At 32.6% G+C, this 58,498-nt stretch overlaps 2 protein-coding genes across 4 annotated transcripts in view; both read left to right on the top strand.

Moving 5' to 3' along the window:
- Positions 1 to 252: 252 nt before the first annotated feature.
- On the top strand, positions 253 to 35,564 carry LOC124537471 (phospholipid phosphatase 2-like). Of its 3 annotated transcripts, none has more exons than XM_047114329.1 (7): positions 253 to 509; positions 23,828 to 23,927; positions 32,031 to 32,185; positions 32,682 to 32,896; positions 33,478 to 33,604; positions 34,061 to 34,243; positions 35,330 to 35,564. In XM_047114329.1, the coding sequence occupies exons 1-7, from the start codon at positions 414 to 416 to the stop codon at positions 35,453 to 35,455; spliced, it is 1,002 nt and encodes a 333-aa protein (XP_046970285.1). In that variant the 5' UTR covers positions 253 to 413; the 3' UTR covers positions 35,456 to 35,564. The 3 variants fall into 3 exon arrangements, with proteins under 3 accessions (XP_046970285.1, XP_046970286.1, XP_046970287.1); XM_047114330.1 differs by lacking the exon at positions 253 to 509 and adding an exon at positions 19,165 to 19,200; XM_047114331.1 differs by lacking the exon at positions 253 to 509 and adding an exon at positions 21,398 to 21,545.
- A 21,563-nt stretch (positions 35,565 to 57,127) lies between these two features.
- The window catches only part of LOC124537538, a 6,294-nt gene continuing 4,923 nt past the window's right edge, over positions 57,128 to 58,498 (top strand). Inside the window, exons 1-2 of the mRNA XM_047114413.1 lie at positions 57,128 to 57,410; positions 57,914 to 58,126. Of these exons, the coding sequence (XP_046970369.1) occupies positions 57,229 to 57,410; positions 57,914 to 58,126 (395 nt within the window). The 5' untranslated portion in view covers positions 57,128 to 57,228. The remainder of the gene's footprint in view (positions 57,411 to 57,913; positions 58,127 to 58,498) is intronic.

Here is a 58,498-nt window from a genome sequence, read left to right as displayed (position 1 = left end):
AAAATATTGTTTTATTCTTGTACTAAAAATTCATTACAATTAACTAATATTTGTAAACAAATACAATATATAATTTTTTTTTTTTTAATGTCGTAGGTGGCCAACGAGAATGACGCTCAACTGATGACAACCTGCCACGGAACCGGCCATATTAATATTAACGACTAAACGATTAAATCGTTATTAAAACACCGTTGTCACTTCCAGCGATTTATATCCGTTCCACGGCGAGCTGCGCACACGCAACATACTGTCATGTCAGTCTTACAACAATATCACAAGTAGACACACAATGACGAACCGAATTATACGTTTTTAATTTAATTTAATTAATAAAAATTTTACATGTGTGAGTGAATTGTGAGTGTGTGTGTGAGTGATTTTTATCTAATTATTTGCATGTGTGAAGTGAAATGGGTGCGTTGGGTTGTGTGAGTGTGAAAATGACACCGACTGATAGTAGTGAAGTGTTTACTGTAGCGAGTTCGGAGCTCTCTTTACACGAAACGGTATGTTTGATGATAATTATTTATATAAATGTGCTTAATAGAGTCGAGATGGCCCAGTGGTTAGAACGCGTGCATCTTTACCGATGATTGCGGGTTCAAACCCAGGTAAGCACCGCTGATTCATGTGCTTAATTTGTCTTTATAATTCATCTCGTGCTCAGCGGTGAAGGAAAACATCGTGAGGAAACCTGCATGTGACAAATTTCATAGAAATTCTGCCACATGTGTATTCCACCAACCCGCATTAGAACAGCGTGGTGGAATATGTTCCAAACCTTTCCCCAAAGGGGAGAGGAGGCCTTTAGCCCAGCAGTGGGAATTTACAGGCTGTTGTTGTTGTTGTAATGTCCTTGAGTGATTGTGTACGATACAGATGGAAATCCTTGTTTTCGAGAGTTTTGTTTAGATTTTGTATAATTTATCAGATATTTTAGTTTCTTTTTCTTTCATTTCAGAGTAGTTCTCTTATCATTACATAGTATACAACAAAGTCGCTTACCGCTGTCTGTCCCTATGTATGCTTAGATCTTTCAAATTACACAACGGATTTTGAGGCGGTTTTTTTAATAGATAGAGTGATTCGAGAGGAAGGTTTTTGCACAGAATTGCACCCTTGCGAAGTCGGTACGGGTCGCTAGTTAGATATATATCCAAGCATAGTACTAAATGATATATTGATGATGTTTTATCGTTATAAAATGCCGCTTACTTTTAAGATAAAATGTAAATAGATAAAATAACACTAGCATATTGCGATAAGAATATATTTAACACGTCGTGTTATTGTCTGTTTTGGCGAAAAGGAAGCTGTGTCATTTGTTAGGAAAATATGGAAATACATACCTTCGGTTATTCAGCGGCTAAGTATAGTACAGTAGAAACTTTTGGGTAAATATATCTACATCATATGGATTATCGAAGATAACACATCAATGTGAATACTGTTACTTTCCAAATCTTCGGAATGCTACTGAGATTCTTTGGTATATCTTTATTGGTGCGAACATTGACTTACACCTGTAAGTCACCTGAAGACTGTAATGGACATCTTGGCACTCATTACGGATCGGAGAGAGTGCTGAATCGGCCCGTTCCTGTTCCCACAAGGTCATGTACTTTGGGTCCTTTTAGAAGGTCTCTCAAAGGTCGCTAAGGTGTTCCATATCGATTCCAAGCTGTGCATAACTGACACGATTGCTCGCAGGAACGGCCTTTTTATGTGATAGGTGGCAAACGAGCAGGAGGCTCACCTGATGAAAAGTGACTACCACCGGCCATGGACATTTCCAGCACCAGGGGGCTTGCAGGTGCGTTGCCGGCATTTAAGGAAGGAGTAAACTCTTTTCTTGAAGGATGTCGTATCGATTCGGAAAAACCGCCGGCGAAAGCTGGTTCCGCAAAGTGGTTGTGCGAGGCAGAAAATGTCTTAGAAGTCATTTGTGGATTTTCGGACATCAAGGTGGTGCGGGTGAAACTTTGAAGTCCCATACCCATAAATCCACGTAGAACAAATCTCTCCCCGTTCTATGAAGGGCACGCCTTCAGCGACAAGCTTCTGGAAGGTATCAGAAACCCCTTGCAGTATCAACGTATTATATAAAGGTAGATATGTATAATAGAGCTCTCGGTGTCCCCAATGATTAGCTATCGGTATACAGAATATTTTATTGGAGAATAGACGTGCGAATGACATAATGACTTTGACTTTGAATCGTTATTACCTCATTGCGGTTTATTTATACTAATTAATGACGAAAGTCAACTTAGTTATATCCGCGTGGGATGTTGGGGCGGTTTACTATAAGCCAACACATCCTGCCACGCTTTGCTGTGGCAACGTTATACGCTTGCTTGTAACCTTCTGTGTAACGTGTTGAATATAATGGTAAAGAGTTTATATAAAATTATGACCTATTTCAGAGCGTTTCGTTCCAAATACCGGCGTTTTTTTGTAGATAGAAATTTAAATTTCGGCAAACGATGTCCTTTTTGATTGATTGATTTGTCTGTGCTTTCAACTGGTCTGCTTATGATCACGGATTTGAAAATAAAAACAGAAATAATTAGTGTTAAATTTAATTTACATTTCAATCAATAAGCTGCATTCGCTAGACTAACATTAAAACAAAATATTCCAAGTTAAAAATTTGCATAAATATATAAATATTAATTATAATATACGTGTATTACATATAGGTAAAGTTATAGACCTAATTTTGATACCCTTATAGCTTGTCCAAAAGACAAACTTTCATACAATTATAGATGCGTCATGGAGTGTTACATGACCACTGAGAATGAAAGCATCTGATTGAATATTGATTGTATAAGCCGCTTATGCAAAATTTCTTAAACTTATTCAAATCGATGAATACATATTGAAACCGTACGGCCTTCCTAAACTTTCTCTCCTAGTTAAGGAGACAGTTATATAAATTGTTTAAGTAATTCCCTATTTAATAATAATTCTGACCCGTGCTCGCTTTAAATTAAATTCTATATAACGCCCCTGTTTTGCCACATTGGTTGTCATTTATGGCTACTACCTTCTTTTATAACGGGAGTATTTAACACTGTATCATTTTTATCACACTATTTGTTTTTATGATAAGCTTCTAGACATAAGAATTAAATTACGCATTTCACATTGGTATTTAAAATATTTTCTTCTTGGGGGATTTCCCCGCGGATATATGAAAATGCGGTCGAAACAACCAATTCTAAAATAACAATATTCATTTTTCCGTTTACGTAATAGCTTTTTGGTTGGATTGGGTGAATGTAAACTGTTTTGTGTTTATAATTTAATTCTTGCACAGCAGCTAGGTAGAGAAATCATAAGTCAATAGTTCCCTTGAAAAAGTTTGAAGTTCGAATGAACTAGACCAGTTGTGGGATAATTGGGAAACGGTCAAAAATTAAAATATTCTTAGATAGACTCACAAAAGCACCCTTCAATCATCATGGTACAGTGTAGGAATAAATTAAAAGTTTACACCGGTTCTGGAAGATTTTACTGAGAAGAAACAGCAGTTATTCTTTAGACTATTTTAATAACAGAGTATGTCAATAAATTACAATTAAAATTTTATATATCCGAGAAATCAACAAATAGGTACAATGCTTACTTGACATTGATATAATCTCGCATGGAGTATTTGATAAATATGACTTATTTCAAAGTGTGTTTTGATATGATCTTTAATTTTTTTAGTAGGTCAAGTTATATATATGTGCCCCAAAAAACTTAAAACTTATTGATTTAATTTAGTATTACTCGAATAAATAAATTATAATTCTATTTGTAGGTATCTTTAAACACGGAGATGTTGATAGTATTTTTATCTGTAGTGCCGTTTCTCAAGAAAATCATCATCATCATTACACAACGCAATGGAAATAGATTGTTTAGTCATCATAATCACGTCTTCAAGTCACGTTCCTTGTTATCAGAATATTTTTCCAATAAAAAAGAATTTACTTCATAGTATATAAATTTATAAGGCGAGATTGCCCAGTAGTTAGAACGCGTGCATCTTAACCGATGATTGCGGGTTCAAACCCAGGCAAGTACCGCTGTTTCATGTGCTTAATTTATCCTTATAATTCATCTCGTGCTCAGCGGTGAAGGAAAACATCGTGAGGAAACCTGCATGTGACAAATTTCATCGAAATTCTGCCACATGTACTTTCCACCAACCCGCATTGGAACAGCGTGGTGAATAATGTTCCAAACCCTCTCCTTAATGGAAGAGGAGGCCTTATCCCAGCAGTGGGAAATTTACAGGCTGTTACTTTACTTTAAAATTTATTGTAAAGTAAAGTAAAGATAAGGTTGTTGGACTTAACATATCCATCTGCGATGCCCCGCACACAGCCAAGACCATTACCCGATTGCTCTCCATCGTCAGGGACTTCATGACATGAGAAAACCAGTGAAATATTGTCTTACTCGAGTGATAAATAATAAATTAAACAAATAAAACGTTAACGGGACAATCCCTACGGGTTTTATTGTTTGTAACGCAAACATCTACAAAGTGGTTACTGCAATTATACTGCAATTCAACGCTACATAATAATAATAACAAGTTGTTTTTCAGAATGATTGATTCAAGAAAATATTTGTTGATACAATACTTCGAATCTTCAGAATAACGAGACACTAAAGGCTTAGCCATATTTAGCTTAGCCATTGTATGACCAAAAAATAAGCATGTAGTAATAACCATTTAAAAATGGCCAATCAAAAAACAACAAAATATCGTATGCTCGCAACGGCGCAAGTCAACTGTTTCTTTGCTACTATACGTAAAAGATGTGCCTCTTTAGTACAAAGACTACGGGGTAGCACCTACAGCATCTTAGGTATGATCTCTAATAGACTGGATTGTGTATATGTCAACCAATGCTTTGCCATTTCAAGTGGCATAGAGAAATAATTAAAATACTCACCTAAGAAATAAGTTTTTATTGTTACTAACAAAATGAGTCGTTGTTATTTGATAAAATATAAATGAATAAAATAAAAATAAAATAACAGTAAGTTGATGTGATATCATTGACCGAGAGCTCCAGATAAAATGGCGTTTTCAACGTCGACAAAATCGATAAATTATAGTACATAAGATTATAATAAAGATATACAATCATTTATTACTACTTACTGTGTAAATCTTGACCGTGAATTAATATATAATATATAATTAATTAATCATAAATTCTTGCGAGAGCATAATATAGCTCAGTTATTATCAAATCGCACGTTATATCTAAAACTAAGTTTTGTTTATCATTTTCCTACTTCCATTAGCATATAATAAAAGGACATTACCAAATTTTACAAACATCCAACTCACACATAGAATATATCCATATAGATTGAATATGTCAAAATGTTCGCACGTAAAACTCGGTACTATACCAATAAGCGAACCATGAACCAATTATAAATTCATAAAAACATGCTGTCCTTGTCTTTTGTATTATAAACCAATTACTGGACTAAGGCAGTGCATAGCAGTGTTTAATGATGATGGCCTGCTGACGGATTTCACCTGTAATTTTCACGCGAGTATATGCATATATGCAGTACATATTACAGTGCATAGAATATTATTACAGAAAGACCAAATCTGCTATTGATGTTTGAAAACTACTACATAGTATAAAACAAAGTCGCTTTCTCTGTCCCTATGTCCCTCTGTATGCTTAAATCTTTAAAACTACGCAACGGATTATGATGCGGTTTTTTTAATGGTAGTAATTCGAGAGGAAGGTTTTTGTATATAACACATGGACAATATAGTAAAGAAATATTGATCACTTTAATAGTTTGTAATGTTATGTCGTAAATAAACAAATTTTGTAGTATATTTAGTATCAGTATTGTTCCCGTGCGCAACCGGGCAGATCGCTAGTTTTATTATAACTGCGAAAGAATATCTGTCTGTTTGTCTATCAACGAATTTGATTAATTTTAGAACGAAGTAAGATTGAATTCCTAGCGAGCATCAACCTTTAAAACGCGAGCCGTAGTTACTGACTAGAGTTATTGTTTATGTAATTCATAACAGGTCTAAACACAGAATAGAAGGTTTATATGGAGGCGGGTTCCACAACTAGATGTGACGCACTGGTTGAGAATCCAACCGGGAGTAATTTTACTTATTTATAAAATATATGAAAAATTCTCGATACAATTTAAATTTCTACGGAACCTCAATTGGTTCATTCTTTCAGGTGATAATTCATCAATAATGACTATGTTCGATCAGATTGCGCGTTATTTTAAAGTTAGTGGAATTAGCTCCCTGTACAGTAGTACGACACAACTTAGACGTAGCATCGGCAAATTCAATAAAACCGATTACTGCTGATTTATTCAACCAATAGAAATAGCACCCTGTCGCGCATTTCAATGCTATTTGTCGGTATAGATTTTCTCGTCAGAGCAAGCAAGTGCATATTAATCGATCTGTTAAATTGACGAATATATTAGGTCATATGATATTACAAGTTATTACGTTTGTGTAAAGATCTTAATTCGGATGTGATCGGTTTTACGAATTTTGCCGATGCTACATCCAAGTTGTGTCGTATATATATGCTATACTTTTATCAAGGAATAATATTTACCCATTTCATTCATTGTGAGGAAACATAACGTTTTGTTATCGGAGCTTGTGGCAGTTTTATTATATTAAGTGAAGTTATTAATAACTCGATTATACATGTTACATGGGTTGCGGTTGACGAATCAAGGTTGATTAAACCAGGGTTGACAGGCTTGGTTTAGTTAGCCATTCAATTAATAGCCTAGCCTATTTTACAAAGAGGTTCAGTTACTATGTCCTCTATTTATTGGAAACCAATTTTTTGAATGAATTTCTTTTACGCTTAACGCCCCATTTCTGTCTCTTTTCCACCTCGCTGTCTCTTTCTATTTTATAATTTTCGATATTGTTTTAATTCAAACATGATCTTAATAACAATTTTGTTATTGTCTCTGACTGATGAGTATCTACACGTAACGATCTGAGATTTTTGATCTAATGCTCCTGCAGTCGAGTCCGTTTTTACATTGTTGGACAAATTGTCTAATTATAGGTTGCCCAGTGCTCTCATTTCTTCACGCTCAGTAGTGTATGATACACAGCTGATTTCTCTCTGTGAGATAGATATTCTTCGGTTCTCCTCGGTATAATATTTTGAACCGGTGATACCTTCACTCAATATAATTTGTTAAATGACGATTTAAAAGTGCTTGTAAAAGGCTACTTGAATAGAGTATTTTTGATCAATGAATTTCCCTCCACCGCCGAGTTTGAGAATTATTAACACTAAACACGTGAACACTCGTGGGTATTTACCCGGATGTGAAGCTGCTTTCTGCTTAATATCAATTTTCCTTTAACATTTAAACATATTTATAAACACCTAATACAACAGTGAATCACATTTGCATCTACCCTGTGATTTTTTAATGATATCGTAGAGCATTTGAGCCACCTGTTGGTAAGTGGTTATCATTGGCGTTATTAGGGCGGTGCCACCGGTGCGAAGACTCTCGGGGGCGCAAGAATAGACAGACTGGGCAGGATTATTATTTCTTTGTTTTGCTCTTGTTAAGATTTGGCTGAGCCCCTAGTACTCGATTCCGTTAGTACTTACATATAATATCATTAAAAACATCGCGCAATTTTTATTGGCAGCGTACGAGCGTATTTGTATTTAGTGTTTATCGTTAATGAGCAAAGCATTTGCAGTAGTGAACCTGCGTTTAAGTTTCATTAAGTGAGACAGTAAAACAGGCAAAGGGTCTGCTTAAATAAGGCGCAGTTATAGAAGCTCGCACAGGACACAGAAAAGGCTAGTTACGGCACTGGTGGTTTCGACCACTTATAGACAATATACGTAGGTAAACTCCCTACAAGCTGGTCCGACGATCTGGTGATGGTCGAAGATAAGCAGCTGGTTGTGGGCTGCACCAGACGGGTCGTTGTGGCAATCTCTGGGGACTATGTCCAGTAGTGGACGAATATTGCTGCGAGAAATATTAACAATTCCTTACATCGACGATGGACCAATCTTGGGAACTAAGATCTTATGTCCCTTGTAGTTATACCGGCACCCCCCTCCACTCTTTAAGACGGAACACAATAATACTGAGTACTTATGATTAACATTATTATGAATAAATTTTCCTTGTCGACAATCTTTAAATGTATAAAGTGGCGCCAAGAATGGCATTAAATGTCTATTTACGTCAAGGAATTAATCTAATATAAACCACATATAAAATTATAACGAAAATTGTTATTTTTAACATCACTTAATGTTAATATCACGAGGAAAACCGAATAAACAGTGAAATCCAAGCTGAATAATTTAATTTCAAAGCAGCGTCATTGTATAGAAAATCAAAATTATTATTATGATTATTGTAAACCGCTTTTTAAGGGTTCTGTCTTGCTTGCTTTTCGGTGTAATAGTTTGGCCGAGACATACCAATAGACAGACATATTTACTTTCATGCTTTTATATATTTTATTCAACAAAATTCTACAAATATTTCAGTCGTAAGGTGCGGAGTCTACTAATGAGTGTACACTAAATAGTGCCTGCAAACTCCCTTGGTATTGCATCTACAACATCTGGATGTCTGTCCAAGACGTGATGTGATATTGCTGCTATTTATGCTATGTAGAGATTATAGTTAGTATATATACAAAATGAGTTGATGTAAGCTGTCTTCTAACTTGCACCTGCGATATTTTTTTTATATTCACAATACTCGGCAGCAATCTTCAATTTCTTATTGCATCCTTGAATTTGAAAAGGTTAACGACCCCTGTTTTCAAGCTAACAATGTATAAAGTCTTTTCAAGTATTGAGAATCAATGTATTACGAATTCCAATTTCAAATTCGATTCGGTAGCGGTAATTTATTCATTACCCACTTTTCTTCGGTCGGTTTATCTTCGTTGCGTCATTATGATTCACGCATACGCAATCACCCGGCGCTACCTATATCGTACATCGTCTAGAGTACACTGTGAGTACGTTAAGTGCGTACATAATCGAGGAGCCGATCCAATGATTCACTTAACAATTATGCGTCACTTCGGTTTGTATTCGTCTGTAGTATAAACTATTGAGTTGTATTGAAGTAGTTCACGGCCATAACGTACTATATTTTAAACATTTTAAGATGCACTTAGAACTAGCGCGCACTGGTAACTTTTGTCACGGTGACTGTTTCGTCGCTCTTGTGAAATCCGTGAATATGTACGGATGCAGACACAAATGTCACATCGTAAAGTGCGCGCACCTCCATACATATTCATGGACTCGACAAGAGTGCCGAAACAATCACCGTGACAAAAGTTACCAGTGCGCGCTCATTCTTACCTGGCCTTTTATAATATGACTAGTTATGACTAGTTGTCGGTCGCGGCTTCGCTTGCGTTTTGAAATGTTGGTTGTCATGTTTCAGCCAAAAAGTAGCGTATGTTCTTTCTTGGAGTTCAAGTTTGCCTCATACCAAATTTCATAAAATGCGGTTCAGCGGTTTGTTCGTGAAAGAGGGAAAGACGGACAGAGTTACTTTCACATTTATAAAATTAATAAAGATCTGTGGGGTTCCAAGACTAGTGTATACTGAGACTCTTCATAAAAATCAGCCATTACACAGTTCTGTCTAAGCTGGTCTCAAGACATTTTGGCAGAGACACCAGGGACTCTTTTTACCAACCGCCTTTCACAGAAAGCAAGATTTACTCAACTTACAATGTTATATGATAATTATGGTACATGAGCAACCTAAATATAAACTACGAAAAAGTTCATGGTGCAACTCACATATTGCACCAGAACTGGCTGAAACCAGTTTTAAGTGAAGTTAAAAATACTTCAAAAGACTTATACACAATCAAATGGGGTTATTTAACCCCACAAGCTAAAGCTAACACTTATTTCGTTTTAACAATGAATGCTTTTCGTTGTTCACTTAAAGATGAACTTCATTAATAAACACCATAAATATTTACTTACAAGTTCAAACTAATTAAAGTTACTGTAATGTTCACATATAAGGTCGATTTACTGCCAGTGTTGCAGATGTCCACTGGCGGGGGTGGTGATCACTTTTCATCGTTCGTTCGTTTGCCCTCTATAAAATAAAAAAATAGGTATTATATTTAAATATCAGCTCGCTGTGCACACCGCTAGTGGATACGGCGTACCACACCCTCTACGAGTGTGCTGCGTGGGGGCCCCAGAGGCACACCCTTGCAGCTACTATGGGCGGAGACCTTTCGCTGCTGAGCATCATCAACGCCATGCTCTGCGCTCCTTTTGCGAAAGTGTCATGTCGCAGAAGGAAGCCGCGGAGCGGGAGCGGGAAGAGATTGCCGCCGCTGACTCGCTCCGCAGAAGACGACTGGGGAGGAGGAAAAGGCGCTACGCGCACCTTCTCCCACCGCCGCCAGGCGCCGAAGGGACTAGGGGGGTCCCAGTACCCCGGGATCCCTAGGTGTTAGAGGCCCGCATAGGTGGGCCGACCGTCAGGGCGTCACGGTAGCATGCGTAAACGATCCCGTCCATCGAAAGACGCAGAGGGTACCGCTGGTTTTTTAGTGGGTAAACCCGGCGTACTTGAGCGCACTCGGCGTCCAGGGCTCCGGAGAGCCCCTCATCCCCCCACTTTCCATCACGTGGGGGAAGCGCGTAATGCGTTTTTCCAGCGAGAAAAAAAAAAGCTCGCTGTGCACACACCGTCTTCACCGCGCGATCATATTTATTCATTTCCCGCGCTTTTACGATGTTTGCCAGTCGAGATTACAGATGCATAATTACACAGATAATATATATATTCAGCATACAGAAGTGAAATAGAATAAAGAAAAGACGAGAATATAAATTACTTAATACAATTTACTCACAAACAGAAATGGTTTCCTTCTAATTCATCTTAATATAAATAAAGCACCAATTCATACATATTTTATTAAATTACTAACTCAGTTGAGCTTACAATCCAAAAATATTCACAAATAACACTTTTAACAAATTACAAGTTGCGCCAATATTGACCTTACTGTTCGCCCAAAAAGAAAAAGAATTTTGACGGCTTTATACGGTTTCGCGCACTTTGGTATTTTTTTTTAATTTTTTTCTATCCTGCCAGTTGTAATATATATATTTATACATAATATTCATTAATATGTTATAAAGATATGTGTACTCTACAATTATACTTTACAAAAACTATCATTTTTTTTAAATTCATTATGCATCTAAGTGAGTTGCACTATAAATGGTCTAGAACAAACAAGCTAATATTATTATCTAAGTGTGCGTAACAGCTACGCTTGACACACGCCAGACGTCATACTGCTTTACTAGTGTGTGTATACCTATGGACCTAGGGAACACATTTTTTTTTCGATGCGTTCTTAGCATTGCAAGTCTATCTAGACTTATAAATAATTAAAAAAATATTTAAAAAGTAATAATATCATCATCACTACATAGTATAAAACAAAGTCGCTTTCGCTGTCCCTATGTCCCTTCGTATGCTTAAATCTTTAAAACTACGCAACGGATTTTGATGCGTTTTTTTTTAATAGAGTGATTCGAGAGGAAGGTTTTTTTTGTATATAATACATGGACAATATAGTAATGAAACACTGATAATTTTAGAAGTTTCTAATGTGATGTCGTAAATAAACAAATTCTGTGGTACATTTAGTATCAATTTATATATCAATTAATAGCAACCGAGCGAAACCAGGGCGGATCACTAGAATACTTTGTAAATTAGTTTTAAAAAAAAATTACGAGACAAAGGTAGCATATTATTATGCCACGAAAAAAGTATAGGTGAATAAATTAAAAAAAAAATTACGTCACGTCAAAGACGTATTAATGACGTTTTAACACCGCAAAGTTAGCAATAACGTAACGGATGTGACATACTGGCCCAGTTCAAAGGGTTTACGGTTTTACAAATTACCGCGAAAATAAACGTGTAATGTTTTTAACGAATTATTTACCACAGGTGTATTGAAAATATGGGAAATTTGAAAATAATAGTCATGATTATGACTAGTCAAATGACATATTTAATTGAACTGTATTACTGTATTGTAATATGGACAAAACAATTGTTTATTTTCTTGATATTATTTACTAAATTTCTCAATGAATTTTATAGTCTACTTAATGAACTCATGGAAAGTAGTCACTATCGTGATGTTAAATTAACACTGTAGAAGGTCTTCGTGTCATCTTATTTCGCCAATTAGACATTTTAACTTTGCCGTTTTATAAATTCAAAACATTTGAAAAAAAAAACTTTGGTAAAGAAGGCATATTATTCAATACAAGATTATACAGACGATAAAAAAGCGTGGATAATACTTGTTAACTTCCAGACAGGATTTATACATAGATATTTATATATAATTGTAAGTAATTAACATGACTGTATTCTTAAATGTTGAAAAAGAGTAACTGAGTATCTCGCCGGTTCTTTTCGATAGAACTCTACTTTCAGAACCGGTGGTCGCTTCACTTAATATAGATGTTAAATGATTCAAAAGTGTTTGCCTACTCGAATAAAGTATATTTCGATTTTAATGCCACCATTCTTGGAAACAAAGATGTAACGTCTGTTGTACATGTAGTGATGCTAGCACGGTTTCCATTTCAACCGGAACACAATTATACTACGTATTACTAATTGGTGGCGCATACTCTCAGTCAATGCATACTCTCTTTCTAATCGGGTAAGCGATGCACTTGTGTTTTCGCACATATGAGTGTCATATGGGTATCCATTAAGAATTGTTTTCATTACCAAAATCTTGTAGACAGTTTTGGTAACTTGTAAAATGTTGATCCAAAAGTGCTGTGCGAACCTGTTTTGATAAGTTGTACGTTGTTAATAATGATGGAAATATTTATTATAATTTTTCCAAAGCAAAAAACTAAAAAGAAATCAACTTTAAATATTAATAATATCAATATACACAAACCATACTTTTACATATTCTGTGCGATTTGCGTGGATTTTCTAGTATTGATGACACAGAAAACATGTTCAGTGCATTACACACCATTCTTGAATATCATTTTTGCAAATCAAATCAAATAAATTATATTCAAGTAAACTTCACAATGAAGCGTTTTTGAATCGTCAATAATTAAATACTACCACCGTCTCGGAAAGCAGCTTCTAGCGAGAAGAAATGGCAAGAAACTCTCTTCTTCTTGTTAAACAACAATAAACAGATTTACAATGCTTATTTATAGTAATCCTAATTAGTGTCCTATGATGGAACCAGAGCCTAACTTCAGGCGTTTCTTTCTTAAAATACCATTTTAATGAATAATATGATTTATTTATTAATTTATTCCTAATAATGTTTTTAAATTTTGAAAATGGTAAATTGATTTGCATTTATAATTGTACAATAATTTTCCCAAATCCATAATGAATGTCATCAATTATTCCAAATGTCAAACAATGATATTGCTTCAATTTATTTATTTGATTGTATACGTTGCAATATCCTTATCAGTATTAGTACATTAGGTAATTACTATAAATCTATGCTATTATTATAAATGTGAAAGTAACTGTCTGTCTGTAGCTTTTTCACGACTAAACCGCCGAACCGAATTTGATTTTGGTATGAAGCAAACTTGAACTCCATAGAAAGACATTGACTAATTTTTTGCCTAACACATGAGAAACAAATCTTTAAAACGCAAGCGAAGCCGCGGGCGATATGTAGTCTTGTATAAAATTCAATAATTGACAGATATCGAAATCAATTATAATGTATTGTTTACGAATACCAGACCATATAAGTAGTTTGTTTGTCTATTTCTAATTAATTAGAGATACGGACAGACGGACGGAATGATTTATAGTTTTATAATGAAATGATTTAAACTCGATAATAGTGTTGTACTAACACTTGGGTCACTGTTTTCGCTACTCGTTGATAGGTGGCTCTGTTTAATATTAAATTTGCATTCATCAGGATTAATGTATAATGCGCAGATAATATACCTATTTATCGTTTTATTATTGCCTATTTGCATATTATGAGGCTAATTAAATATGTCAACGATTATATTAGGTATGTGAGAGGAATATTAATTAGTTATGCGATTGTAATATCGTTGTATCTTTGATGCATCTGTACTTACGAGTACATCACTAGCTTTGCCTTTATTATGTTAGAAATACTTCTTGGTATAGTTACATTAATATTATAATTATACATTTAATAAACTCATATTATTTTTGGTAGTGTATTCGATTTCATAAAACTATAATGGATTTTAAAACGTCATTCATATGGCTTTAAAAAATGATGCAAGATGATTTCCCGCGCAAAAAATAAAAAAAAAAACAAAATAGAGTCGCGCATGGAATAACAATAGATTATTAATTGGATTTTTAACTTCAGAACTAAAATATTTTATAAAAAATAAAACAAATAATAAATAAATATTTTCTACTGGAGGATTCATTATATAGAAGATGCAAATAGTGAAGAACATTATGGAAGTTTAAAAAAAGAACTAGTCGTATATATGTGGATCAATTTCGGTCTCGCCTTCCATACTTATTTAGGTTAGGATCGTCAATAGCCCGCAGGTTCAACCTTAAGGCCTTGGGCTTCTTTCGTCCCCAGAAAAGGCTTTTGTCTGCCCCAGGTTGATTTCCGAAGGAATATTTATTGTTGAAATTTTTTCGATTTTGCAAATATAAATAAATTTATATCTAAAACTCATCTTAGGTAGACAACTAATAAATATACTTCCAAAATGTGTGGTACCCGCACTAGACTAGCGTGGTGTACTCTTTACTCGGTGATACTTTTTACTTGATGCTTTTTGCTAGCCCGTCTGGGTAGGTACCACCCACTCATCAGATATTCTTCCGCCAAACCATAGTAACTGGTATTGTTGTCTTGCGGCTAAAAGGGTGAGTGAGCCAATGTAACTAGAGGAACAATGGACATAACATCTTAGTTCCCAAGGTTGGTGGCGCATTGGCGATGAAAGGTATGATTAATGTTTCTTACAGCGTCATTGTCTATGAGCGGTGATGACCACTTACCATCAGTCAGGCCAATATGCTCGTCCGCCAACCAATGGCATAAAAAAGCTGATCCAAAACTTCTTCTCCAATTGATAAGTCCTAAGTGGTATATTACCGTTACTTTGTAATATAATATAATGAACACACTCTTCACCATGTAATAGTGCTGTATTGTATTTCCGAAAGTATTTTTATCAATTTAATTAAATGCTCTCACTTTGTTTATAAAATAAAACCTTTTGTTTCTGTACGAAGAATTCGAGATATGCTCTTCTGAATAATTTGAAAGATAAAATAAATTAAATATAAACTAGTGTTGAACATTGTTTCGTTGATAAAAGTAAAATTCAATTTAAGTATTTTAAAACAATATTAATATTTAATTTTATTGGGTATAATTTTTTGAATAAAGAATTATATTTTTTTTACTTTTATTTGTTCCCGTAGATGCACAGATTATTCGCCAGTATCAAGTGCGTTAAATTAAAAGTTCGATTTGACGTTAGCTTAGATTTAGCGTTTTTTTAGCTGTCATTAAACAGCTAAAAAAAAAACAAAGTGGCGTTTATATTGACATTTGAAAATCGTAGAACTATCGATAAATTCGAAAGTCAGAAAATAATTGGTTATTGTATAATTTATAGGAACAAAGATATAACATCAATTGTACGTGTCCGATCGGTAATATTTTAAACTGATGGCACGATAAACTGGTACGGGCGCCGATTATCCAATACATCTTAAATTATGTTCTAGTTGAGGAATACTATGCACGCGGGCAGTGTTATGCAGTTGATTGACAAGAATCTATTTTTTTTTATTTTCCTTTTGTTGACAAAGATTTGATCATACGGTCAAATTATATTATAAAATAAAAATGACAATATTCGGGATAATCTTTGGAAGTGTTTACAGCAGAAATAAATAAAGGAATTAAATATACATAGGTATTGGGAAATAATAAATGTAATAATTAGTTAAATTATGGTTTATATTATTTATTTTTTGTACAAAATACAGAGTACATACACCAAAAATCTTATTATTTTAATTATACGTGAAATAGCTAGACAGTTTGGAATCATATCTTTCACGAGTCTCGTGAACAAGACATTCGTAGACAATGTCGAAATATCGAGCTCCACCGAACAAAAAAAAAATGGTAAATATCCCGTAATTAATAACTTTAATAATAAAAATATTAGTCATATCTTTGCATTTTAACAACTATGAACTAAATAAAATATGGTAAACTTGTAAACTAATTACAACACATAGTAACAAGGATCTTTATATATTCAATACAAGTTCGCGCCTTTTGTGGTAATACATGTATCCCGTGACTCAAACCTATAAGTATCATAAAACCTACCTCGATTGAAATAATATAGGAAAATTGTGGTGTTTCGCTATGAGCTATTGAAGTACATATCGTTAAACAATTCCACACTGTTGAAGTAATGACAGTCCGCTGGGAATGACTATTATTGTAGGTATTTCATAGGTTACTACCTAATATGTTGATAGATTATGATTCACATAATTATAACAGTAGAGGTCAAGGTTGGTTTCGTAACACACAAATCGCAAGTTCAATTGTTCTAGTTTAGTTCAAAAGTCAATAAATTGTATTGCGCCTCTTTTAGATAACATTATAGTTTTATCAAACTAAGTCATCATTTAAAATAAGTATCTTTTTATCACAGAAATTGGGATTGTTTATGTAATAATCGTTAATAATCGTTAAAAGTGATTTTTCTTTTCTGTTTGTGCCAAAAATGCACAGATTATTTTGCCAATGTCTCGTGCGATGGAAAAAATACTATAGATTGATTGGTACGATTGAGATTACACGCTCAATTTATTTTGAAGACATTATAATATAAACGTCGTATATGGGAGCGTCGCAGTTCGGGGCAGGAGTACACTATTATAAAATACTGTAAAATAAAGGAAAAAGAGAAACGTAAAATGTCAGAAACTTACATGCGACATTGACTATTATAGTCGTAACATTTAAAGGGCATACGTATTAAAATAGCGTATCAATGTAAATTCACATTTCACGAATGAGGTACGAAGTTAGTTCTTACAAAAAAGCACTACTAACTACAAAGTTTTCGTATTGCGGTACTGTGATGTTTATTTACATTTTTTTATATTACCGAATGTCAAATATCTTATTTAGAAAAAAATGTTTATTGTCTATGTATATATATGAATGTTATTTCCATTCCCGAATGAAACTATTCTTTTGTAGATCACTGATAACCTTTCGGCTTTGCTGGCGACCGGCGTACTATTTATGACTATCCATTCATTTTAAATTTATCTTCTACAATGGCTGAATGAGTAATGCTTCTAGCAGATCCATGTGCAAGTAATGTCAGGATTTATAATTGTCAGTCTCATAAAGTGGTATTAATATCAACTTAATATTTTTACATAAATTAGGATCATAAGTTGAACATTTTAAAGGTTCGCTTATATCAAACACTTTTGGGCATTATTCGCCTGGCAACACTGACCAGAGGTTTATCCAACTCGCATATAATTGGAACATCTGAATCTGGAATATTGCTCAATTGTTTAATCTTAAGTATTGTTTTTTGTAAAACGTGAGATAGCTGTAAATAATTGTATTCATCTTCGAAATTCGAAATCAGCATAGAACATACTATTTTCTATTTTAATTTTAAATTCTACTGAACTTAAATTAACAAAAAACCTTCAAGTACGAAGTCACACCTACAAGAACAATCTTGTCCATCAAGACACATTTCTTGGTATTGTCGTGAACATAACTGACAAGTACAGTCCACAATTAAGTTACATAAATTTTACTTTAATCATAGGAAAATGAGAAGAGACAAAATATTGATACGATTATAATTATGTCCTCCTGACCGATTTCTGTCATACCTACATTCTCAATTTCTCTCTTCATTGCCCTGCTCTTTTACCAAACTATTTGGGATCGTTGCTGTATATCCATTCCCGAAGGAGGCTTGGTGCTTCTGTTAGCGTTGCTTGTGTGATACATTCGAGCCCTATCGCGCATTCTATTCTTACTGCTGTTCTTGCGGCAAATGAATGGAGGCACAATGTTTTCTAACTGACAAGGATGAGTGAGGTAAGGTTAACGCAGTGATGAAATATTATGTTAAATGATAAAAACTCCATATGAGTACCCAAACACAGGTTAGGTTAGGTTTGGAAAAAACTCCATATGAGTACCCAAACAGGTAAAATCTCATTCAAAATTCTCGTAATCCATTTAAGGATACACCAACACAAAGATGCAGTTATAGCACCAACTATGAGCAATAAGTAACCTTACCTATTCAGCTTTGCATTATTGAATTGTAAATCCCTAATTTTTTTTCTAAAAATGTTTTGGACTTCTCGATATGAAGTCCGAAAATTCTTGATAAGATGATATCAAAGAGCATAACATTATTTAGTGATTAATATAACTTTTATCGCTGGGTATATAAAAAGGTCCTTATAATCGATTTCGGCAGCCATTCTTCAAAGACAATTAGACATTTGCACAGGACTTATTATTAAGCACAAGTGTGTGAATACAAATGAATTTCATATTCCAATGAAACAAAAAATCTGAAAGAAGCACATAGAGTTCAAGTATAGCACCAACTGCCCTTTTTCCCTTACAATTTGCAGAACCAAAACCCAGAAAATTCCAACCAAATCTATTTTAATGGTTTGGTCCCATATACTCAAGATCTATAGCTTCATTATCCAACCACTAAACAAATGAAGCACATAAACAATTAGGTACTAAATGCTCACGTATTACTTGAATATTAATATATTTTCCCTTAATTAGTCACCAGTATAAATCCCATTTAAATGTTACATTTTATACCAGTTATTTGATTACTAGTCAAATGTTGCGTTGTGTTCATGACGATTAATGAATTAATTATAAATTTATGAAACTGTGAATATAAGTTGTTTTATATAATGGTACATGAAAATACGTTGTTTCGTGCAAGTGTTGAAGGTTTTAAAAGGATCACAATGCCTCGTTCAAGTGTGCAGGTAACGTTTAATATTTTAAAGCGAGTTTTATTAACTCCATAAGAAATCATGTTAGGTTGGCTTTTGGGCAATGACCTTAATCCCTTCTTGAAGGTTTTTAGTTTAAAACAGGCTACTTCAAGGCGAATTGTATAAATAAGTGGCAGATTTTCATACAACCTATTTTCGACTATCTAGATATATTCGCAAATTATACTATAACTGTTGCACATCATGCAACTTTTATATAACAAAAATGTTATTTTTTAGTTTTAAGATTGGGTGCAATAAAGAATATATAAATAAATAAATAAATAATATAACTTATTAATTCTCTATTAGGTAACATGCGATATTAAGACCATCAAATATATTCTAAAACAAAAGCCAATATTACTCCTTCTTACATCATCTATCTACCATCGAAAGTCCTGTCAAAATTGATCTAGTCGTTCTCGTGATTAGCTGGAACAAACAGATAGATAAACAAATATTGTAAAAAATGTTGTTTGGTAGTGTACCGTGTATATATTTAGTTAAAAGAGGTTCTACTAATATTATTAATCGACACTCGAATTTTATTATATGTATAGAATATGTTTTCCTTGTCCTTTGAAAACAATATAAATGATGAACAAAATAAAGCATTAAAACTTTACAAAACGAGTATATAATACTTATATGACATATGTATAGTTCATGAGATAATACGTACTACTTATTATTTAGTTGCGTTTTGTTGTTGTTTTTTTTTATTATTTTTTCTTCTATCAAACACTGTAGAATTGCTAACATTTATACGTATCACGGTCAAATAGAGATGATATGAGTACATGATTATATACTCCGGTTCAGAATGTAGATACTACCAAGAACAACTGACAACGAAATCTTTTTCCATATGAAATACATAATATACAATCAGCTTTATACCAAACATATATTCGGATAAAAAACTAAAATTTATGATGATAAACAGAATATTTTATCGCCTTCAATTTTTTATTGATTTGTATATTCCACTAACATTTACAAATATACCAAGAATTCGTAGACGTATCTTTGAGTCATTGTTAATACATTTCTGTCACGTTTGACTGATAACGCGCAAAAACATATACAAATACGTTTCATTAAATAAAATATTATATTAAATCTCATAGCAAATCACTAGACGTTGTGTGATGATAACAGGAGAACATATAGATTACTTGTGCAAAAACATATTGTGTTTACGTATAAATGGCGAGAGGTCTTCTTGGGAAATAAGGATTTTCCTTGTAGGCAATACTCCAGGATTATTGTTATTTTTTAATGTAAACTCTAACGTTCGAAGATTACGATTTCCTTTATTTCTGACGTAACAATAACAAAATTGTCTACGATTTGTTTAAATAAATAATCTTTTATTAATAGATTTAGATAGCATCGCACAGAACTAAAACAAACGAACCAACTTTATTATCTTGGTGTGCGTGACAACTACGCTTGACACGAGTCTAACGTCATATTTTATTAGTGTGCGTAACACACACTAACAAACGTATTTGGGCAATTGTTGGCCAATATTTTTATCGAATCCTTCTCTGTTTCGACCAGCATATAAATATTCAAAGTACAACAACAACAAACATCAACAACTGTAAATATCCCACTGCTGGGCTAAGGCATCTTTTTCCTTTGAGGAGAAAGTTTGGAAGATATTCCATCACGCTGTTCCAATACGCGTTCGTGGAAAACACATGTGGCAGATTTTTTATGAAATTAGACACTGGTTTCCTTACGATGTTTTCGTTTACCGTCTAGCACGGGATGAATTATAAACACAAATTAAGCACATGAATATTCAGTGGTGCTCGCGTTCTAACCACTGGCCATCTCGGCTTAATTAGTAAAGCATCAAAATTAATAAATACATTACAAATCTGTTTTCAATACTTATACGAATACTTTTTACTAATCTTTGCAAATTTCCAATATGGCCGCGCATGGCTGTCGTGATTTTAGGCTGACATATACCTTTTGACAAACAATTTATTTTTTTATGAATTAGAAAGGAATTAAACATTCTAAATATTTATTTATTGATTCGAAATCTTGACATAAACAACTTACGCTTTTTTATTTTTTTCGAAATTCCAACTAAATCCTGGCGCTACACTACACTGATATCTCAAGATAAGATACGAATAATTACATTAATATTATATTAGTCACAATTGATTCAGTCTGTTGCAATCGATTCTAAATATATGACATATGTCATTGAATTATTACAAAGAAATATTTCGTCGCGTTATTTTTTTTTTCATTTGTGTGTGTCTTCAAGATTATAAGTGAATATGCAATCATACGGATCAATGCAGGTAATGTACTTATGTTTTGAATGACATGACTTCTATAGCAATGTTATTGACCTTAAAATTTTTGCTAAATCACTACATATTATAAACAAAGTAGCTTTCTCTGTCCCTATATCCCTATGTATGCTTAAATCTTTAAAATTACGCAATGGATTTTGATTTATATTTTTTAATGGATAAAGTGATTCGAGAGAAAGGTTTTTGCGTAAGACACGGACAATATAGTAAAGAAACACTGATAATTTCAGAAATTTGTAATGTAATTTCGAAAATAAACAAATTCTGTAGTATATTTAGTATTAGTATTGCACCCGCGCGAAGCCGGGTCGGGTCGCTAGTAGGGGAATAACTTATTTCGATTCATATAATGGCGGTACTTCACTTGGTACAGTTTCGTCATTACATCTCGTTTTTGCCAAATTTACGCGAATACGACACGAATTTGTAGAAAAACATTTAAATACACACTTGTTAAATAACGCTAATAATATTTCTACACTTACGTCTTTTTAGTTGCACGACGAATATATTTCAATTATGGAATCATAAAAAGTAAAAAAATCAATTAAATTGAACGCGAGTCTTGGTCCGTTTCGCTTTTGAATCCGAAATTAATAGAATAAAACAAAATGAACACTTCAATAATAATACATACAGTTCTACTTCTACTTTCAATACTTTAACACAAATAATATACTGCCGTGAGCCAATGTCTACTATCTTCAGGGGTTCTAGGGATAATTCCACCCTCGCTAAATGGTATGCATTAAATTGCAAATCCTAAAAATATAGAACTACAGAAACCTTATAATTTAATAAGCAATGTATGTATATTGCGTAGCCAATTATATAATTATATTATATACTAAAAAATATCATCAACATCACATACATTACTCTGATCCTAATGTATGTAGCTAAAGCTCTTCTGTTACGAAAAATCAGAAGACACGACAGTACCGCAGACACCCCGACCCAAGACAACATAGAAAACTAATTAACTTTTTCTACATCGACTCAGCCGGGAATAGAACCCGGGACTTGGGAGTGACGTACCCATGAAAACCAGCGTTCACGCTACTCGACCACAGAGGTGGTTCAGTAGTTTTTTCAGCTAGGAGTTATTAAAAGATTGTTTCTTAAAAAAATTTTACGTATCTCTAAATTTCAATTAAAACTAAGTATATACAAGTTATAAATCTATCTGGTTGTTTAATTGAGTGAATCTTGAAGATTTCGATCCCCTGTTACGATCTTTAATATAAAATACAACAAAATGTCTGCCATTAGACGTTAAGTGCTTTAAGGTCAATGGTCCTTTAAGGGCGCGTAGGACATTCAGCCAAGGTCAGCCTAACCTTGCGACCTTAGCGATCGATGTCAGGAGTTAGATAATATCTTTGAATTGAATTGGATAACCTTGTTGGGTAATAGTTTTAAATAGAAATTAGATTTTTAGTATATTCGTTATGTTAACAAGATTACTATTTTAATTGAACATAATATACTAATCGATCATGTGGCTTTACCCGTCCGTAATTAAAAAAAAACCATTTTACCCCCTTAGGGGTAAAGTTAAGTAAAATCGGTTCATAATGGCATTTTCAAGTTTGTTGGTGTTATAGTTTCTGAGAGATTTCGTGAATAACAAATAGATTCTACTCGTTTTTATATATGTAGATTACATTTAAGCAATACATGGTAATGGTATGGTATGGTAAATATTATTTGACTAAGCATTCACAATTAACATATTAACTTCGTATGGTTCAAATAGAGTTGAGTTGAGTGAGTTACTCTATAAACCGGTGAATCAGTGTTGATTAAATTAAAGTAGTAAACAAGTTTAAGCACTATGGACGGACATAAGTTACTTTTACCCTTCAAGGGGGTAAAATTGTAGATGAAAGGTTGTATGCAACTTATAAAATGATTTCTAATAATTTAATTCAACGAATAAAATAAATATACATAATCTATTTGTATATTTACAACTAGCTTCAAATGTTTCGACAAAATAATTTAATACCTACATACTTCCAACTTATTTGTGAGAAAGACGATATTGCTTTCTCTTTCTTTCTTACTAAACGTTTAAGTCGTTTAGTGTTGTGAAATTGGATATAGTTTAGAAATTGTAAAAAATGTGGAAATGGGAAACAGTATTGCACTATTATTTGCTATCTGATAATAATTTTTATATTAAAATGATTGTTTATTTATATTATTTATTAGACTTTACTAATCTGATACTGATGTTTACTAATAATATGTTTTCTTCACAGCGAAGAGATCACGAGTCGCAGATTCTGAAACAGAAAAACTGTAGCAATTTACACTGGCTGTGGTGGACGTTTGGTGTGGATGTGCCTTTATTTCTATTAGGTGAGTCTGTTTAAACTTTAGTATCTCAGAACATAATTTTAAAAAATAAAAATATACAGCCGTATTAAAACTTTTTATAAATAAAATAATCTATATTAATATTATAAATGTGAATGTAATTCAAGTAAGGACATAGGCTACGTCTTTTGTCTAACACATGACAACCATCCCCCTAAAACGCGAGCTAAGCAGTCGACAACTAGTGCAAAATAAATATACAAATGCAATTTTATGCGACTAAGTTATCTTTTCAATCGTAAATGTCTTAGTAAGTCTGTGTGTTTGATCTCTATGCGTTTTTTAATCACTCACCCGATTGTGATGAAACTTTGTTGATGTTACTGCGTATATCCGCAAACCTGGCCCGTTTAATGTATAAATATAAAATATTAATCTTTTATGTAATACCGTGCGAAGCCGGGACTGGTAGGTAGGTGAAAATAAATATTACTTAGATTTTTTTTCTTATGTTTTTGAGTCATAGGTAAACCTTTTAATATGTTAATATTTAAGATGAGTTAATAGATTGAGTTCTCAAGCAAGCCATTAACATCTAGTTCGAAATAAAAAACGATAACGGTTTTATTACCATAAAGGTTCTAGCTGTGTCGAAAAAAGATTTAAGTTGTACCGGTTATAATAAAACGGTGTTATGATACAGATAAAAAATACTGTTTTAAATATTACACTTCTATATGTAGGTTTTATATTTAATCATAATTATATCTGATAATTTAAGGCGGGAAATAAGTTTTGAAATTAAGTCGAATGGATACTTTAAATTAAGTTATTAACTTAAAGTAAATAAGTGCAATGAATCTACGTTGTTTTTATTGATGAAGCATTTTTTAATATACTCTATTTTTTATTATATTTTAGTATTACTCTTAAATATAGACCAGACATTTTAGCCCGTTTTTTTATAAAATGATTTTGAATTACACGGTACTAAAATATTTTTATATTGTTTGTCATGAAAAATAAAACAGACTATTCTCATTTTGTCATGTAATTCGTAACATAAACGATCCAAAACGTATTATAGATCATTAAAGTATAGCTGCATAATTTTTAAAGATAAAAAACGTTATGGTACACATGTGTGGACCCCACCGTGACGCATGTGGCACAATGCACGCAATCGCAGTCATTATAAAAAAAAAGTTTAATAAAAAAATGCAGTGTGAACGAACTCATGCAATATGACAATTATTTAAAATTTAGAATACATTTTTTTTTAAATCAATGTTAATCGAACGCTTATACAAAACCAGTACTACTTTTCAACCGACTTCAAAAAGGAGGGGGTTATCAATTCGTCTGTATTTTTTAATTGTCAATTTGTTCATTTTAAGTATTAATCTGTATTATTATATACGAAATAAATGTATTTCAATTTTTTATCTGAATTAAAGGGAAAACTATAGACACAGTGAAATTAGTACTACATTATTGTAATGTAAATTAGCCATTACTTAGTATACTATCTCATACTTTTACAGACAACTCTTCAATAATCTACAAATAGCAAAACAGGTAGATAGCTATCGAGATATGACATTTCATACGTTTTTTTTTTGAAGAATTATAAAATGTTATTGATACGAATTTTTAAGATCTACACTGTTTTCCATATAATCTGTTAGTACATTAAAAAAATGTCGTCTAATTTCAATGACATTCTGTTATGTGAGTATCTAATTACCCGCTTTGGGAGAAGAGGCCTAAGGTCCAGTAGGGGGAAATTGATTGGCTGTTTTTCCTAAAAAAAAACATACAGATTCGAAGTTACTTATGTTTAGGATTCAAATATCGAAGCTTCTTTATGACTTTATATTTCATTCCCGCCTTGTAATTATGACTCGGAATAATAAATCGATTAAGATAACCTATTTATAAATATCGATTAGCCTCAATGTTTTCGGTGCCTACTCCGACGGATTTTAATTATAACATGCGTCTATGAATATAAATAAAAGAAAAAAAAACAAGATACCTTAAGTTTTGTCTATGGTATTTCAAAATAATTCACTTTTGTTATTTATTATTAAAAACTAAACGTTTATTTTGATAAACTGCTAATTGAAAATTAGTCTTGGTATAAAACTACAAAACAGTCGACATTGATATGCCTCGTGTTGAGTAGCGCCATCTATCGTCGAGTAGCAGACACTGTTAAAACAATTATACTGTAATGAATGAAATTTGTAAATATTGCTTATTAAAAATGGCAAAACGAATACAATAGTAAAATTTGTAATTAAAGTAAAAGCCAGTAAATTATATTAATTTTAATCATGATGTTGGTATTAAGTGTGGTAAAGGCGAACATACACAAAAGCGTCCCCCTTCCACCTTTTCAATGATAATGCTTTTAAATACCAATTCCATTCCATTCCAATCAATTGTGTATTAAATGAGACTGATCAATATTAGCTTTAAAACCCAGATCGGCAACCCTACTTGCTTGGTTAAAATAAATAATTAAAAAAAAAAACAAATCATTATTTGTTACATGACTTTTATAATTTATATACGAAGTTCATAATTGCCTAATTGTTGTTGTTGATTATTTTTTAGTATGTCGAACAAATTTGAAATTCAATGCCTAATCGACCTGATTATATTATAAGGGGATACGGTATTTGTCTCACTAGTATAGCAGAGTTAGGTTATGAGGATCAAGGTCATATATATAATTTCTATTTTCGTTAGTAAGCCTATCATTATTTGTACATTTTCGATCCTCTACTATTTCTTACGGTACTTTACACACAAGTATACTTTAATGCTTTCATTTGAAATCAGAATGATAAGCAGCCTTTACCTTTTAAAAAGTTATGTAATGTCAAATTTTGACATTTCAAAAACGTCAAAAGAGTTTGAAGTCGTTCTTAGCGAATATCTCGTCAATTTATGCAAGATTTTTTTGTTTTTTATTACAAATAAAATAAATACATAAGCGTTTGCTTCCACATAACATTGTATGATACAATAACAAACAAACGCATCCTATGACATGACGCAATACTTAACAGAAAATTGTCTTATCCGCCACGTTGAAATCCACGTGTATACGGAAGGCGACATTACTGGCTTTTATAGCATTGTAACACTTATATCCTTTATACTAAGATCCACATGTTCCAGAAGGGTCCAGTGTACGTCGCATTGCTCAATTCTATCCTCTTGCAATCAGCTATTCTATTTGTTGTTGAAACTTTGAACCTAAGAGCGATACAGTTCCAGGCCAATTGACTTCCATTTTCAAGTGTCGTTTAAAAAAAGCAACTGTATACTGTTATTATTATGTTAACGTATGATATGTTACGTTATAATTCTATTTTTTTATCGGTAGACTGGTTTGCCAAAATTACCACTAATCTTGATTAATATTTATCACTGGCAACACTTTGCGACGCCATTTTGATAAATATTTATTTAAGTTGGCGCAGAAATTATGTTACAGTATTGAAATAAATGTAAACTTCCGGTTCCGGAAAGTAAATAGAACCAATAAGAAAAGTAGTATTACTTCATTAGTTACTGTTTAATTCCACAACTCTAAAACCTACGAATACTGGATACAAAATGGATTTTGCAGTAGATACATCCTTTCCTCCAAGGTGATCCTATAATTCACTTTAGACGTTAGAACTATAAACTCACAAATAAAAAGCTAATAAGTATATCGCATATTTTAATTCACGTTCGAATACAGCAAAAAAATTATCCAAACCATTCTAAAAACTATCTTACATTAAATTATAATCGAATTGGATAGTTCCAATTTTTTAAGGTGATTCAAAAGAGATTACTTTACCGACCATTGCGAGCGTAAACCCATCCAACCACTGAATTTTTTTGTTTATAATTTGTGTTTGCAATTCATTTCATAGTCTGCATGTGTCTAATTTTAATGAAATTGTGTGTCAAGTGTTTCATAATATTAAATACACCAGTAGAAAGTATAGTATTTATTTATTGTTAGTTTTACTTTTATATTATTGCCCTGAAATTTACAAATCGAATTTTTTACAATGATTTTTAAATGTCGTTCCATGCGCGACTCTCTCTTGTTTTTTAAATAATCCGTTTGCGCGGGAAAACATCTTGTATTATTTTATACAGCCATATAGCATAAATAAATATTTCTAACAATAAGTTCATTAAAATTTTCTCAAAAAGACAGAGGAACCCTTAGCTCTACGTAGGCCATTTACTTTATTTGTTGAATTTCATATAATTTTTGATTATATAAAGAGCAACATCAGTTATCATAGACAAGACAAGATACTATAATGATAAATTCATTACCTACGCTCTTAGGACATCTAGTTCTATAATTTGCAATAACATCTACAAATTACTCATTGCGAATAACTTTAATAAGTATTAACCTATTTGCTCATAAACCGCTGTGGCGCCATCTTTAATTAAATCTACAGAATTTGAATACCTTTAACAGAGATAACTTTACTAGTCCATTGATATTTATAGAATGATATGAAAGATCTTCCTATGCCGCCCAGCTTATTATGGTTACAATAATTATTTTATATAATCGTTTCAATTTAGATTAAATTGTGAGCCATTTTAATCCAAATTGTGTGTGTCTTAAAGAAGATCTACGAAATGGTTTCCTAATGTTGAATCTTATTTAATGTAACTCATATTAAAATTACTAAATAATTTGAGAATAAGCAGCGTTCTAGTTAAAAATGATCTAATATTAAAAAACAATAACGATTTTTACGAAACTAGATTGTGTTGCCACACTCAATAAATGGATGAGCAAAATAAAGAAAAGCTATTTATATAAAATAATTGTATACCGTTATTATATTGTCTTACCTTAATTGCCCCCTACATGTCCGGGGCATTAATAAACTGACTGCAACGAGCATTCAGTTAGATTATTATGCAACATCCTCATTCCTCATCCGTTCACGAACATCTTAGCTACCCAAGTTATGCTTACGTTAAGATCTACTACAAATGTTTCACGTCTAGAAGATAATTTTATCAGGGCGAGTTTCGTAGAACTTAAAAAACTCTTTCTTAAAGAGTAAAAAACCTATTCAAATCTTCGATGAGCGGGATATTACTCAAAAAATAAACACGCATCCAATATGTTATATTCCTTTTTTATTTCGATGCGTTTAAAATCTATATTAATGTCGTTGATGCAAAGTAACTCCTGAACCGATTTTGTTGAAAATTGATGTGAAGACAGCTAGAGCCTACTTTTTAAAATTAATGAGATGTTATATCCCTTGTGTCTGTAGTTTTACTCTTGTAACCCTGATCAGCTGGTGATACCTACCCGGACGAACTCACACCAACAACCAACCAAGTCCTAGCACCAAGTTGGTAATAATATAACTTAATTTTTAATACATTTAAAAAAATAAGTATTTATTTCTTGCAAAAATTATTACGTCGTAAATTTCGATCTCGAAGCCATTACGCAATTGTACCATCCTGTCACTTCGACATTGACTTTGAACTGAAAATGGCGGAAGCGAGGGTTTGGGCTAATAAATTGGCTAACGATGGCAATGGCCACGCCAATGTCACGCCACGTTGGATGGTCCAAGTGACTTTGGAAAAATCTCCAATTAAATTGGACTTGGTCAGAATAAAGATGTCAATTATTTACGTCACTACAAATTTGTTCTATAAAACAAATTCTTAAGAAGTATTTCTAGAAATTGTTACAAACATTGGCCTAACGATATACCAACGCCAGAATTACCAACTCACCGAGTTGAATTGTCCAATTTAGATAAGAAAGATCTAGAATTAGAATACATCTTTCGCGTTGACAATCACGGATTAAGGATGTTATGCGTGAGTAAACTACAGTTACGTTTGTACGAGCGTACAATTCGTTTCATAATAAATATACAAATGATAGTAGCTCTTTTTTCCAATTATACAATTATGTATAATTAAATCTTTTCCAAACTAATTTTGAGAGAATATTTTAAACAATAAATTGACTTGACGAATGATAATGTCATCAAATAAATCTTTTTGGAACTTATTTCTAATCTCAGTATTTGGCCAGTGAGGGCAAAATATTTTATAAGCATAGATTTTTACTAATAGTAATATAATTTGGAATACCACTTTGATTTAGGTACAGTTTAAACTATGGTTTGGAACGCGTTTAATGCAGGATTTTATCTACATACACAAAGGTAATAAAGATCTATAAACATAAGTAAACAATTAAAAGTAAGGCAAAAAATATCCCAATGTTTTCACAGATGAAATTTAAACAACAATAACTTTAAGAAATTAATATGCATTAAATTTATAAAAAAGAGTAAAAATACCAACTTTATTAATTATTAAAATAAAGTTATCTTTAGAAACCAAAGAAAAGAAAAATATGTTATCTTTGAAATAAATTCAGGAGAACTCACGCATGGAGGTTTAATTGCGCGGCAAAGATTTCTGAATAACATTGTGTGTATTTTTATTCTGTGACCATACGTTATGGGAATAAAACAAAGCAAAGATCATATCTTCGTAAATGCTGCGAAAGATTCGTGAAAGTTTATTTAAAACTAGCTGTGCCCGCAACCCTGTACACGTTTGAATATAACAAAAAAAAAAATTGTTGTAGCCTAAGTTACTCCTTATTATATCAGTTATCTGCCAGTGAAAGTCCCGTCAAAATCGGTTCCAGAGATTAGCCGGAACAAAGAGACTGACAGACAGACAAAAATTGTAAAAAATGTTATTTGAACTATGTATGTACCGTGTATACATACATATGCATTGAGTAAAAAAGGACTATTTTAATATTACAAACAGACATTCCAATTTGGTTGTATGTATAGATGAGATTATTAGCGTTTAAGAAAGTTTAAAACATAGAGAACATTATATACATACATACAGCATATAATAAAGGCACTAAATTTAATGAAAATATTTTTTCAATCAGAAAGCCTCTTTTATACTTATGGTATGTCTAAGTTTAGTTTAAGGAGGTTTTTCTCTAACTTATTGGCGCGTTATAAAAAATATATAAGAGCTCGAGATTCGAGATTCCTTGAGATGTGTATAAGTGCTATGAAAACTACTTAATTAAGTTGTTCGTATAACCGTGAAACCTGGCGCATGTAATAAGTGGTTGTCGACCACGTCATCGCTCGCATTTTAAGGGTTGACTGTTAGGTATTAGGTATAAAAAGAAATGTATGTCTTATTAGCGTTCAAGCTAGTTCTACACCAAATTTTATAGTCGTAGTTTGCCGTGAAAACGTAACAGAAAGTCTGACAGATAGATAGACAATTCCTTTCACATTCATAATATTCTTATAGCTTCGCTGATGATGCGTCCATTCTCAGATACGGCAAAATAATAGGCATATTGTTGTAGCAAACAAATACGCAAAAATGAGTACTTATTCTAAGTTCCCACTATCATAATTCCATGGGCCATCCGACACAGCCATAAATACATCAGGTGCAGAACTAAAATGACTTACGTGCCTTCCAAACGAGTATCTAAAAACCACCAAATACGGCTGCTACTAATAGCTTCTAATTATTAAAAAGATGAATGACTTTTCTTATCCGAGATTTCAATTTCAAACATCATACATAGAATTATTTAAATAAGGTTGGCTTATATTCTGTACAAATATTCTATAAGAAGAAACTCGAAACTCACTGTAGAATTCGAGCGTGAAATGTCAGAATACAACATTGAACATAATAGCTAATTATAAGATAACTAATTTTAATAACCTCACTAATAAATACAAATAAAATAATGACAATATATAGTCGTCATATACAAATTTAAAATAGTTATACAAATTTAAAATAGTCTCTCCTGGTTCGTACCCGACGCAAAGCCCTCGCCCATAATGCAGGCTGCATTTCTACGCTGTACGGCAATGGAGAACCTCTGCGCCAGGTAGGACCCGGAGTGACTGTCGACTGTCTGTAATTATAAGATTGGTAGGTTTTGTAGCAAGTCGTTCGTCAATATTTCACAAGTAAGATACGGAAAATATTATGGTGATCGTCTCTTAAATTAATAAGATGTTTGATAATAATTGACGTTTTTGTTGACAGTCGTAATTTTGGTGGGTCTCTTCGAGTTTGGAGTGATCCCTCACTACAAGAGCGGCTTCTACTGCAATGATCCAGCACTCTCATTTCCATTCAAAGGCGACACGGTTAAAATGGAAGTCATTATGTCTACGGTTATTCTACTGCCGTTTGTACTGGTAAGTTTCAATTCAAAATCAAAATATTCTTTATTTAAATAGGCTCAAAAAGTACTTTTAAATCGTCAAGTTACAGTATTGAACTATATGGAAAGCTACCATTGGCTCCGATATATATTCTAACAATCTTGATTGGTTAAACACTTTTAAAGTATATTACTCTAAAAGAGATAATCATGTCAACATTTCTATAAATAAGATTAACGCTAAAGAAACAGTAACAAAAATGAAAGAAAAAATTCAAAAGAGAACCTCTAAGTTCTGCTTAAGAAGACAGAAGATCTTTGGCCACAGCTGTTCTATTTTCAAATTTTATCATATGGTTATCCAAACCTACTGCTCAAGGAGAGACAAGATCTTTGCCCACAGGCTGTTCTATTTTCAAATTTTATCATGTGGTTATCCAAACTCACTGCTCAAGGAGAGACAAAATCTTTGCCAACAGGCTGTTCTATTTTCCTTACCGCCATATATAACATCAATATTTTCTTTCCAGGTATTCATCACAGAGCTAGTACTTTTCGATGCAACATATTCATTCCGTGCCAAATTAGATTTCACTTCCAAGATAACATTCAAATTATATCGAAACTACATCTGCGGTATGTTCTTCAATCTTGGAATTGTGGAGGTTATGAAGGGTATCACGGGAAATCCTAGACCTACGTTCTTTGCCATCTGCGAACCAGACACGGCGAAGACTTGCAATGGGTAATTGTATTTCAAACTACTAATATTATGACTCAGTACTAATAGATACTTAATTAATCTAAAGCCACTTTTCTTTCCCATACTTTAACTTTATCGTTGTACAGAGGTAGTCAGAGTTAGATTAGTTTTCGTTTTCCTACCCTCCAATATTTTTTTTGTATGGCTTTTATTAGTGCCGAAAAGGCACAGATTATTTCGCCAATGTCACGTGCGATACCCTCCAAAGTAAATCATGGATCCCCAGTTTTTCTAGAGGCCCAGTGGTTTATTGTCGGTATGCAGTAGGAGAAAAGTGCGGTACAAATATCAGTATAGGATTACAGATTTACGAACTGGGGTGTATATAATATTAATTTATTTATTTATCGTTTTTACGTTTAATTGGAAAGTTTTATATATAACGACAAGTTGACTGTTTTAGGCACCTTTCATGATACGAAAATGTACGCAATGGCAAAATTTCCTTTTTAACTGCTGCTAGTTCTTTTTTTGATTCGGATTCGGTATTTGATCTTAGAATATTCAGCCACATTTAACGTTAAAGAAAATAGACGATAATGATGACTTATATTTTGTTGCAGTTCCGACTATGTGAGCACATTCGAGTGCACATCGACTCGGTTTTCCAGTTGGTACCAAAGCGACTCCTACCACAGCTTCCCTTCAGGGCATACATCACTCTCATTGTATTGTGGATTCTTTATGGCGGTGAGTGGTTTTTTACCATATTTATATTTACTTTGTTTGTCATTATTGGAAGTGGAGTCCAAACGCAAGGACGACCCAGTCAGTTCTTATTTACTGTACTGCACTAGTCGCCCTCGCCATGCGGGCCCGCAAGATGCTTCTCGCCTCGTTTTAAGGCACCCGGGTTATATGTGTGCTGGTAGAGTTCAATTTCTTCGCGGTACCACAAAGAAAAGAGTTGCCAAATTTCTTCAGCTGTCTGTCTGTCTGTCGCTCTTTCACGACCAAACCGCTTAATTAAGAAAATAATTTGATGAATTTTGGTATGATGCTTCATCTTGAACTCCAAAAAAGTAGAAAAGTAGCCTATGCAAAGGGCATAGGCTACTTTTTTGCCTGAAACATGACAACCAACACCATAAAACACGAGCGAAGCTGCGAGCGACTACTAGTTATAATAAATGCCTCCTTTCACAGTGGTATCTCCAGCGTCGTGCCTTCGACTGGCGACATCGTACAGTTTTCGTCGTTCCTCTCCTACAACTGCTGTGCCTGACCTACGTGGCTGTGTGCTCCCTCACACGGATCACCGACCACCGCCATCACTGGTGGGACGTGCTCACTGGGGCCGTTGTCGGTGCTGTCACATTGCTTTATACCGTAAGTGAATTTACTTATATCTTCTTTTCAACAACAACGGCCTGTAAATTTCCCACAGGTGGACTAAGGCCTCCTCTCCATTTGAGGAGAAGATTTGCAGCATATTCCACCACGCTGTTCCAATGCGGGTTGGTGGAATGCAAATGTGGCAGAATTTATATGAAATTAGACACATGCAGGTTTCCTCGCGATGTTTGATTTCAATGCCGAGCACTTTGAATTATAAATATGTACATATTAAGCACATGAATATTCAGTGATGCCTGCCTGGGTTTGAACCTGCAATCAGCGGTAAGATGCACGCGCCCTAATCACTGGGTTATCTCGGCTCATATATGTATATTTTGGGAATACGTTTTTTTATTGTTAAAAGCAAATGAAGACAAGTACTTATACAGCCAAAGGATGTCTATGTAATAAATTACAAAGATTAACTAGATTTCGTTAACTTTGTTAGTTGACAAACAAGGGGCTCGCTAATTAGATAGCATCGGCTCTAAGTTAATTTAGTCTGATTTACTGGACAAATATTTGACACATTGTTTCGGAGGTCACTGACCCTCTAACAGTATTATTTAGACAAGTTTGATTTAGGAGTTGCAAAAGTTGCAACTTTCTTTTAATCCTTTCTTTTAAAAATGATTAGTAGTAGACTATACTTTTTTTAAGGAGTATCCACTTATGTGATTATGGATAATAATTAAATAAGTAAATATTGGACAACATCATACATTACTCTAATCCAAATGTAAGTAGCTAAAGCACTTGTGTTATGGAAAATTATAAGTAACGACGATACCACAAAAACTCAGACACAAGACAACATAGAAAACTTATGAACTTTTTTTAAATCGACTCGGCCGGGAATCGAACCCGGGACCTCGGAATGGCTTACCCAAGAAAACCGGGGTACACACTACTCGACCATAGAGGTCGTCGATATGCAACAAAAATAAATCCTTGTTTATTATGCAATAATTATTTAATTATTCTGAATAGCTTTTCAAACTATTTTTTAACATAGATAAATAACCATAACTAAGGTATTTATTAATAAAATTAAATAATTATTTTTATTATTTACAGGTACTGGCACTCTGCAATAATTTTAAGACTAAATCTAAGCACACCCAGGACACTTGTATGACAGATAGCCAACATACTGTCCGCACATTAGTGTTCGATGGCCCGCAGCAAATGGCGGTGTCATGAAATTAAAGTCTTTGCTAGGATTAATAAATTAAAAAAAAAGATGTAATAATTGACATATCATAAAATATTATAAATTTTATTTTATCTGTATTGGTGTATATTTTTTAAGTAGATTTTAAAATGGAAGTTTATTTAATCTGTTATGTAGAATACTGATTATATATAACAAATTCATACCTTTGCCTTTGTCAACAGAATATAGTCAAACAAAAAAAACTATTATACACGCTCTTGTTTTTCTGTTACAGGTTACACATTTATCTATATTGAAACTTATTGATTTTAATATTGGTAGGGCTTGAATGCCTACTTATAAATTAACAAGTGCAAGCAAATTTTGATTTCTGTTTTTAAATTTTTAGGATGAGTGTATTACTTATATAGTATATTTTTTTGTATATTACATTATAGATGCCTCAGTTGCCGGTACAATCATTACATAGTATGAAACAAAGTCGCTTATCGCTATCTGACCCTATGTATGTTTAGATCTATAAAATTACGCAACGTATTTTGATGCGATTTTTTTTAAATAGATAGTGTTTCGAAGGGAAGATTTTTGTTTACAATACGTGGACAAAATAGTAAAGAAACACTGATAATTAAGACATTCTCTGCTATATTTAGTAACAGCATTGCACCTGTGCGAAGCTCTAGTACATAATAAGAGTAATTACTGAAAGTTCCGTGGCGTTTTTCGCCTTCATTTCGAAATAATACACATGTAAATAATTGTAATAAATAGTTTTTAAGTATTGTCTGCTTATTTTAAGCTATGCACTAAAAATTCAAACAGAGTAATATTTTTTTATTTTAATATTATGTCAAACTTAAGCGTTTTCATACTTGTGTTTTGTGTCTAGTTTTTTTTTTTTAAATAAGTTATTTCATAGAGCAAAGAAACAATGTCATTCCATTTTGATTGCGTCCATGTAGGTTTTAAGTAAAAAAAGTTACTTAATTATTAACAATAATGTAATTACAGTACACGATGTATGTATATGTTATTTTATATACAATTTAATAAAACAGTATTAAGTTATATTAATAAGGCAAAAACACTTTCATCATAAAAGATTATGTATGAAAGTTTTGTAGTATGAAATTTTTATCTGTATTTTTATGATGTGATTATTATTTTAGATTATTATCGTAAGTCTGAGTTGTAGATTTTTTTTATATAATGTGACATATACGTATTTATATACGTCTATTTATATCTTTTAAATTGTAATAAAATAGTGTATATTTGTAATAGGTCCAGGTCAATTACATATCATAAAAATATATTATTAAAAAGGTTAAAATAGACAATTTAAAATGTGCCTTTGTATGAAGAAAATATATAGTATGATGTAAGTAGTATTGTGTTTGTGTTAATATAATAAAACCATAGAGATTGGTTGAAGTTTTGTATAGGTAAATCAAATTGCGTTTAGGTTATGTTATTTATTGTTATATTAGACTGATATTATGATCGATATAAAATATAATAATAAAAATAGTATAATTAATAAATATAAAAAATAAAATAAGTTCAAATACAATTTTGTTATTAATAATTGTCGTCTATATCCTTACCCAGTCTTGATGAATATTCAAAAAAAGAATTCTAAATTTTCGACTAATATATGAGAACTAAGATGTTAAGTTCCTGTGCCTGTTGTTAAACTGACTCACTCACCCTTTTTGAGTGAGTGGTACCAACTCAAAGAGCTTGCACAAAGCCATGTATCATATCGTTATATATTAGTAAAATTAGACTAACGTGCAATGTGATTGTGCAAAAGATTTAAAAATACACTCAATACACTGTTGAAACAATTTAGCGTTAGAAACGTTACATTCGAAAACGTTGCACTAAGTTTAAGATCAAAATTGTACTCCAATCACGCCCATTAAAGTAGTACAACAGTAACCTTCAAACTTATTTCATAACACATCAAAAGCGGTTGGATATTTGTATCTGATTGATTGACCCCTTCATTCTGGGGGCCTTTAGACAAAGGGCCATAATACCGTATTGCTTCATACACCGTTTATTTCGTTACTCAAATAAGGATGTTGGGTTCGATCCCCGTGTGATGCAACTTGTTAAGACGAATGTATTTATGGTCGTCGTTATCTTTTAAAAAGGATACGCTGATGTCTGATGTAAGATGAAATATAGCAGGTTTGATTCTGAGTGCAGTGACTTCTATCTACTTATTAGGTTTGCACGCGGTTTTGCCCGTGTGATACAATGAACTGACTGCTGTTTTAGTGACGATATATAAGTCCTCAGTATGATGTAAAAGTTCTATGCTGATCAGGTTTCTAGATTTTCAAAAACACACCTGAAAAGAACAGCTAACACACATACCTATATACCTATAAATATATCTTATTTAAAAAATTTCAAACGTGGTTTGATACACAAATAACGTCTCATCGAATTGTTTACTAGGAAACAGATGTTTTGACTAGCAATAGAAGGCTTTTTCCTAATTCCTACATAAGAATATAGTAATAACTATTACCACGCATTTCTTTTATAAACTGCAAATGTGATTTGATTATAGTAATATAACGTTCAACACCCAGTTCGGGCAGATAAAACATTAAGATTTTGATTAGATTTTTTCAATTATAATATTCATGAATCTGTATTAATATTATAAATGTGAATGTAACTCTTGTCTGTCTTACTATATGTTGCTCTCCCACGACCAAACCGCTGAACTGAATTTTATGAAATTTAGTATGAAGCAACTTTGAAATCCAAGAAAGGATATAGGTTACTTTTTTATCTAGCACATGACAACCGACGTTCCAAAACGCGAGCTACAGCTAGTTTAATTAGAGTACACACGATTCAACTGATTATGAAGTATTGAATACACGCACACATACAAAAGACACAGCCGCATTTAACCTACCCTTACACGACAACAGCCTGTAAATTCCCACTGCTGGGCTAAAGGCCTCCTCTCCCTTTCAGGAGAAGGTTTGGAACATATTCCACCACGCTGTTCCAATGCGGGTTGGTGGAATACACATGTGGCAGAATTTCTATGAAATTAGACACATGCAGGTTTCCTCACGATGTTTTCCTTCACCGCCGTGCACGAGATGAATTATAAACAAAATTAAGCACATATATATAGTGGTGATTGTCTGGGCTTGAACCCGAATTCATCGGTTAAGATGCACGTGGTCTAACAACTAGGCCATCTCTGCTCTTCAGATCAGAGAATCAAAAGATGTACCCGTACCACTTAACCTGCCCTTACACGGACGAAATCGCGAGCGTGTTGAATATACGAAAATTTCTTCGAAATATTAATTGGGTCTTCATTGTATTCTATTTCTGTTACGACTCGAATACCTACTCGGAGTTCCACTAACACGATTTGATAGTCTTGAGTGACGGCACATCAAACGCTGCAGATAACCTTGTGTTGTAACTAATATCTAACTTGCGTCATTAAACCTAACTTTCTAGTGTTTACATATATCTGGAATTTGCCTAACATTGTTGCATTTACTGACATTTAGAATATAACTAAAAAAAGGTTGTCTATGTCTAAATCTAATTGTCTTTGAAAGGAGGCGGTCTATGCCGGAGGACTGTGCAGTAAAAATAAATACAAATAAAATAACCTGTATTAAAGCACCGTTGATAATTACACATAGAGGTTGTATGCTCAATGCTTTGTCTTTTTCTTAGGAATGACTAAGTCCTGGTGATAGAAAGGGAGATAAAAAAATCACTTACATTGAAGTCATAACTCCTTAGATGAGTTCGTTACGTAACGCGTTACGGAGTCAGTCTGTCTGACTTCTCTTTTTCATACGCATATAGCATTATTAAACTATGCAAAGGATTATACAGAGTGATTTAAGAAGAGGTTTATATACATAATACATCTAATTATAACAGGGCGGAGAATTATAATTTTTTGCCGGAAAAACTAAATATTTTATTTTTATGATTGCACTTCTATCTTAAATTAGTATATAGACCCTAATTGCACCATGCGAATGGTTACAGCTTTAGTGGATAGCTAACGTAACGTTGGTTATAAAGATAAACAAAAAAAAAAAATGATGACCGAATAAAAAAACGTTTCTATAAATACTAGCTACTGGTTTCCCTTTGAAACCTTATTGATTTCTTTATACTTTACACATACACCGACTCTTTTTTCATAAATTTTTCATATTATTATTTTTCAATAATAAATTACAATGTTGCATGCATAGCATAATTAAAGCGCGAAGGAAAATCCAATGAGTAAAACACAAGCAGACATTTTCGCTGTCACGTAAATGATTCCAAACGAGTGACGCATTTAAGTACCGTCAGCAAAAAAATTATCACCCATAAAGAAGCGGGAACGAGCCACCTCAAAGACTACGTTATAAATAAAATTAAAAACACTTTCTATTAGGGAACATACTGAGTTTTATGACGTGACAAGGACCAGATCATATTTAAAACAATGGATCGCTATGTCTATAAGTTTGGTTTCTCATTTATTAGTCATTAAAGTTAATAGTAAATAATATACAAAGTTGAGTCTGTTCATAGAGTTATAAATAAGTTAGACTCTGTTAACAAAGGTTTGGAGATTACTCTATCACACTATCCTACTACGGTTTGCTGATTCTCATACACCACCAATATCCTTGCAAAGTTTTCCTTCATTGCCGAGCACAAGACTAATTATAATACCTATTGCAACAGCACTACAGTTTCTTTTCCTCGCTGAACAAGCGCTCTTATGGGTTTCCTCGTGAAGTGGGAAGTCTCCGAGACTCGCCAGTGCTGAGACCATCTTATACATTCCAGGTCATCAGATTACCTAATAAAAAAACAGTATCCATTACCCGTTGCAGTAATACCTTTGCGGTCTCCAAGCTTCCAAACTGAAGTGGTACAGAGAATCTTTGGGAAGAGAAGGTACGCATAGTGTCAACGCCTTCCCCTCGTTTTCTTCGGCAAAGTGAGTCAACCTAGGCAATCCTTCCACGCTTCCTACTGCAATCTTACATACTTTCGCAGAAATAAACCGACTTATGACTATAATGCCCAATTACCATAAATAACTAATCGACATTGTGCATTAGTAATCGATCGTTTTTTAGTTACGAGTAATCAGATACTATGTTACAATAAATATACACAGAAATAACATCATTAATCGAATTATTTCTATAAATACTTTAGTAAACTATAAGATTTTATTTTTATATACGCACACATGCGTGTTAAGTGCATATGATACACCACCCTTGTGCTAAGCCCTTGTGTACGAAAAACAGTTACATTTGAAAAAAAGTCAAGATTGATCTCACTAAATATATAACCATAATTGTCATAGATTATATCGAATTGTATTTTTGGCGTAAACAAATTGCCTTTGAGCTTGTGAACTTTTATTGTTATCTGTACTTATCGATTACTTTTTGCAGAGTAATTAAAGCTTTCCCAACCCTTCAAGTTGAAGCATTTTTGTTACTAACTGCATTACATTATTGAAACCATTGTTTGCATTTATGAAACTGTTTTACAAATTGAATAACGACTAAAATATCTTGTAATCATTTAAACAATAGAAAGTATAAACGTTTTAATTTTTATTTTACCAATTGTTAAAAGTACATTAAAAATCAAAATTAGATAATTTTAAAAGGTTAGATAGGAAAGTTTTCAGAAAGGATAATAATTTATCCAAACCAATTAATTCTCTGTTTAATGTTATGTTAATTGACCTTTGTTTTTTAAAATGGTGGAAATGACTGATTACTGAGTTTCTTTTCGAATTTTTTTGGTAGAAAATTAAGGTAGGTACTTTTTCTTTGTCTATAATACCTTTTATTTCTCAATTTTTGCGACCAAATGTTTGTATACATATATATAACAATTTCACTATTTATTATATATCACAATAAAAAAATGTCAGGCCTCGTTTCCCATGAAGACGATTAGCTTGAAGTCCAGCGAAAATCAGCTGATGTTCAGTAAAAATATAAAATGCCAAATGTATTAAAGTTGAATGTAAAAAGGCAAGGGCAACTGTGAACCCTTGGATGTTACGAAATTAATTTTGTTTGAAGTCCTTAAAAAACTACCAAGGAGTGTTTTTTAGAATTAATAAATTAAAAAAAAAATTGTGTATATGTGACCTCATTTTTTTGCATTATTAATTAGATCAGTATGTTTAAAGACCATTAAAGTTCATTCTAAACAACAGTGTCCTAGATTTAAGGTACTTAGGTAGTGTTGTATTATAACTTTACGACAATTTAACTACAATTTAATGAGTCTTTGTGGGAATCTTTGCAGAATTCAAAATAACTGGTACAGTTATTATTTTTTGTCTGTGGTGGTATTTTACAATGACACAAATAACAACAAGCATTCAGGAAAATCATTGACAATGACAAACAAAATCAAAAACACCTTAAATTGGCATACTTTTCGACTTTCCATTACATATGTATGTAATTATGTATATATTACTGTATTGTTATAGGTTATGGGTTAACAGAGTCCACTACTATTGTGCCCTTAAATTTAATTTAAGCCTGCAATCTCGACTGCACCGTTCAATCTAAATCATGTTTTCTCCATCGCACGTGACATTGGCGAAATAATCTGTGCCCTATTGGCACAAACAAAAGCCATTAAAAAAATATATGTATGTACTTATATATATTTATTAATAATAAAGATACCAAAAAAGTTTTTTTTTACAGATGTTACAATTTTTTTTTATAAATTACGTTGGATCTCCACAGATAGGTTTTATAACTACAGAAAACTGTATCTTTTTTTAAATAACGAAATAACTGCTTTTTCTAAATATGGAACCCAAAGATAGCGTAGTAATATTAACGTAATTTATATAAACTTGAGTTCAAACGCACAACTCCTCTTTTGAGTTCATCGTAATCAGTTAACGATTGTAAAAAGGCCAGTATAAACAGCAGATGTTTGATGCAAGTTCGATGACCCCTCGACCCATGACAAAATGCTGCTAAAATAATCAACACGCGAAATTACTCTAATTAGGAATGGCACAGTTTAATTTAAACACACGCGTCACTTACATAAGTAATATTATATTATATTCTTACCGGTCATAAATGAAAATGACCTTCTAAAAAGAACAGATCTATAATTATCTGAATTTATGATAACAATTAACAATAATATTAATTATTTTAAATAAATAATAATTAATAACAAAAATCAACTAAAACACTAAATTGTCCATGACTCATAAATATTATGTCCGAAACGTCAAAAGTTCGCGCCAAAAATAAATCCAATCCCTTGTGACAGGCGATATTGCATTTTTTTGTCTATTGGATATTTAATACAAGGTATTGATGCACTAGGCGGTAAAAATATTTAATATTGTAAGAGAATATGGCCTTGTGGTTAGAATTAGTAAATCTTAGATTATAAGTTCAGATAGATTTATTTGTGTGTGTGTAATTTGAGTTAATAATTCATCACGTGTTCGACGGTGAAAGAAAACTTTCTGCTGAAAATTACATGTAACAGATGTAAATCTACCACAATTTTGTTTACCAATTAGTAGGTAATGGAGCAGCCATAAATCCCGCACTGTAAATGGTAATATTGCAACTTTCATTTCATTTTATATATGACATAGATATTATTTGAACTAAATATTTACTATGAAATCATTTTAAATAATTAATGTTATTTGTGTTACGTAGTAAAAATATTAGTAGGTATTGTTGGTTATTTACTCTTATAATAAAACATAAATAGAGTTTCAGGAGATTATACGAATATAGATAATAAAATAAATTATAATTATGTCAAAAATAAAAAAGTTCAACGGTGCGGTTCGCGATGAAAAATATAGCATAATATTTTATCATTATTAAAATAATAGGTACGGTAAACTAATATTTATTTAATAATACATTACAAATTAATTAATTAAATAAATATTATACTAAGACTAAAGTGGATATTACTTTCGCGTACGAAAGACGTATAACGTTATTCATTCATGTCATTAATAAAAAAAAGTATCTACGCGAGCGCAACGGTACGAATTAATCTCTGTTTCGTCGGTCTGTCTGCACTTGATACATTAAAGCACTAAATATTCGGATGATTGTGAAGATGAACTTCAATAGTGAAAGTACAGCCAGGGTAAGATAAGGTTCGTCGCCTTAAGATCTATTTTCGTGTGCTCAGTATGAGCGATACAATCTACTTTACCGATCGAGTATTATATGACACTGACAGACATATTTTGACAATTCAGTAGAATATATAATATCTAATTTAAATATGGAATGTCTAATTACGTCATTAAAAAGATTTCATGTTGATACAAAACTAGACGTAGTCCAAAGATCTTAATCTGTCAAGCACGAGTCATATATACATATCATACTATGTAAGTTTAATTTTATATACAGTTGTCAGTTTAGTGCTTTAGTTACAAAAGGTACTAAGAGTTTAAGACTTGATAAAGGAATGAATTTAAAAATTGACGAAGGTTTTCTAAATCTGACTGTACATCTAGAAAGTCCCATACTCAACATAGAAATCTCTTTATCAAATCAAAATAATCGATCACTTGAGTAATATTAAAGATATCAATGATTGATAAATTATATACCGCGCGTAAGAACTGCTACCGCCATCTATCGAAGGTTTTCTGCACATATAATAAAATTGGAATGTCTGTTTGTAACATTAAAATAAGCACTTTTTACTAAATTCATATGTATTCTGTTTGTTCCGTCAAATCTCAGGAGCGACTGGACCGATTTTGAAGAGACTTTCACTAGCAGTTAGCTGATTTAATAAGGCCACTCCAAATTACATCAGGGCATCATCATGATTAGGGTACAACTATATTTTCTTGTTAAATTCAATCGTCCACTAAATCGCAGGTATAGCTATTTTGAAAATATATTTCTTGCCAACTACTTATGGCAAGGATATTATAGCTCAACGGGGTATCTTATCGTTTATTTAATTATGTCTATAATGGAAGATACGAGAACGTATTTTATGAGGTATATTATCTCTTATTACACATTTCCCCCACTCTGTAGTCATGCTTGCTACCCCCAATATAAAGCAAGATGGAAGTAGTTATAACACGTACATGTTAACCGATGATTGCGGGTTCAATCTGCATGTGTCAAATTACATAAAAATTCTGCCACATGTGTATTCCACCAACCCGTATTGGAACAGCGTGGAGGAACATTTTCCAAACCTTCTCCTCAAAGGAAGAGGTCTTAGCTCAACAGCGGGAAATTTACTGGCTGTCGTTGTCGTTGTTGTTGTTGTAATATAAAGCAGACAATTGTGACAACCCTATAATTTACAATAACTCTAATTTCAATAAACAAACCTAGTAGTTATGGTGCCGTATATAGAATAATCCAGGGCGTTGACCTACCATACCTAGATCGCACGGACGACTCAAATGATTATGCAAATTAAACAAAAATGATAAACTTTTTGTTAAGTCGTTTTGGTAGTACGGCTTTTATGCAAAGCCGTGAGTAGGTACCACCCACGTGTTCCGGTTTGAAGGGTGAGTGAGCTAAAGTTGGTAGTGCAGTCGCCATTAAAGGAAAGGTTAATATTGCTAACAGCTCTAATGACTAGTGGCAGTGTTGACTCCTTACTAGTAGTAAGCCATAGTAGCCCATATGCCTCTTCGCCTACTAGTTTCTTGCCTCACTGCATCCCTTGCAGCCCGGATCGATCCTGGTCCACTAGAATAAGCTAATAAGGCACTACATGCATATACAGCCCTGGGCACCCTTCAGTACCAACGGCCTCAAAAGATCAAATGTCTAGATGTCACTAGATTAAGTTCTCATCAGACTATTACCTATCCAAGAAGCCAAGTACCTATTGTACCTACGTTCTTCTATATTTCCTGATAAAGACTTATGGAGACGTCAAACTAATTCCGTCTTCAATCTAAAATAATATAACATCCCGTCAAATATGCATTAGCTGTAATCGAATACTAACGCTAGCAGTTTAAAAATAAAATAGATCTGTTATCATTGTAAATAAGATCTTACAGTTCACATATCTAGATTATTCTGTACTCTATTACGTATGTAGGAAGAGCGAAGTTTCCATAAACAAGCACAATTTGCTTAAAAAGGTTTTATATCCTACTTTTTAAGAATCTTAGTTTAGAAATATAAAAATGTTATTTTATTTAATTTCTTCGTAAATTGTTATTATTTTTTAATATATGTATACACGTTTTTTTATTCTCTTTGGGTAAATTACATGAAGACCAATGAATGCATCCATATGAAACTGTAACCAATGAACGCGAATTATTTTCTTCGTTGAATGGTCATATGGCTATTCTTTTTTTGAATTCCATTATTTATTTAGTATATCATTTTATTAAAAATAATTTTGACTTTTTTTTGTAACGACGGTCGTAACAAGAACATAATAAAAATAAAAAGTTCTTATTCTTAAGCAGAGTTTGTAGATATCCTTGTCATAATGATGATAAAAAAAGTATTTATATTTATTTTCGGGTAGTTATAATTAAGACACTCATAAAATAGTTATAAAATATTTCATCACACTAAGTTTAGTTTTTATAATATTCATTATAAAATTTTATAGGCAGTAAATTTTAAATTGCTTTTTACCGAAAATAGACGAAGTGGAGTGTCAAAAAACTAACATAGCGGCGACAGGTTAGCTTGAAAGGTGAAAGATAAACAGCCGAGCGGCGCACGCGCAGAGTGATTTGTGATGTTCTCGAACTATAAATAAACTCATTTGTTATTAGCTTCCGAGAAAGAACCTGTGACGAAGAATTTAATTTAAGATTAATCTTAAAATAAATTATATTCAACAATATTTAAATACTACCTACTCTGTCAAAGATTTTTTTTTAGTTTATTTCACTTTCACTTTATAATACAGCATCATTTTGGTATCCTTCTCGAAGTTGTAATTTTTTTATTCAAAGTAAAATAATTTTAAGAAAGATATAAAAATCTGCCATAATTTAAAATTTGAAGTCACTTAAAATTAAATTATATAAGTTAAGTAGGGGTAACGCAACTGTGTTTAAATTCTTTCTATTAGCTTAAAATGACATTAAGTAACGAACTGAACCTGCGGCTCTGAACCGCACGAAATTTATAAAACACAAATTTCCGACCGCCGTTTTACTCCTTAGGGGTTGACTTTCGTATAATCCAAAATTCATCAGCGGACGTTTACACCATAAGGAGGCTCCTTATGGTGTAAACCCACCAAGTTTTAATTTTGTAGATATGTTACAGGTATTGTGAATTCGTAATAAATCAGTGAGTGGTTTTTTACTGTGATATATTTGTATACGAAATGAATACGGTAGATTGGAAAAGTCCAGTGGCGGATTTACAATTCTGCCGCTAGTAGGCTAGTAGGCTATTCCATTTTTGCCGCCCCTACTTTTTTTTGCAATATTTATGATTGTGTTTTTATCGTCATAAATCGTTCATCGGTTTTTCCCATTATTAATATGACTATAAACTAGGTGATATTTCTGTCAGTTACTAGATTATTTTTCCAACTCGCTATGTAGTGACCAGTATACGGATTACGGACATAATGTGTATACACATAGTTATAAGATTTTTTTAGATTCTCTAAGATAATGACAAATTTGCGCTACATTTGAAGCCCCTCTAAAGGCTTACTTAGCCTATTGATAAATCCGCCACTGAATACATCAATATTTACGTATAGATCTTTGTTACTCTTCACGTAAAACTACTGAATGTTTTTAATGAAACTTTACACTAACATAGCTTATAAATCAGAATAATACATATGCTATAATTGTTAAAGATATTTGTATTGATATTATGTTTATAATATCTTACAAACAACCACTAAAACTTAAGGCGAGCGAAGATAGTAAGCAGTTAAATAAAAAAAAATTAATATCGACTGAAATTGCGGAACATAAATTTTATTGTATATATAATTATATTAAAATCTTTAATTGTTTTATTTATGTAAAACGAATACACACAAGCAGAATATAACTGATTTAAAAAAATACTATTATAACCTTTAAAAATTAATGATTAATCAAATGTCAATCAAATTTTCGATAATTTTTAATAAAACCATAATATCGCGTTATTGGCAACCCTAGCTAGGCGATGGTTTAGAAGAAATGTCTTTGTTATAAATCAGAACGTAAATAAGATAATCCCGACTTAGTTAACAAACAATACGAGGTGCGGAACAGAAAACTATAGAGTATTGTTAGTTTTTTTATGATACAGATAGACTGGACGAGCTAATGGGGTACCCGTAAGTAAATGGTCACCACTGCCTATAGACAAATGGCGCTGTAAGAATTACTAACATTTCCTAAATCACCAAAGCACCACGCAAAGCAGCACTAAAATATGTCCCATTTGCCTGTAGTTAAATTGACTCACGTATCCTTCAAACTGGAACATAGCAATACTGGGTGTTGTTGTTTGACGGTAGAACAAATGATCAGTCAGTGGTATGATCAGTTAGTGGTCTACTTGATTTGCGCAAGGCACTGAGGTAAAATAAAAAAAATAAATGATCGAAACAATTGATAAATGTTTTCACATCACGTAAATAACCACCCGAATTGTCAGGCTAATATGACCGTAAATTATCTGTTAACATATACACTGATACTGGTAATTATAAAATAAACTGATTATCAAAAGGTATATATAGGCCATCTGATGATAATTGATCAAAACTGGATTCAGTCATTAACTATAAACTCAAACTCAAATTCCTTTATTCAATATTGAAGCATTACACTTACTTATTGTTATTGATGGTCAAATTAAACACTACCCCCGGTTCGGAAAAAGAAACACCCTGACCTGAGAAGAACCGTCGAAAAAAATTCAGCGGACTTTTCGGCCATTCAAGCTCTTTTTAGACTTTTACAATCACTTTTGAATCGTCATTAAAATCTTTATTAAGTGAAGTTACGACGGGTTCGGAATGCAGATTCAACCTAGAAGAACCGGCAAGAAACTCAGTAATTATTGAATACGTAATACTATTACTTGTGATCTGATTGTCAGAAAACGATGTTAAGTAATTTTAAATTTGTTCACAATGACAACACTAACGGCATATAGCACGACACAACTTAGATGTAGCATCGGCAAAATTCGTAAAACCGATCACATCCGAATTAAGTACGCCATCCCAAATTATCAATATTTATTTCTTATGTGAATATGATCTTTACACAAACGTAACAACGTGTAATATCATATGACCTAATATATTCGTCAATTTGACACGTCGATTTGTTTTCTCGGGTTAAACTGACGCGAAAAACTACAGCGACGAATAGCGTCGCATGGCGCGATAGGGAGCTATTTCTATTGGTTGTGTAAATCGCCAGTAATCGGTTTTACGAATTTTGCCGATGCTACATCTAATTTGTGTCGTACTATACTTTAAATTCAAACAATAACATTTAATAATCAGATATCTGTATTAGAAAGATAGAAATCAATTTGCTAGAAATTAAAAATTAATTGAAGTGTTAATTCGCGGTAAAGCTAGACTTAACACTCATCGCAGCAAATGACATACTTTCACAAAACTTTCCTACTCCATCCATCCTGTATCCAATTGCTCTTGAACTAGAAGACGCCTACACAAACAAACTGACACGCTGACATACACCTCTGTGCTTTATCGCCCAAATAGATTCGTTCAGAACGACTCAGGAATAGCTTTCGTTAAAAAATACACTGTAAACATATTTTGTTAATCGAATAAATAAAACATTGGGTACTGATTTACAAAAACATCTCTTCCTAAATTCAGTCGATATTTAAAGAAAGATAATTTTAAATGATCAATTTACATGGAGTATCTGAAAACACTGTTAAATTGTCTTTGATTTTAGTTGTAACCAACTAAAATCAAAGGCCATGGAGTGCTAAGTCTTAGAGTTTCTAGGGCTTATGTTCATTTACATTTTGTAATTATTAGCAGTTTAATGAAAACAAACGATCAAAATAAACTTTCTTCGAGTAGTACTTTTACAAGCACTTTTGAATCTTCATTTAATAATTAAGTGAAGCTACCACCGTTTCGGAAAGTAGATTCTACCGAAAAGTACCGGCAAGGAACTCAGTAGTTACTCTTTTTCAACATTAAACAATACAGCCATCATAACGTTTGCAATCTATACCAGATCATCGTAAAAGATAATTAAATACAATTTATTATGTTAATTGTATTTGTTAAGTAGAGCTTAAAGATACTATCCAGTATTAATAAGGAACAGTGGCGGATTTACAAATCTGCCGCTAGTGGGCTTGTAGGCTTATTTTTCCAACCCGCTATGTAGTGACGAGTATGGATTACGGACGTAATGTGTATACACATAATATTTTTTTTTTATATTTCTGTAAAATAATTACAAATTTGACTAAATTTGCCGCCCTAGGCTCCAGCCTACTTTGCCTATTGGTAAATCCGCTACTGATAAGGAAATATTAATACTAAATATATATATATATTATTGTTTTTTTACGATTTGACACCTCATTGGTGATTTAGCGGGCAACTTCATCATATAGTTTCCATGTTAGCCTGCGCAAGCGCATCATAAAAACCAATACTTAAAAATATAACATTATAACTGCAACGATAATAAGTTTTATTTCATTTCACTAAAATCAATAAATCAGTACCAGGCTCTCATGAAAGATGAGCAAGTCAAACTATTCAGTCACTTGATAAACAGTGGAGTGGTGGCATTAAACAGAAAATGCTGTAATCAACTTAAATGAATTCATTCGATTGTAGTCTCTATTGCATTGATATAAAGTTGAAAAGTAGTTACTGAGTCACAAAACTAACTTGGTGATCGTTAAGACTGGGCCAGACGTGCTCTATTGTTTTTCTAGCGACGACTCGTTGTTGTCAAGGATGCTTTACGGCGCCTACTTCCTATATAAATCTATTGTCTATTATCAATGTTTCCATTACACTGATGGAAAGGTCATTAATATTAAGTTCGAAAATTATTATAATAAAATTTCACAGACGATTCCAAACTAACCAAATATTAAAGTCTGTTTAAAAAAAATACAAATGTTTCATATTTGGATTTTGTTTGAAATAAAATTAAACAATGTCGAAATTGATGTAATAGTTCCAATAAGCCTTACAATAAAGATCTATGTATAATTTTTATATTGAAGAACAGACGTTAAAAGATAGTCTTGTTTATTCCGGATAGCAAAGTTGAAATTCTTCGTTTTTCTCTGCTATAATATGCATGGATTATACATATAATACTTCATATACAAGAGATTATATGAAAAAATGTATTATGAAACAATTATTTAGTTATACTTAATTGCAACTTAGTATAATATTTGACGTCCCGTTCTTCAATGGACACAGAGCCCAATGAAAGCACTGTCAGCAGTTGACAGAAGCAAACTTAGCTTAGCGTCAATAGCATTTGACGCCCACAGCATACCGTACACGATGTGACATCAACTATTATATCAAACGGTAAAAACACTGAACAGATATTACATTAGAGGTGGCATGTCTATCAGTTTTTAACTCTTCATAACTAAGCATATTTTTAAAGGCAATGATAAAAATCAAAATGATTATACATTTGTACAGCCTTATTATAATTTGACTAAACAAAGTATCTAGATAGTATTGAGAAAGAAAGTAAAAATTAAAAATATAGTAAAATTGTCTATGCCGAAATTGCATTCTCTTTGATTAGTAAGAAAAGTAAGTATCTATAATATTCCATAGATCGCCACGTGGTTATATTAGAGAAAGGTACCTATATGCCAGAAGGGTATCATTATTTTATAGAAATAAAAAAGTTAATAATTATAGATAACTCATTAGGACTTATTATAAACTTGTCTATGACTAGGCACTTTAAACAATATCGTTGAATATGTAGAGTAAGTTAAAAGGGGAAACCAGGAAGGGTTCCCTATTGAATAAGGGGAGTGCCTAGATCACAAAATAAAAACATTTTACTTTTTAATTAAAATCATTTATAATAATAACAGTCGAAATTGAAAATAGAACAAGTGAATATGTCTCAATTTAAAATAGTTTTAGATTTTATATATAGAATTGTATTTCATATATTTCAAACCATATTTAACCAAATCTTTATTCTTAGTGTAAATTAATCATTTAAAATATGTGTTACAAAGTGTGTCGGCAATTTATGTACATAGCCCGCGAAAGGTCAAGAGATCAAGTATAAGTAAATATAAGTTCTAAGATGCTTATTCATATACAGTTGAACTCATTTATTAGGGTTCCGTAAATCTAAACGAAAGAATAAACCTTATGAGATCATTAGGCTATATGACAATGTGAAAAATATAGTGTCAGTTATTGTGATCAGTATATAGTATGAGTTTAAATATTTATTAACAAAAGTTGAAAATAATACTTAATTTTTTCAAAAATCAAAACGTTTGTCACGTGACACAAAACGCTCCTGATTGGCCGGGAAAGTCGCTTATTAACTTTGCTTGCCTACTATATGAACGACAGATTAAAATACAGGAAAGTGACGTCACCGAACCCATTGCAGCGCCATATTGTCATAAGTAGCGTTTTCGCGCGCTATTTCAATATGGTATTTTTAATATGATATTTTTCGTCAAATATGTACTAGAAATAGAAAAGTCAACTTTTACTGGGTTCCTCAACCTCTACTAAAGAATATAAAATGGATTTTAAAAACCAGTCAAATAGCCTATTCTTTGTCAGTTTGTCCATCACGGGGGATGAAGTTGAAATTTACACCAAATACTAACTAATTTTGACGACCTCCGTGGTCGAGTAGCTTGTACACCGGTTTTCATGGCAAGTAAGTTAAAAGGGGAAACCAGGAAGGGTTCCCTATTGAATAAGGGGAGTGCCAAGATCACAAAATAAAAACATTTTACTTTTTAATTAAAATCATTTATAATAATAACAGTCGAAATTGAAAATAGAACAAGTGAATATGTCTCAATTTAAAATAGTTTTAGATTTTATATATAGAATTGTATTTCATATATTTCAAACCATATTTAACCAAATCTTTATTCTTAGTGTAAATTAATCATTTAAAATATGTGTTACAAAGTGTGTCGGCAATTTATGTACATAGCCCGACATACACTTCGAGGTCCCGGGTTCGATTCCTGGCCGAGTCGATGTAGAAATTACTCACGAGTACATTGGAATCAGAGTAATGTATGTGATGTTGTCAATTTTTTTTTATGGTATACGTTGGCGGAATAGCATATGGGCCACCTGATGGTAAGTGGTCACCATCACCCATAGAAAATGATGCTGTAAGAAATATTAACTATTCCTGGGAACAAAGATGCTATATCCCTTGTGCCTGTAGTTACACTGGCTCACTCACCCTTCAAACCGGATCACAACAATACTGAGTACTGTTATTTGGCGGTAGAATTACTAATGAGTGGGTGGTACCTACCCAGACGGACTTGCCCAATCCCTACCACCAAGTAATTTATAACTATGGTCCTCGTTTTAATAAGATTTAAGTTTAAGGAAATTGCTTAGGCCTTATTTTTTTAACATATGATAATCTCAACATTTTTTGTCTGCCATTATATACTGATTGACACTGAATAGACATTGTATTCAATACGTACTCCTTGCGTACCGTTTAATTCAAAGCGCCAAATGTATACCAAGTGATCATGAATGTAAAAAAAAATACGGGACGGCGTAAAACGCGGGATGATAAAAAATAAAATACTTTTTTAAACATGTTTTGCTACTTTTTTATGTATATATATAATAAAGCCGAGATGGTCCAGTGGTGAGCACGCGTGCATCTTAACCGATGATTGCGGGATCAAGTAAGATCAAGCACCACTATATATATGTGCTTAATTTGTGTTTATAATTCATCTAGTGCTCGGCGGTGAAGGAAAACATCGTGAGGAAAGCTGCATGTGTCTAATTTCATCGAAATTCTGCCACGTGTGCATTCCACCAACCCGCATTGGAACAGCGTGGATATGTTCGAAACTCTCTCCTAAATGGAAGAGGAGGCCTTATCCCAGCAGTGGGCCATTTACAGGCTGCTACTTTTTACTATTTACATTAATAAATAAAATTCAAATATTAATTGACATACACACAAATATGCAAAAAGAACGGCTAATTAATATGTAATCTAATCTTATATTTATATGATGTTTTTCATAAATATGTTTTTTAATAATACATTTTATGGCGTCGAACTCCATTTGATTTAAACTCCATTTGACTTATGTTATTTTTTTTTTATAATTCTAATTCATTTTTAAAATTCTCTAAAAATATTAAAATTAAATTTTAATATTTTTAGAGAATTTTTAGATAGATACTAACTAAAATCTATAATTTCCCAATACAGTCACATCCAGGCCTCAGGTTTATAATTAATTACCTCTCGTAATACTCCGATTAGAATATTCATGTCAAATAAATCGGATTTGTTCATGAGAATAAAGTAAATGGTTAATTGGAAGTAGGGAATTCCGATAGCAAAATCAAAATCAAAATTAACTTTATTCAAGTGGGCTTTTACAAGCACTTTTGAATCGTCATTTAACAATTAAGTGAAGCTACCACAGGTTCGGAAAGTAGAATCTACCGAGAAGAACCGGCAAGAAACTCAGTAGTTACTCTTTTTCAACATTTAAAAAATACAATCACATATTAGTTAAATACAATTATATATGTACGTAATGTAGGATACATGCAGCCTGGCATTAATGAATATCATCGATTAATCAAGCTCTTGACTAAGATAGTACAATATTTGCTGTCAAATATTGTATAATTGACTTTTTTCCTCTTATGGTTCGATACTTGACAGTTTACCAGAGATGTAATGGATATCCGGTAACTATCCGGTAGCCGGCCTATCCGGCCGCTTAAATACTATCCAGCGGACTACCGGATAGCTACTATAGATTTCCGGCAAAATTAAATAAGAAATTCTGGATTAAAGAAACATATTTTTGAGTAATTATGGGCTTTATTTACTTAGTCATATTATCACTTGTCTTGAATAGCTTTAGTTTTAAATTTTTAATCACACAATAGTACCTAAATTGTTGTAACTCAAAGAAAATGAATCAATTAGTACTCATACTGCACTAAGGGAAAATTATGGGTGAATAAATAATAATTTCTTTGCATTGAGAGTTAGCAGGCAGGCTATATGATTGGCCGAATATCCGGTATCCGGTATCTCTACAGTTTACTATTTGGCTTGAACAATTTTTCATGTTCTCATTAGTATCTCGAAGAAAGAAAGACATCTCGAGGGAATCAGACCGACTCCTGCTGGCGCAACGTGGTGGAATAAGCTCCAAATCGTTTCATCAAAAGGAGAGAAGGCTCCTTTTAAAACGTGTCAATAATTTTATCCACAATTTTCCTTCAACAAACATGCTAATAAATGATCCACTGACGTGTTCATAATAAGGGTTGTAAATCATTCAATTAAACTGACATAAAAATGAAGGAAGAGTATACAATTGCGCCATTAGCCAATCAGAGGCCCCTCTGTTTTGGCATATCCTCGTACTTGAACCAACTGTAAGTTCAAGGTTACGTCGTGTTTGGAGTCCAAGTATTAACAACACATGGATAATATATAAATTAAATAGATATCACGGATTGAAATCACGGTACACTAAAAAATAGTTGGAACAATGTAACAAGGGAAGAGCTTCTTTGTCCGCCTTTTATTAGCTGAAATTATCAAATATTTTTGACAAATGCTTGCATTATAAAATAAGGATAAACATAATTATGTTCTAAGCCTCGGTGCAACGTTGAATATTTAGTGAAGACAAAGTATTCTTAATTGAAGTTTTTTAGTGTATTTGTTATCTGTCAATATTTTTGCGAAGAATTCCCGCGGAAATTTCTAGTTCTGTATATTAGTAATATATTAGACTAGCCCGCGACCTTGTACGCTTGTAATTTAACAAAAACAAATATTATTGTAGCCAAATTATTACATCAGTTATATGCCAGTGAAAGTCCCTTCAAAATCGTTCCAACCGTTCCAGAGATTAGCCGGAAGAAACAGACAGACAGACAACAATGTAAAATTGTATTTTTAATATTACAAACAGACACTCCAATTTTATAATATGTAATAGATAAGCTCTAATGATTTGGGTGTAGCATAATTGGAGACAATTTTACTAACATATAGCAGTTGCGATACGATTCCGATTTCCGACCCAACATCCACCAATCCGCAACTGACTCGTTTTAAGAGCCTATGATAACTGGCGAATGGCATCGATGAAGTTTCGATTCGATTACGATAAAGTGAAAATTCGTTACTATGTGTTTATTTCACCATCATCATCATCAACAAGCCATTTTCGTCACTAGACATATGCCTGTCCAATTACACGCCATTGTGAATGATTTTCGCCTACTGGCATCCAGCTCCTGCCAACCGTCTTTATCAAATAGTTACACCACCGTGCCTGAGGGCGTTCTACACCACGTTTGCCGAGACGCGGGCTCCACTCTAGAACACGTTTTCCCCAACGGTTATCGGTTCTGCGATAAATATGGCCATCCTACTGCCACTTCGGCTTGCTAATGCGGTGTTTATTTAACTAACAATAATGTAATAAGTTATAATTAGTTACGTGTTTCTTAAATGAGGTACAAGCGTTTGGACTAGGCCGAGCCTGTGCCTTAGACGCTAGTCTCTTCCGATGACGTTATACAATTTTAAAACGCTGTAATATAGTACATCCTTTTGTTACAAAAATAGTCTATTGTTGGTAATAGCTTAGTATAATAACAACTTAATATTTTTTTCTCATCTATTTTTACAATTTGTTTAATTAGGTGCAATGAATGCGAACAATAACAACCTATAATTTCCCACTATTGGGAACATATTCCATTACGCTGTTCCAATGCGGGTTGGCGGAATACACATGTGGCACAATTTTTATTTATGAAATTTGTCACATGCAGGTTTCCTCACGATGTTTTCCTTCACCGCCAAGATGAATTAAAAAAGCAAATTAAGGACAGGAATAGTCAGTGGTTCTTGCCTTGGTTTGAACGCGCAATCATCGGTTAAGATGCACGAGTTCTAACAACTGGGCCATCTCGCCTCTCATGAATGCGAGAATTAATAAAAAAAAATGGGTTAAATTTATGTTAATACAAATGTTATTATTTATCAAAACTAATAGGCTTTTTTATGAAAAAGGAAATAAACGAGATTATTGCTAATAAATATAAGATTAAATGTATTAAAAAGTACGCGCAGATTGCGACATCTATTACAAGACGCAAGAACTACGTCATCAGCGAGTATAATAGATATGGCAATCTTTGAAACAAACAATCTGATCCTTAATTATTTTTGTGTGCTTTAAAATTAAACATAATTACAAAAAGGTAAAACTGTATTAAAAGTTTCTGTTTTTAGAGTTTTATTACATTTTTTTTATTCTGAACAATGTTAAGTTTCATAACATGACAACTGTCATGATTGTTTTGACGTTCCAAATTTGAATTATTTTCTCCCATCACAATCGTAACGGAAAATATTGTTTACAGAAAACATTATAATAAAATACTAATAATACATTAATATAAATAAAAAAACTGTTTATTAAGTTTTGTTATTATGAATAACTCAAACGATATGAGTGATGAGGAATTTATACCGTTCCTTGATAGCTTGGGTGTTGATACTTACAAAAAGTCCTTTGAATGGATGTTAAACGACCCGGACTTCTCTGATGTTTTACGATGGATTTATAAAAATTTGGATCAAAATAATGCTCTAAGTGAACGGGAGGAATACAGGTAATAATTCGTGATTTATTTTGGCAGGTTTATATCAGCGTATGATATTTTTATGAACTATAAACAGTCGAGTACGTTCAGCGACGATTAGATGGCTAGTTTAAGATAAATAAGGCTACTGTTTCTATGCTACTTAAAACTTTGCTAGGTTTATTGGTCTAGAAATTGTCAATACCAGCTGGAGGCTTTGAAGTAAATAGTGTATATATTCCCGTAGGTCAGAAAGCATGTGAAATTATATTTGTGTTGGTGTGAACACTTGTCATATGTAATTTCTTCACAGTTGTTAGTATAAATGTTGCAGGTTCACTAAATCTATCACAAACATATGTATATCCGTTTTGTATTTGGATGCAAAAAAATATTGTATACACACTTTTATCTGGCCCATGAATATTTATATTCCTAACAAAATGTAGACATTAAGTTTCAATTATAAGAACTGATTTTTGATTGTTACATTTTATTTCATAATTTTTAGAATATTATTTGTTTTTCTTTAGATATGCTGAATTAGAAGCGAAGGGAAAATTACTACCTGCACAAGAGTTGGAGGGTAAAATTGCATCCATTCAAAATGAATTTGAAGGAATTTGCCTACCAGGAGATCAGGATACATTGGAAGATATCAAACTAGACATCAGCATGCAAAAAGAAAAGTTAATGATGTTGGAAAAACAAGAGATCATTCTTAAGGAATTGATGGCACAGAATGAGTAAGATCAGTTAAGAGTAATATAAATTTTTTACAATAAATTATCTGGTTCGGTAAGAATATTTAGTATGTCTTGAGTTTGGTCTTATTAACATTGTGATCTCGCAATGGTATAGTAGCAAATTTTAGGTGCAATTATGAGCTGGTAAAAAATTAATGAGTTATTTGTTCAAGTAACTGTCAGGAGTTAATAAATTGGTAGCAAGTACTTTACTGCCTAACAACGCGTGTATATATTTTTATGCTCTTATTGCAGAGTTTGATCAAAAGTGGATATGAAGTTATGTATATATAGTTTCATAGTATATTGTATTGTGTATTTTTAAACCAAGAGTCATCATTGTTATCTAAACATGAAAAGAAATTTTAAAAT

This window comes from Vanessa cardui, chromosome 18, assembly GCF_905220365.1.
Source record: "Vanessa cardui chromosome 18, ilVanCard2.1, whole genome shotgun sequence".
NCBI lineage: Eukaryota > Metazoa > Arthropoda > Insecta > Lepidoptera > Nymphalidae > Vanessa > Vanessa cardui.
Note: the sequence above shows the minus strand (reverse complement) of the source record. Positions and strands in the feature narration are given on the sequence as shown.

Excerpts from the sequence above, each read along its gene's own strand:
- LOC124537471 (XM_047114329.1), top strand. The coding sequence starts at position 414 with ATGGGTGCGTTGGGTTGTGTGAGTGTGAAAATGACACCGACTGATAGT. Across the intron at positions 23,928-32,030 it reads TGTGCCTTTATTTCTATTAG|TCGTAATTTTGGTGGGTCTC; the intron begins GTGAGTCTGTTT and ends TTTTGTTGACAG. Across the intron at positions 32,897-33,477 it reads ACGGCGAAGACTTGCAATGG|TTCCGACTATGTGAGCACAT; the intron begins GTAATTGTATTT and ends ATTTTGTTGCAG.